General features: G+C 36.0%; 2 protein-coding genes across 2 annotated transcripts; one reads left to right on the forward strand and one right to left on the reverse strand.

Annotated features, from left to right (window-relative positions):
• The first annotated feature begins 13204 nt into the window (after positions 1-13204).
• LOC131152034 (sulfate transporter 3.1-like) lies at positions 13205-19904 on the forward strand. Its single transcript, XM_058103617.1, has 12 exons — positions 13205-13962; positions 14059-14266; positions 14823-14994; positions 15370-15435; positions 16050-16163; positions 16634-16750; positions 18068-18194; positions 18317-18603; positions 18712-18902; positions 19031-19116; positions 19268-19344; positions 19437-19904. Exons 1-12 carry the CDS (start codon positions 13641-13643, stop codon positions 19626-19628), a joined length of 1959 nt encoding a protein of 652 aa, XP_057959600.1. The 5' UTR covers positions 13205-13640; the 3' UTR covers positions 19629-19904.
• A 149-nt stretch (positions 19905-20053) lies between these two features.
• Positions 20054-56835, reverse strand: LOC131152432 (uncharacterized). Its single transcript, XM_058104308.1, has 8 exons — positions 56416-56835; positions 46867-46960; positions 46732-46782; positions 46453-46626; positions 45816-45995; positions 45406-45525; positions 20892-21025; positions 20054-20598 (listed from the first exon to the last, which is right to left on the reverse strand). The coding sequence occupies exons 1-8, from the start codon at positions 56583-56585 to the stop codon at positions 20523-20525; spliced, it is 999 nt and encodes a 332-aa protein (XP_057960291.1). The 5' UTR covers positions 56586-56835; the 3' UTR covers positions 20054-20522.
• Positions 56836-72089: the final 15254 nt, after the last annotated feature.

The following is a 72089-nucleotide window of genomic DNA, read 5'->3' on the forward strand; positions in this document are numbered from 1 at the left end:
CTAGGAGTGGATGCAGTTTGGCCGGACTGAGGTAGTGTAGAGTATAGTGACTTACCTAGAGGACCGACAAGGTTAAGTCCCACCTACGAGCCGCATAACCCTATTATGAGGGGTCAAATCATGATATACAGAGTTCCAGGAATAAAGCACAGTTATGTATATGTATACAGTTTTACAGTATTTGATAAATATAGTATGATATTAGTAGTATGAAAAGTAGAAAACTCAGATGATACAATTATGTTTTAAACTATGAAAAATGTAAGATATGCTTTACAGATTTATCATTTTATTACAGCTCAGATGTTATTTAAAGTATATGCCACTTAGTCACCGCACACTAGTAATAACATATTTCCACTTACTGAGCATCAACTCACCCTATTATTCTAACATTTTTCAAGTGAGCCAATTAGGTGAGCAAATCAGGCTCATGGATAGAGACTTCTTGGTTACCCTAGTTACAGGGTAAGTTAGTGTAGAGTTTTGTATTTATGAGGTAGATATTACTAGGGAGAGATGTATTATATAGCTATGATTTGGGAATACTGAATTCTGGTATTGTATGGTATTTATGGTTGTATGATTTATGTTTCCACTACGAAGGTATAATTATTGTCTATAGGAATACCCCAATGCCCTTTTTTTTTGCGCTTGAGATTACATAGCAGGGTATCAAAGTAGTGCATATGCATTTATAAAAAGAAATTATTTAAATTTTGAGGTTGTTATAATTTCGTATCAGAGCCTAGGTTGCTAGGTTCTGCAGACTCTAGAGTGCAGCGAAAATAATACCAGAATATAGGAAAAAGAATCTGAGGTTTGTTCTATGATCTGGATACAGGATTTCGTGGTGGTTTCTATGTTTTTCCTGGGGTGAAGATTTCAGGAAATCCATAGTAAACTATCAACGAGTCGCGTGTTTAGGTTGCAGGATTGGATTTTGGGATTAGGATCAAAAGGGATGGTTAACAGAAGATTTAAAGTTTTAGTTGAATAAGTTGGGTCTATATGGGGAGTAGGATTCTGAAACAGTGTTTTATATATTTGCAGGCTGGACCCAGGAAGCTGTAGCGCTCACGCCAATGGTGATGATGGAGCGGGTCCTTCTAACGTAGGAGGTGGAGATTCAAATGTTGTTCTACGTAGTGTAGCTCAACAAGTTATGGCTGAGATAGCGCGGAGCTCTAGGGAGCAGGGAGGTCCATCTTCAGTTCAGGGATGTACCATAGAGAAATTTATAAAGATGAACCTGCCGACATTTTCTAGAGCAGCTGACCCTGCAGTGGTAGAGAACTGGATGCAGGAGGTAGAGAAGATTCTGGCAGTACTTCACTGCACCGATGAGCAAAGAGTTATGTACGCTACGTATAGACTGGCAGGGGAGGCTGAGAGATGGTGGATGGCCACCAGATTATTGGAGGAGCAGAGGGCGGATCCAGTGCCGATGACCTAAGCTCTATTCAGGAACGTGTTCTTCAATAGATACTATCCTACCTCAATCATAGAGGCTCGGGTACAGGAGTTTCTGAGTCTGTCCCAGGGGTCGTTAACAATCCAGTAGTATGTGGTGAGATTTATTGAGCTCTCGCGTTTCTACCCGTATATCGTCCCCGACGAAGTAAAGAAGGCTAGAATGTTCGATAGAAATTTGAGACGAGCTATTTATAGTCAGGTGGCAGTACTGAGGATCCAGGATTTTTCCGAATCGGTTGATAAGGCTATTATAGCAAAGGAGAGTCTATCGAGGGAGACTGAGATTAAGAGTCAGAAGAAGAGGATCGCACCCTCGAGTTTTTCAAGCGGGTCCCAGCCGAGGCCCTTGGAGAGAAGGTAGATCTGGCAGAGGCCAGAGATAGATAGTAGGGTACGATGGATTTTAGGGCGGATAGCTTCCTACCATTTGTCCTAGATGTGTACGGAGACATCCTGGTGAGTGTCGGCTGGGGGAGAATGTCTGTTATCGCTGCAGGAGGCCTGGCCATATGGCTCGATCGTGTTAGATGCCATCAGGATATGTATCGACTCATAAAGCATTTCAGGGTGGATATCAGGTGCCCCGCGGTGGTCAGCATAGGAAGACTGCACCGGCGAGGGTCTATGTGTTGACATCGGGTGACATTGAGACGGCCGGAGACGTAGTTACAGGTACCCTTACTACTTTACCATATAAAATTGTTGTTTTTTTTATACAGGTGCCACCCATTATTTTATATCGGCGGGGTATGTCAAAATAACTGGGGTAGAGACCTAGCTATTAGATGTAGAATTATTTGTGGGTACGCCGATGGGATCGGTGGTAAAATGCAGGAAGGTGCTTCGGAGTTTTCCAGTAAGCATTCAGAAGAGAGTGCTGTTAGCTGATTTGGTCGTCTTGAATATGCAGGGGTTTGATATGATACTGGGCATGGATTGGCTAGCAACTCATCACGCCAATATAGATTGCCACGAGAAGGTAGTGATTTTCAGACCCCCGGATGAGCAAGAATGTAGATTCGTAGGTTCACGTGTACGTGCCTTACCATAGCTAGTGTCAGCTATTCAGGTGAGGAGGTTGCTACTAGGTGGTTTCTAGGGGTATGTTACATACATAAAAGAATTTCCAAAAGAGGAATTGAAACAAGTTGACATACCAGTAGTAAGGGAGTTCCTAGACGTCTTTCCAGAAGAATTTCCTAGTTTGCCACTTGATCGTGAGATTGAGTTTACCGTAGATCTACTGCCGAGGTCAGCACCGGTATCTAAAATACCGTACCGTATAGCTCCAGTTAAGTTGAAGGAATTGAAAGATCAATTACAGGAATTGCTGGACAAGGGTTTTATCAGGCCCAATGTGTCACCATGGGGAGCGCCAGTTTTGTTCGTGAAAAAGAAAATGGAACCATAAGATTGTGCATCGATTATAGGGAGATAAACAAACTGACAGTCAATAATAAATATCATCTCCCTAAGATCGGCGATTTATTTGATCAACCCCAAGGGACCCGGGTTTATTCTAAAATTGACCTGCGGTCGGGTTATCATCAAGTGAAGGTTAGAGCGGAAGATATATCGAAGACCGCATTCCATACCAGATATGGACATTACGAGTTTTTAGTGATGCCATTTGGGTTGACTAATGCACCAGCAGTATTTATGGATTTAATGAATCGGGTGTTCCATCAATATTTAGATCAGTTTGTGGTTGTGTTCATTGATGATATACTGGTCTATTCGAGGAGTTTTGAGGAGCACGAGCATCATTTGACGTTGGTGTTGCAGATATTGAGAGAAAGGAGATTGTATGCAAAATTAAAGAAATGTGAGTTTTGGCTAAGGCAAGTTACCTTTCTCGGCTATGTGATCTCTAAAGTAGGTGAATCAGTTGATCCGAGTAAAATAAAGGCAGTGGTGAGTTGGGAAAGGCCAGGCAGCGTTCAGGAGGTCAGGAGTTTTCTAAGATTAGCAGGCTATTACCGGTGCTTCGTAGATGGCTTCTCCAAACTATCAGGTCCATTAACACGGCTTACAAGGAAAAACATAAAATTTGACTGGACCAATGATTGTGAACAAAGTTTTCAAGAATTAAAGCGACGGTTAGTTTCAGCTCCGATATTATCTATTCCATCATGGCAGGACGAATTTGCCATGTACAGTGATGCGTCATTCAAAGGTCTGGGGTATGTATTGATGCAACATGGCAGGGTGATTGCGTATGCTTCTAGACAACTTAAAGAATATGAGAAGAATTATCTGGTGTATGATTTGGAGTTAGCTGCAGTGGTGTATGCTCTCAAGATCTAGAGGCATTACCTATATGGTGGAAAGTGCGAGATTTTCACGAATCACAAGAGCCTGAAATATTTCTTCACCCGAAAAAATCTGAATATGAGGCAAAGAAGGTGCTTAAAGCTTATTAAAGACTATGATTGCACGATTAGTTACCATCGAGGGAAGGCAAATGTAGTGGCAGATGAGCAGGAAATCAGGGGGACCCGTACTTGCAACTATGGAGATTTAGCACTCAATTTTGATGGATTTGGAGAGGCTCATCATAAAGTTGATAGAAGAGAGTCCTTGGGCAGTCATTGTCAGTCTAGATATTCATCCTACGCTATACGAAAGGATTAAAATAGCTCAGGGTGATGATGCAGAGTTGGCAGAGGTAATGGCTACGGTATGAGATGATCAGGGTGAGGAATTCAGCATATCAGATGATGGAGCCCTGCCGTTCCATACTAGGCTTTGTGTTCCTACAGATACCGAGATCAAGAGAACTATATTGGAGAAGGCTCACAGATCCCTATATACCGTACATCCAGGTAGCACTAAAATGTATCGGGATCTGCGGGAGTACTTCTAATGGAGTGGAATAAAGAGAGAGATAGCCGAATTCGTACAGCAGTGTTTGACATGCCAGCAGGTTAAAGCTAAGCACGAGAGACCAGCAAGGCAGTTGTAGCCATTGTTTATTCCAGAGTGGAAATGGGATCATGTTTCGATGGATTTCATTACGGGATTACCACCAATGCAACAGGGGTTAAATGCTATTTGGGTGGTTGTTGATCATTTGATGAAGGCCGCTTATTTCATTCCGATTAAATTCGGTTATTTCATGGACAGATTGGCAGAAATATATATTCAGGAGATAGTTCGCGTCCACGATGTGCCGGTATCCATAGTCTCCGACCGAGATCATCAGTTTATTTCACGATTTTGGACTAGTTTTCAGGAGGCTATGGGTACACAGTTAGCATTCAACACTGTTTTCCATCCCTAGATAGATGGACAAACTGAAAGGACAATTCAGACACTAGAGGATATGCTTCATTCTTTTGTGCTTGATTTTGGAGGCAGTTGGATTCAGTTTATGCCGTTAGTCGAATTTGCTTATAATAATAGCTATCAGGCTAGTATCAGCATGGCACCTTACGAAGCACTGTATGGTAGGATGTATCGATCTCCACTTTTCTAGGATGAAGTAGGTGAAAGGTGAGTTTTGGGTCCAGAAATAGTACAACAGGCGTCCTACAAGGTCCAACTAATTAAAGAAAGAATCAGTACAACACAAATTCGGTAGAAAAGTTACGCAGATACTCGCCATTGGAAATTAGAATTTGATGTGAGGGATCAGGTATTCTTGAAGATAGCTCCCCTGAAAGGAATTATGAGATTTGGAAAGAAGGGCAAGTTGAGCCCTAGGTATATTGGTCATTTTGAGATACTAGAGAATGTAGGGCCAGTTGTCTATAGGCTAGCTTTGTCGCCAGTGTTATCTAGAATACACAACGTATTTCATGTTGCCATGTTAAGGAAATACGTCCCAAACCCATCCCACATCATCAGCTATGTAGAGATAGAACTTAAGGATTCATTGGTCTATGAAGAAATACCATTACAGATCTTGGATAGAAAGACACAAACACTGCGCACAAAAGAAATTATATTAGTAAAAGTTTTATGGAAAAATCATGCTATAGAGGAAGCTTCTTGGGAACTCGAGGAGCAGACCAGATAGAGATACCCGCAATTGTTCCAAGAGGATTAGTGATAGCTGGTAAAGTATAAGTAGTTAGATAAAATTTCTTTTGCAGGTACATGTATTGAATTAGTTAGTAGGTGGTCCTTTAGTTTTATATGTGTAATCTCCCAGAACTTAAATTGTAACCATGGTATACCTCTGCCATAAGTGAAGGTAAGTAATAAAATAAGTAGACCCTTTACCTTTACGAGATGATAAAGTGTATAGATGGTGTTCAACCTAGATAGTAAATTTCAAGGAAGAAATTTTATAAGGAGGGGTGAATGTAATAACCCAGAAAAATTACACAGGGTCTCGTCGACAAACGCATAAGGAGGCCTCGTCGACGAAGCCATACCTCGTCAACGAGAAGATACCGAGAGGGGGTTTTTGGAAGTCTGAAATTTTTTGACGATGGTTGTAGGTTCGTCAATGAATCCAGGCCTATAAGTACTTTTAAACCCAAATTTTCACGCGAAATTTGCACAGGAAATTCTCTATTTCTCTCTCGACACCCCTCTCCCTTTCTCTCTTCGATCCTGGCTCTGCCTCTTGCTGGATCAACAATCTGAAGCCACCACGATGCTCCTGGGGAAGTTCTCTGCAAGTCTACCAGAGTGGATCGTCGGTGGAAGTGGTTTGAAATTCATCCCAAATTCAAGGTAAGGTGTTTTATTCAGAATATGTTTTCCCTGCAGTTATAGGAAATATTGTATGCAGGAAAATACTGATGTTTTCTTATGGAAGATGTCGTTTTCAGGGTGGTAAGTGGAGAACCCTGCGGGTGTATGGCCAGAGTTCAGTAAGAGCTTTTCAGAAACTAGGTAAGGGAAATATGCTATGCTAGGAGATTTGATTATATTAATAGAAATTTTACACATGTGTATGTATACTAGTTATTATATAGTTTTTACAAAATATGTGTTTTTTAAAGTGTGTGTTGCCTAAGTAGATAATATTTTATATAGAACTTTATACAGTTTTTCAGTATATGAAGTTATACAGAACATACAGATATAGCCAGATATTCACACAATATTATACAGACAGATATATGTACATATACAGCTTTTATTCAGATAATTTCATAGATAGATATATATATATATATATATATATATATGTATGTATGTATGTATGTATGTATGTATACAAATGTTACTCAGATTGGTATGTATAGTATTTATAGAATGCCATGTTTTCTTAAATACCATAACACTCAGAGTATACAGACAGATTATACAAATAGATGATATAGACAGATTATACAGTATAGCATCAAGATGCTCCAGTTATTCAGATATTATAGTATTTACAGTACAGAGTTATAGTGTTATAATTATTTTGGAAACATGATGAAAATAGTATAAAAAGTCTATATATATCTGATATCAGTTCCTTATGAAAAGATTACAGACAGATACAGATACAAAATATAGAGCACGGTACCGTTGTTAATACAAATAAAGTGCAACCACATATCTCAGATAGTGTGTGGGTACAGTCAAACTATGCTTGGAGAGGATGCACTCCCCAGTTCGTTGGGTTGAGGGGGCCAGTTTGACGAGGTAGCAGCCAGTCCCGAGCCTAGGAGTGGATGTAGTTTGGCCGGACTGAGGTAGTGTAGAGTATAGTGACTTACCTGGAGGGCCGACCAGGTTTAGTCCCGCCTATGGGCCGCACAACCCTGTCATGAGGGGTCAAATCATGACATACAGAGTTCCAAGAATAAAGCACAGTTATGTTTATGTATACAGTTTTACAGTATTTGATAAATATAGTATGATATTAGAAGCATGAAAAGTAGAAAACTCAGATGATACAGTTATGTTTTAAACTATGAAAAATGTAAGATATGCTTTACAAATTTATCATTTTATTACAGCTTAGATGTTATATAAAGTATATGTAACTTAGTCGCCACACACTAATAATAGCATATTTCCACTTACTGAGCATCGACTCACCCTATTATTCTAACATTTTTCAGGTAAGCCAGTTAGGCGAGCAGATCAGGGTCGTGGATAGAGATTTCTTGGTTACCCTAGTTGCAGGGTAAGTTGGTGTAGAGTTTTGTATTTTTGGGATAGATATTAATGGGGAGAGATGTATTATATAGCTATGGTTTGGGAATACTAAATTCTGGTATTCTATGGTATTTACCAATTGTCCTTCAACTCGTTTAATTAAATTTAAGCCTAGTGCAATTGTCATGTAGCCCGTTTAATTATATCCAAGCTCAAAACCTATATATATAGCCACGTGTCTCCACAACTGGCAGACACATGGCCCACCTTAATCAGTTCAGGTCCAAACTGATTGAACTTGTGTGGTTTTTGAATTGTTAGTTCAATTTAATTTTGTTTTTTAAAATTGATTTTTAAATTTAAAAAAAATATATTAGAAAATCAAGAAAAAAAAATTAGAAAAAATATTTCAAAATTCAAAAAAAAATATTTGAGTTATTTTGACTTGGATAACAAAAAATGAAAATATGAAAATACCAAAAAATGAAAAAAAAAAATCCTTGAAAATCCCAAAAAAATTTGAAAAAATGTTGGATGCTTTTTAGAAAAAATTCTACAAAATTTTTGGAAAATCTAGGAATGCTTAAAAACTCTCTTTGCTCAAATTTGATGATTTTTTATTATTATCTACATATATTCTATTTTTGTGTGTGTGCATTTCAATGATTAAATAAAGAACAAAGAAGTATTTCAGACATTATCTATATTAGTTCTAAGGGGGGTTTATTTAACAATATTCCCTCCTTCAGAGGTCTTATTAGACATTTCTAAATCGCATTTTATTTTTCATTTTCCCCTTATATTTATATATTTATTTATTTATTTTAAAGAAGTTAATTAAAGAACACTAGATTCAATTTATAGATAATTCATAATTAATTAGGCATTATTCGTAAAATGGGTGTGTAGGGGATGCTTTTGCATTCCTCTTACATAACTGGGCTTTCGATCCCAACTCTGATAAATGCATACCGAAAGTATTGGTTCCTTAGCCTAAGATTAGTTTAGAGATCAATTAATGAGTAATCATCAGGTAAATTAATCGCACCTAGGTAAATAATCGATTAATGACGATGAGAAAACACCACACAAGCTGCATGCCACGCTGGCCATTGAGTGTCGGTGGCCAATTGGCCCTACCCGGCTAATTGCATACAATACTTTGCTTTCACCGGCCTGCTCCCCTCAAGAACCAAAATAGTGCACCTCCCTCGCAAATTTTTAAGCACTGCATTTTCAAAAAGAAGGATAGATGTGGATACTTGTAAACTATTTTAAAAAATCAAAAATAATATTTTTAAAATTTTTACTTTATATTTAAGAAAATAAATTTTCATATTTAAATTAAGATCCATATGTTATATGGATCGGAATGTTGGGCGACGAAGAAACATAATATCCAAAAAATAAAAGTTGCCGAGATGAGAATGCGATATATGAGTGGTGTTAAAGCTGGAGGCAGAAGACAGCCAGGAGACACAGCTGGAGACGCATTGCAAGCTAGGAGTTGAGTCAGAAATGCGGTGTATTTATCCACCATTAAACCTCTCCATTGTAACTTCCATTCATGATTAATTTTATCTTAATTGTGATTTAGATTCCAAGCCCTATAAATAGAGGGCTGTGGAAGATGTAAAATATAGTGCAGAGAGAGCAGAGAGGAAGAAGGGAGGAAGCAAGAGAGAGTGTGTCTGAGAGTTGTAATTTTTCAACGATAGTGAATATTTGGTGTGTGCTTCGTGGACGTAGGTCGTTATTGACCGAACCATGTTAAAATCTTTGGTGTCACTTTGATCTGGATGCTCACAGGTTCCTAACAAGTGGTATCAGAGCCCGGTTGGAGCAGAAAATCCAGATCGAAAGTGATCCCGAAATCAGAGCTCTGTCTAGTTGATCAAAACTGTGTTTTGAGGCTACCATCGCATTCAGCTCACCGAGACGAAGAGAAGGATGCAAGCTAGAGCTCCAACAAGGTTCAGATGAAGGCTCACGCGTCCCACCAGAGTAGGACACTTCACCACGCTCCGGTCACGCGCCGGTGACCAGTCCCTCACGCGCTGCACGCGTCTTCCTCGCCCGATCTGCCTCGACCTAACCCAGAGGGAACCCGACCTGACCCGGAATCTCTCTCATACCGGATCAACCCAAGATCCAATTCTTGACCCAGGTCTGACCCTCCCCCTTAGCTCCACATCAGCCACCACGTCAGCGGGTGAGTGCCACGTCAGCAGGTGGGCCCCACCCCTGACACATCAGTTGCCAAGTAATCAGTGGGCCCACACCCCTGCCACGTCAACGCCACATCAGCAAGTGGACCCCACTACCACGTTAGCAAGTTTGGCCAGGTTTGACCAAACTTTGACTGAGCTTTTCGGAATCGTTTTGGGTCCGTTTTTTGAGTGACTTGAATTAGGGTTTTTGATCATTCTGGATCCAACTGCGCTATCCATTTGAGCTAATTCCATATCTAGATCAGCAAATCGAGATGTCGAATGAAAAGAGCTCAAAAATCAAAATGTTCAACGAAAATAATTTCGTTCATTGGAAGATGTAGATAGAAGATTATTTGTTTGAGAAGGAATTGCACTTACCTTTGAAGGGTAAGCCAGCATCCATGAACAAGGACGAGTGGGAGTTGCTTGATCGAAAAGCCCTCGGAGCCATCAGAATGACGTTGTCGAAATTTGTGGCATTCAATATCAAGCATATAACATCCATCAAGTCTTTAATGGATGCGTTCTCTAATATGTACAAGCAGTCTTCAGCCACAAACAAGATACATCTCATGAAAAGACTATTTACGATGAACATGTCTGCAGGTGAAAGTTTCAGCAGGCATTTGAATAATTTCAATGAGTTGTCTGATCAACTCGCCTCAGTCAGGATAACGTTTGATAATGAGATTCGATCCCTACTGATTATCAGTCAGTTGCCTGAAAGTTGGAATGGTGTCATTACTGCCATCAGTAACTCCGCAAGAAAATCGAAACTTGTATATGATAAGGTCGTCAGCATGATTTGACGGAGGAAATAAGAATGCAGTCAAACCATGGCTCCACTTCGAGTTCAGCCTTGAACATGGCGAGTTGAGGCAGAGGAAATAGGTATGGACGATCAAACAATCGCGGCAGATCTAGACCTAGATGGTCTAAATTCAGAAATTCCAGAGGTACTCAAGACACAGGTTCCCAGAGCACAAAAGTTATTGAGTGCTGGAACTGTGGAAAGACTGGTCATTACAAGAACCAGTGCATGAGTCAGAAGAAAGAATTCAAGACAAGGGAAAAGACAGAATCAAATATTGCTTCCAAGAATGATGAGATGTTGATCTGCTCTTTGGAAAGCAAGCCGGAGTCTTGGGTTTTAGACTCCGAAGCCTTATTTCATGCCACATGCTACAGAGATTGCCTAAAAGAGTACACACCAAGTAATTTTGGTAAGGTGTACATTGGCAACGATCAACCTTGCGACATAGCTGACAAGGAAGTTGTGAAGATCAATATAAACGGGTCAGTATAGAAGCTGAAGGATATCAAGTATATTCCAAACCTGAGAAAGAATTTGATCTCAGTTGGTTAGCTGGAAGATGAGGGATATACGACGAAATTCATTGGCGATGAATGGAAAGTTTCAAAGGGTGTACTAACGATTGCGCGAGGTAAGAAAAGTGGAACACTTTTTCTAACCTCCAATGTCTCCATGTCTATTTCAGTTGCTGTAAGAAATGACGACAGCAACATCTGGCACCAACGACTTGGTCACATGAGCGAGAAGGGACCCTGGGTGATGCACTCAAAGGAAAAATTGAGTGGTCTACAGTCAGTGCAAATTGACAAGTGTGAGGATTATATAGTCAGGAAATAGAAGAGAGTTAGTTTCCAGATAAACACTCATACCCCAAAGAAGAAGGGACTAGAACTGGTCCACTCAAAATGTGTTGGGACACATCAGCAAAATACCGAGAATCCTCAGATGGAGGAACCAGTGGAGCAAATCGTCGCACCACCGTCTCCTACTCCAACTCCGGAGCTTATGAGATCTACTCGGTCCCATATACCAAACAGAAGGTATATTGATTACTTACTTCCTACAGATGGAGGAGAGCCCGAATGCTATGACGAAGCATGTCAGGTGGCAGATATAAGCAAGTAGGAGCTTGCGATGAAGGATGAGATGAAGTCCCTCACCTCCAACAGAGCATGGAAGTTGCCCAAAGACCTTCACAACAAGTGGGTGTACAGAATCGAAGAGGAGGATGCCGACTCTAGAAGGTACAAGTCTCGGTTGGTAGTTAAAGGCTTTTAGCAGAAGGAAGGGATTGACTACACCGGCATCTTTACACTAGTTGTGAAGCTGACAACCATCAGATTAGTCCGCAGAAATCGAGCAGACAGGAAGGAGGCGACTATAGAGAAGCTGAAGTAGTGTTCAACTTCAGTTGGTCTTCATGTCTGAAGACATATTTTGAGCACATCATTTATTCATAATACTGGTTGAGGAGACGTCTCTATCTTCAAGTGGGAGATTGTTAGAGCTGGAGCCAAAAGACAGCCAGGAGACACAGCTGGAGACACGTTGCAAGCTAGGAGTTGAGTCAGAAACACGGTGTATTTATCCACCATTAAACCTCTTCATTGTAACTTTCATTCATGATTAATTTTATCTTAATTGTGATTTAAATTCCAAGCCCTATAAATAGAGGGTTGTGGAAGATGTAAAATATAGTCCAGAGAAAGCACAGAGAAGCTCAGAGAGAGCAGAGAAGAAGAAGGGAGGAAGAGAGAGAGAGTGTGTGTGAGAGTTGTAATTTTTCAGCGATAGTGAATATTTGGTGTGTGCTCCGTGGACGTAGGTCGTTATTGACCGAACCACGTTAAAATCTTTGGTGTCACTTTGATTTGGATGCTCACAGGTTCCTAACAAGTGGTATAACATTGAAAGATAAATTAAAGAATTAATATATTCGCAGTTATAAAAGATTAGATTACGGAGGGATGACTCAATGGTATGGACACTTGCAATGTAGGTCACATAGTACACCACTGAGGAAAAGTGAGTTAGTTACTGTGGGAGACATTAGAAGAGGTAGATGTAGATCTAAAATAATTTTGGAGGGGATAGTGAGTTAGAATTTAATATCCATAAATCTGTCAAAAGAAATGATTCATGATCGCATAAATTAGCGAAAAATGATTCATATAACTGATCTCATCTAATGGAACTTAAGGCTTGATTTTGTTGTTGTTGTTGTTATATTTGTAAAAAGAAGAAAATAAAGTAAACATTCAATTTAAGTAATTATTTTTTATTTATTGTTGTTATAGACTTATGAAAAATTAATTCAAATTATCATTTACTTTAATAATTGCATAATTTTTACATAACTGATTATAATTAATCTATTATAATTAACCTATTTTGAAGAAAGAAACGTAACCTTACTAGTTTCCAATCACATTCGTTAAATGATGACGGCCATACCTTAGGGTACTCAAAATTTTATTACTCAATTGGGAGTGGGTGGATAGTGTGAGGGCGTGGAAATCCCACGTGTTGGTCAAGGGGTGGGTCCCAGTGTCCACTTGGCCCCTTGCAGATCCAACCCACCTCAGTTCACACACCTCCATCACCCACCATAATCCCTCTATTTATACTCCCACCTCCCTCACTGTCACCCCCCACAACCACCTCCTCCCCCTCCCCCCTAATTTTAATATATCCTCTCTCTTTCTCTCTCCACCGCCGCCGCCACCACCCTAAAGTTAGTAAATCTCTCTCTCTTCACCGCCTGTGTCTCGGCCACCACCCCAAACTTCGCAATACTACTACCTCTTACCACCGCCTAAACTACGTTCTCTCTCTCTCTCTCTCTCTCTCTCTCTTCATGGTCATCTAGCTAGCTCCCTGACCAGCAAATGAGCATATGACAGCAAACGTAGCCAACTTGCGAATTAAGACAATATAGTGCAGAAGAAAAAGACAGCTACTGCCACCTCCATTGCACCATCCATTCAAATACGTACGCAATTCAAGAACCCAACACAGCTAGCCAGCTAGCGGCTAGCTACGTTTCTTAACATAAGAAAATATTATCACTACAACTCGACCTTAAAATGGGCAACGCCGACGAATACCAATTTTGCCCTCACCGCGTGGCCGTTCCTCCGTCCAAGCCCTTCTTGAAGTCCCTAAAGTCGTCGCTGAAGGAGACCTTCTTCCCCGACGACCCCTTCCGGCAGTTCAAGAACCAGCCGCCGTGTCGCCGACTTCTGCTGGGCTTGCAGTACTTCGTGCCAATCCTGGAATGGGCTCCTCGCTACACCTTCGACTTCTTCAAGGCGGATCTCGTCGCCGGAATTACCATCGCCAGTCTGGCTGTTCCTCAGGGCATCAGCTACGCCAATTTGGCCAACTTGCCACCAATTATCGGCCTATGTGAGTGTCTCGCAAAAAGGTTTTTTCTTACTAACTAATACGCTGTGATTAATTATTTGTGTGAGTAGATAATTAATGTCTTGGTGGGTAGCGCAGATTCGAGTTTTGTTCCGCCATTGGTGTATGCGATGTTGGGGAGCTCGAGGGATTTGGCGGTGGGGACGGTGGCCGTGGCGTCGCTGCTGATAGCAGCTATGTTGGGGAAGGAGGTTAATCCTCACGAAAATACTAAGCTTTATGTTCAGTTAACTTTCACTGCTACATTCTTCGCTGGCCTCCTCCAAGCTGGTTTGGGTTTCTTTAGGTCTGTACATACTTTATATATTTCGCTTTCCTTCACAATTTTTCTGGCCATTTAGAATAGATGTGCTTCTTGGATTTTAATTCCGAAAGTATTCAGACACACGAGTCAGAGTGGATCCCACAGTCTCTAACACTCTCTCTGTGTCTGAGATACTCTGGGAATACAAAACCTGGAATCGAAACCCTATTAATTTAACCATACGTTTCCTTATTTTGAAAATAAAATAAATAAATAAATAAAACCAAGAAGGCCACTATATTAATTTAAATTACATATTTTATACTCTTGGTTTAAAATTTTAACTTGAGATGGCTAATGTTAAAGCTTTTAACTTTATATTGTGAGTGCGTGATGCAACGTTTCATAATTGCTTGGATCCTAATACTTGTACAAAAATAACGAGCTGCCACACTAAGACTGGCAATGAAGAAGAAGCTCCATTGGACTAATCAACATAAACATGAACTAAAATTTATATAATTCACAGTCAGACAATTATAATTTATGTAATAGTTAATAATTAATTAGTGTTGATGATGAGGAGTACTGCACGCAGGCTAGGCTTCATAGTGGACTTTTTGTCACATGCAACCATAGTGGGGTTCATGGCGGGAGCAGCCACGGTGGTGTGTCTACAGCAGCTAAAAGGGATATTGGGTTTGCTTCACTTCACCCACGAGACCGATGTTACTTCTGTCTTCCGCTCTGTATTCACCCAAACGCACCAGGTTTACTCGTATTTCATTCATCCCTCCTCCATTTTCAATTATCAATTATCTAATACATTTCCTTGTCTCCTCTAATCAATAATTATTTCAAGAAAAAAATCACGCTTAGAGTTATGAAAAGCATTTCAGGAAAGAACGTTACTTAAAAAATGTAATTTTTTTCAAAAGGCTTTCTGACAAGACACAAAATTCAATATAGACCCACATCAAATTTTGTGTCTTACTAGAATGCTTTTAAACGGGATCTTATATATTTTTTGTTAGGATGTTATGATCCCGAGAAAGCTAATACAAGCGGGTTGTTTATATCTTACATTTTAGTATTGCATTATATATTAATGCTACTGAGGATAAGATTGGTGGGATTAATTGCAGTGGAGGTGGGAAAGCGGATTGCTGGGCTGTGGTTTCCTTTTCTTCCTCTTCCTCATAAGATACTTCGTAAGTAGTACACCCAATTTAACCTTTCATCGTTTCATTTATTAATTGAAGATTATGGATTAAGCTAAAATAATTGGAAAAGAGATCAAAGGGCCAGCTATCAAGTTTTTCTTGATAAAAACAGCAATGATAATATACTAATTTCTTTGAAACATAATTGCGTTTCATCATCTTACACTTCACTCAACTTTTGCTTGACTTATTTTACCAACAATGAAAATTACACCTGCGGCAATAATTATTATAATTATGTATATTGTGTTTGATTAAGGTTCCTTAAAGGGAAAGGTTTCCTTTAAAATCTACCAGCAAAAACATCTTTAATTATGATAAGTTGGTGTTTCGGGAATTGGGGCTTCAGATTTTAAATTTTTACTTGCATGAATGATTTGGGTATAACTAAATAATACAATTTTATACTGTATTGTGTCTAGATTTATTATAAAAATTCAAATACGGAGTTCAAAATTAAAAATCTTTCAAATTAAGTGAAACATGTTGTAATATGCTTAGTCTCATTTGCAGTTTTAGTGACCAGGAATGGAATTAATATATATGTTGTGTGTTGTGAGGCATATGAATTAACTAATGATAATGATTAATTAATTAAGCAGAGCAAGAAAAAGGCAAGCTTCTTCTGGATAAACGCAATGGCTCCTCTTCTCTCTGTTATTTTGGGAAGCCTGCTCGTCTTCCTTACCCACGCTGAAAAACACGGCGTTCAAATTGTATGCTCTCTCTCTCTCTCTCTCTCTCTCTCTCTCTCTCTCTCCGAAAATATAATATATAAGATATGGGTCATAGCTAGTGGTATGGGAGGATGCATGAGCCAAGTTAAGGCCGTATGGCGTGTGCACCCTGCCAGTGCTGCCATAATTCATTACAATACCCTATCAAGCCTACCTTGCTCCTTCATTAGGAGTCAATACCAATTAATTGGCGCCTAAGAACTTTGGACACTCATTAATCCATCGAAATATTTAGTACATCTTTTTATCCCTTTTCACTTAAATACTAAGATATTATCTCAAATAGAAAGTCTTAATCTTCAAAGCTCAAACCTTAACATTTTAACCAAGGAAATCCTGAGTTTACGGCCCGAATCACACTTAGAGAAATTAACTTAATTTATTTTATATTAATTAATCATTAGATGTTCTGATTAATAGTATATGTGCATGCTAATTAAATATTACAGATAGGGCACTTGAAGAAAGGTTTGAATCCACCATCCTTGGCCGAATTAGAGTTTGGGTCACCGTATCTCACACTGGTTATTAAGATCGGCGTCATCACTGGTATCATCGCTCTCGCTGTAAGTCTTATGCATATATGTTTTTTAATGATTGAAACGTAGGATGGTCTAAATTTTTTGGACCCTTGTTTTCCTAGCAGAACTCATACCATACCTGCTATCAAATAATTATTAGTACTTTTATGGAGAATCAAAAACTTAAAAAAAAAAAAAACTCTTATGCTTACTCATTAATCGCACTTATCATTACACTGAACCTCATAGATAACATATTTCTAGTTCTCCTCGCCCTTCATCTTACCTTCAAATTTGAAGTTAAATATTTAGAGGAGCAAAAATCGAATATATATCATCCTTATCAAAACCTCATGTTCTAGTTTTTTAAAGAAATACAGTAAGGTCAGATTATTTTTTAGTTTTTTTTTTGTTTACAAAAGCTGAAAAATAATAGTAAGTTTCGATATTGTTGGATCACTTGGGAGAAATATTTTTATTTTTTTCTGTTCTAATTTTTTAAAATGTCATCCTTTTAATTTTTTAAATTTGTAGGGGAAAGTTGGAAAATATTTTTTACTCTGTTTAGATTTTTAATTACCTATATAAATTTTTAAAATTTAAAAATAAGGTGGTATTTTTATAATTATTTAAAATTTTAAAAAATAAAAATAAAAATTATTCTCCACAACCAAACAAACACTTTTGTTCCTAATAAAATATTAAAAAATTAGAAAATAAAGTTTATTTTTTGTAATTAGTTAAGAATCTTAAAATAAAAAAATAAAATAAAATAAAAAATTATTTTGACAACTAAACAAGTCCTAAATATTCTCCATTCTATCTTAAAATGTTTTTGAAATTGACACAGGAATAAATCTTACTCTTGTTCGTATTCGACACATCTTAATATGCAAACTTGGGATGTACAACTTTTCCAATTTATATGTAACTTTTTAAATCAAATAAAAAGTTGCATATTTCACCATTTTTATTTTTCTCATGTCTTAATCTACTCTCATCATTTCAATGCTGAAAAAATCAGTGTTGCACTTCCCAAACATTACATGCACTTACACAAAAAGTAATAGATAAGAGTAAGACCTATGTTATTCATTACAGCGATATGTCTATTACAGGTTCATGTGACAGTAAGGGATAGGAGGTTATACAACTATACAAGCCCTCCTGGTCGTCTCCTTGCTACTACATAGATAGACCCGTATTTTCATGGGCATATAATCCTTAACATATTTATAAATATTTCATGGGCATATATATTTATATTTACTTAATAAATAGATATGCAATAACTATAATGTCCAATTAAAGTCCAAACCCCAAATAAAAATTTTCTGGGCCGGATGGTGGGCTTACATGCAGGAAGGAATAGCAGTTGGAAGAAGCTTCGCCATGTTCAAGAACTACCACATTGATGGAAACAAAGAGATGATCGCTTTTGGAATGATGAACATTGCTGGCTCCTGCGCGTCTTGCTACTTGACCGCTGGTACCATACATCACATATATACATAAATTTGCATGCTTCTAAATCATCTCCACATATAATATATTATGATCATATTTAATTCTGATGGATCTTTATTAATTAATCATTAATTAATATTTCAGGCCCATTCTCGCGAACAGCGGTTAACTTCAATGCAGGATGCAAGACGGCAGTATCAAACATTGTAATGGCAACGGCAGTTATGATAACTCTGCTCTTCCTCACTCCACTCTTCCATTACACTCCCCTAGTGGTCCTCTCCTCCATAATCATCACTGCCATGGTTGGCCTCATCGACTACAATGCTGCCATCCATATCTGGAAAGTCGACAAGCTCGATTTCGTCATCTGCATTGGTTCGTACCTTGGCGTGGTCTTTGGCAGTGTTGAGGTCGGCCTAGTCATCGGTGTACGTATATATAAAAATGTCCTAGCTAGTCCTCGCTTACCTTCTGTTTTGCCTGCATTTCGTTAGTGAAGAAATGATCCATGTTTGTACAATTAATACATCCTGCAGGTTACCGTTTCATTGCTAAGAGTTTTACTATTTGTGGCGAGGCCAAGGACATTCGCTCTAGGCAATGTCCCAAACTCCATGACCTACAGAAGCATCGAGCAATACCCGGTGTCCAATCATGTTCCCGGGATTCTCATTCTTCGCGTAGATGCACCCATCTACTTTGCCAATGCAAGCTACTTGAGAGAGAGGTAAACACACATGTACATATATGCAGAAACATAGAACACCCAATTGCAAAAGCATTTAGGGTTGTCAAAATGATTCAATTATGCATAATCAACAGGATACTGCATACATAATCTTGTTTCTTTATTAGGATCTCAAGATGGATACAAGAGGAGGAAGAGAAAATAAAATCTTTGGGAAAAAGTAGCCTTCAGTATGTCATATTGGATATGGGTGGTACGTTCTTGATTATGTTTTGCAGTTTTATGTATGGAATTGCTCGTTACTTAAAACAAAAATACCGCCTGGGTATGAACGTACGATGCATGTGCATAAGTAAATACTCGCTTCAACAGTTAATTAAGGAAATTTAATGAACCAATTACAGCCGTTGGAAGCATCGACACAGGTGGGGTCAGCATGCTTGAAGAAGTCAACAAGAATGTTGAAAGAAAAGGTCTCAAGGTACAATTTTCTCCTTGCTCTAAACAATTAATCAGTGCTCAAAGTGATCTTGGAAGCATATTTTCATTGAGACATGGGTGCTGTTGATTTAGCTTGTTCTAGCAAACCCAGGAAGTGAGGTGACGAAGAAGCTAGACAAGTCAAACCTCATCGAAACCATTGGACAGGAATGGATGTTTTTGACGGTTGCAGAGGCCGTGGGAGCATGCAACTTCATGCTGCACACATCCGACAAGCCAAAGCCCACGGCCGTCGATCTGGGTGCACAAGATGGCAATGTATGACATCTTGGATGCGATGGATGTTATACATATGCCAAAGAATTTGAAAGGGCAGCGTGCATGGCATTGGTTGGGAAAAATTAAGCATATAAAGGAAAGGAAGCTTTCTGATGTAATTGTTAAATGCCATCTTAACTTTCCGAGTATTGAATTGTAATACTAATTGGCTAAGAGAAGCTGCTTCCACCCCACACCCTAATGTAATGTTTTCAGTGAGAATAGCTTTGGCACTTTGTCTTTTTTGCAATACAAATGGTAGTTCTCGTGCTTATGCATCAAGGATGATTCGGTAACTGAGCATCTGAGCATGAATTATTAGTGCGAGCGTGGAGGATCAGGCATTTATACACTGCAAAATAAAAAGCAATATAAAAAAAAAAAAAACACATAAAAACAACGGACAAAACACTACAGGCCATTTTCAGCCATTACCAGAAAAATATTTGTATTACCCAAACTACTTTCGAGTCGCAGCCACATCTATACAATCTACGCAATAAGCCTAATACTCAACTTGAATTTCACGATTCAAACTATTCAAGGGCCGAACCCATCCTTAACACCAGAATACACACAAACCATTAAGCTTAAATTACTAGTTTTACAGTGAAAAAAAAATCCAAAAATTTAATCACCCAAATAAGCTCACAAAACACTCGGAAGAGGTCAAAATTGAGTAATGCACATGGGGCAACTCGGAAATGCTTTCCTGTATGTGCTAATCACTTCCAAGCAGAAAATCAGGCAACAAACTGATGCAAAACACAAGCATACTGCATTCTTTCGGAACAAATGTCAGCCCTTCTGAGTGTGTCACCGACTTCCCCCACATGGATTTCTCACCAACGCAGAAAGGACTTCATGATTTGCGGATTTCTCACCAACGCGGAAAGGACTTCATGATTTGCGGGATGTTTGTTTAAATAACCGCGGAAGCACCTCATGGGCACTTGTGTCCAAAGCTTCTGGATCCCTGGAAAGAACAGGAGTAACATCAAGGGCTTAGTAGTATGAGATCTCAGAAAAATGCAAGCAAGTAAATGCTGCATGATAGGATATTATCGGACTGTGTACATTGTTTAAAAAAAATGCGATTATCAGTATGCCACTCCTCGTAGTGAAGTTTCTACATCTGTCAGATTATCTGTTTAACAAATTTCCTCTTTTCCTCTAGCCTCGCCCCCAAAGATTACAATTAAAATCAGTATGCCACTCCTCAACTATCCCCAAAAGAAACAAACAGAAAAAAGGAGAAAAGAGAGAAACCTGCATAGTGTTTGCCCCTTTTCAGATGAACTGGGAATGAACCACAGTTTTCGCAGGAAAGGTGACTCAAATTGAACAAAAAAGCCATCATTTTGTCCATGCCTCCATTTCCTTGATCCTTGACCTTTCCATACCTGCACATAGCTTGCAATCAACAAGAATTGTTCACAAAAGATTCCATTTCAAGATTGATAATGTCACCACTGCATCAAAACTCTTCGCATTATGACAAGTAATTATTTTTGCCAATATGTGAATCGTTTTAAAAGGGACCACACATATGGCTTGGATTAGAGTCACCAGAGACCAGCATAAGGTGGCCAAATCTGACACAGACAAGCCAACATGCCTAAATTGCCCAATGTAGAAGGATCAAGCTGAAAATTTGCTAATCAAATGTACTTTATGTGACCCATTTATTGAACAAGTTGGATCCAAATTAAACCTTCATATACAAACCCAAGCAATTGCCGTGTTTAATTTTCATGAGTACATTTTTTTTTCACTAATATAGCTTCAATTTTTAACAGTTTCTTCCCACACAGCCAATCCCAGTCCAACAAGAGGGTTGCATTGGGTAGCTGACAACCAGCATAGAACTTTGGCAGACCTCCAGAATATGAATTTACTGATTATTAGCTAGCACATCCCCTACAAGCAACTCATTGCAATTTCGCCATTTGAGAGTAGCAAAAAATAGGCAATGATAGATTAGTTTGTCACCTAGAAGAGGCGCCTTGTGCCAGCAGCCATATATCGTGTCAAATATGTGAAGATTCTCACATTATTCTCCATGTGGACAGGTAAATAAGCTAATTCATGCAGCTAGGGTCAGGTTAGCAACTCGAATGAGAGCTAATAGTTGGCACAATGATTAGAAGAAAAATTAACATAATCTATCTTTTGAACAAACTAAATGGGTGAAGGAAACATCTAGAGAAAGTTACAAGGATTAGAATGTCGGTCTACTAGAAAAGAAAAACATAAGAATGGAGTAGACACCACTGCATGCAAACCTAAAAAATGTAGTAGGTATTAAACAAGTAGACAAGGGCATAAAATTTTAAAAATTAAAAGTGCTTATGCTCCTCAAAAAGGTTTTGATGAAAATATTAAAATGCAATTCCTGGAAGATTTAGATAATATTATACAAGAGAGGAGGGGGAAAGAAAAATTTTATAGGAGTGGATTTAAATGATCACATAAAAAAGGATAACACAGGTTATACGAGGATATACAATGGGGATATAAAATTTAAAAAAAAAAAAAAAGGTCCGGTGATATGATTTTAGAGTTGGTTATCTCACATAATCTTTTTAAACATAATCATGTGCTTTAGAAAGAAAGAGAGACCACTGACAACCTTCGGGTAAATAGAATATAAGTTAGATTTTTTGACTTTAGAATATAAAAAATTCTAACAATAAGTCAAAATGATAAAAGAAGGCAACTGACAATAGAAAATAATGCAAACACAAATACCCAATGGACTTGTAAGGTTGAACCTATTAGGAATGTATGATTTGAGTTCTAGATGAATCACAAGTGTAGAGACCAGTAAAGACAGCAGGCGGTGAGATGAGGACATCCAAAAAGTAGTTAACCAGTGTTTTAAAAGGCGAAGTCTAACCCTGGCGAGTCAATGCATAAGCTTCAAGAAGTTGAGGCCTTTTGAGAATTTAGTTTTTTATTAAAAATATACAAAAATAATTTTAAAAAAAATACTAAATTTTTATTTAAATAATTAGTATAAAATTTATTATATAATTTTTAACCATAAATAGCTTAAAGTGGGGCAAAAATCAGAATTCCAGAGACTTTCTTGGTTAAAAATGACCATGTGCCTATATACACGCACACGCACACATATATACATAACAAACATACATACATATGCACATACACACATCGGACATGAGATTCCCCAATCCACATCTCTCGACCCTTTTGTTTCTCTTGACTCTCTTGTGTGTCAACATCTCTTCCCAAGTAGTTTGCTTCTCAGATCCCTCCTCTCTCTTTGTCAAATCAATCTCCAAATGCAATGGAGAGAGGTCTCATACAATGCAAGATAGATCTTCGAACAGTCGTCACTCAATGAGAGAGAGGTTGCTGAGACGAGAGAGGAAAGTGTAAGATTTCGAGAAGATTTGAAATAGTTCAAGTGCTGAGCATTCAAATCAGGTCCTTGACATGGAGAGAGGTCGGCCAAGAAGATGAAATTGCCAGAATATTAAGATTTAATATTTGGAGCTGAGTGACCATCTGATACCTTGAAGGTCGTGAGGGAGGAGCATTCGTCAATGGACGCTTTGTTCTTTGAAGAGTTTAAACGAACGAATGAGCAAGAACCCTAACCTTTTCCTTTGTAAACAGTCTATAATGTGTACGATTCTCTGGTGAAGGTGTAAAAGTGCATGCCCAGCATGAGAATTTGTATGCCTTCCGGGATATTTGACTCTGCAATTGCACCTTGGTGCATTTTGGGTGGAAAAAGCATTGAGGCACACCCCAATAACGCCTTTTAACACACTAGTTAAAACAAAAAATAATGTGGTTTAGAACATGGTAATAATGTAGAAATAGGAAAAATTTTGACACGGGGGAAGGAGGCTGATGCTAGTCAAAACTCAGAGGCTCTATTATCTGGCAAGGACGGATCAGTCATGTTAAGAGAATTCAGGGAATAGGTGAAGTCCGGATTTTAACAAAAAGTCACTCCACATCAATGCATGATGACCTTGCTGGAAAGTCCTATAGCAAAATCCACAATTCCAATTTCTTTTCCAAGTCCTAGCTTTGGCGACAAGAGATTTTGCAAATAATCTTTTGGAAGCTCGATGATGAACATGGCAAATTTTGAAGGTAACTCTCCCATTCTTGCGTCATTTCATTCAAACCTTTGAATCACCAAAATGACATAGGGAGTTAGATCAAAGGGGAATCTTAACACTTTTGACCCTTTAGGGGATTAGAGGAAACCATGATGCCCAAGAACAACTTGATGATTTTGGATCTCAGTATGGTGATTTCTAATGAAGATAAGGTTAGGCTTAGAAAGGAAGGTATAAGAGAGTGGAAAAAGACAAACGTTGGGGAGAGAATCGGTTAGATTAGTTCCTTCAGTCAATTATGATAAAGGGGGTAGATTTTCTGAGATAATAGTGAGATCGTGATTTTAAAAAGGTAACAGTCTGCATAACAGTAACAGCCGTGTAATGTTTGCAACCATTGCAGATGTTTCATAATAGGTAACAAGCATTGTGTTCACAAATTCAGTTTTTGCATTAGCAAACTTGTTAAAAACATGTAGATTCACATGTTTTAACCCCAAAATCTTACATACTGATGCTTTCACTAATATTTAGCAAATTTTAATCAATTTATATATAACACAAAATACAAGAATTGAATGTCATCCTAGTTTAGTTGCTATTAGCAAGAAAAAGCATGCACTTACCTTTCAATACTTTACTGATTATAAGTTTAGACTAATAAATCATAAATATAAATATAAAATATATAATGCCATCTTTTGTAATTTGTCTTTTATGGAATGTTTGTCATCCAAATATATACATATATATAGAATGCTCATACATTAAACAAGAAAAAAAATGCATAGCAATAGAATGTATTAGTATCCACACTTTTTATTCCTTATCACTATCCTTATCTGAGACAACCTCCCATTTTTTTCTCCCCCTGAATATTATTCACACTTTTCTCCATATCAACCATAGAACAACTTTGAGACTCCTGGACATAAAAATTCCCATCATCTATTTTTTAATATTTGCCTCCCTGCAAGTTTGAATCCATAGAATTGTTTACAAGCAGATTTTTCTTATCTTTCCCCTCCTTCCTTCCTGATTGATTCTTGTAAACCTTCGTAGCCACGGCCGACTTACATTCATTTCCATTCTATAAATTCCCAAAAGAACTTACCTCTTGACCCAAACCATTAATAAAATTCTCCTCAATCTGCCCTGCAACTGATTGAATTTCCTGCTCCACCCAAGGGATTCCCCCTTAGCATCTTCAGCGAAATTCTCCCTTCTCACAACAACCACCCCACTGTCCTCACATTTATCTCTTAAATCTTCTTGAGTTCCTATACTACATAAACTGCCCCTAAAAGAAACCCCTTGGCCTTCATTATAATGCTGATCTCCCTCCTGGGCTTTAGAAACATCATTTAAAATATGGGCCAGGTTATTAGAATGACCCATTTTAGAAAAGGAAAAGCCCTCCTTTTTCTCCAAAGAACTACTGAAGTCCACCTCTTCAAAGCAGTAGGCCTGGTCGTTAGAGAGGCCATGGGCACGGTCATTAGAGTGGCCCATCTTAGAAAAGGAAGAGCCCTCCTTTTTTGTCAAAAAACTGTTGATGTCCATCTCTTTAAAACAATGGGCCTGTTCAAAGGCTTGATCCATCTTTGAAAGTAAAGGACCTCCTCCCTTCTCAAATAATTGGCCCAAATCTAAAACAAACAAGAAGCTCGCTGGCCCAATCTGCAATGTCTCACATCCCCAAGAGAAACCTTAGCCGCCTCACCCACTTCACAACTCCAACTGTTACCCTGGCCACCTTGACAATGGGAATCACCATCTCTGAATGAAAACTTATGACTTCCGAAGCAGATTCTATAGATTGCAGCTCAACTCCACAATCGTTGATCTTGCTGCAGATGTTTGACCATATTTGCAGCCTCCTGATGCAGACGCCTAGCCGCCTCACCAAATTCATTTTCAAAACTTCTAAATCCTACATCTTTAGATCCACTAGGAACAAAAACCTAATACCTCCTCTCTTTCCACCCCAACCCTAACTCCAGAAATATCCCCACCTTTGTCAGATGAATAACAACAAAACCAAGCCTTAGTCCCACTAAGTGGAGTCGGCTATATGAATCATTTTCCGCCAATTTATGCGATCATGGAACCTTTTCTTTTTGATAGATTCAAGGATATTAAATCCTTACTCACTATCTCCTCCCAAGTTATTTTAAGTCTACCCCTACAACTTCTACTGCCCCCCACGGTAACTAAGTCACTCTTCCTCACAGGTGCACTATGTTGCCTACGTTGCAAGTGTTCATACCATTTGAGTCGTCCCTCCCTTATCTTATTTTCTATAGGAGCTACACCGAACTTACCACGAATATTCATTCCTTAATTTATCTTTCAATGTTATACCACTCATCCATCTAAACATTCTCATCTCACAACTTTTACTTTTTAGATATTATATTTCTTTGTCGCCCAACATTTCGATCCAAATAGCATAGCTGGTCTTATAGCTATCCTATAAAACTTCCCTTTTAATTTCAAGGGTATTCTACGATCACATAGCACACTTGAAGCACTTCTCCATTTTACCCAACCTGCTTTAACTCTATGCATTACATCATCTTCAATTTCTCCTTCAACTTGCATAATAAATCCAAGGTATTAAAATCTATAAGTGTTATTTATTTCATCATCATCAAGTTTAACTTTGTCTCTAATATTCCTCCTATCATTACTAAAATTGCATTTCATATATTTTGTCTTATTTCTACTTCTCCTAAAGTCTCTAAATTCCAAAACTTCTCTCCATAATTCTAACTCAGCCTCTACTCTATCCCTAATTTCATCAATTAATACAATATCATCTGCAAACAACATACACCATGGAACCTCCTTTTGAATACTCTTAGTCAATTGGTCCAACACAAAAGCAAAAAGATAAGGACTCAAAGGAGATCCTTGATGTACACCTATGGTGATTAGGAATTCTCTAGTTTCTCCATCTATAGTCCTTACACTAGTCATTAATTCATTGTACATATCCTTAGTGACATCGGTATACCTACTACACACACCTTTTTTTTCTAAAACCTACCATAGAACTTCCCCAAGTATCCTATCATATGCTTTCTCAAGCTCAATAAATATCATATGCAAGTCCCTCTTCTTTTCCCTAAACTTTGTCAGATGAATCTTCAACCAATATTGTATGCTGCCCCAACGCATTGTACAAAATCCTCTTCCCATCCGATCAAGAATAGACAACCCATCAGAAAACCATTTTGAGGCATCTAAAGAAAACCTCACCCACCTATTGCAATTTTAATTATGTTCGAGCACAAACATACAGCTTCACCCCCTCTTCATCTAACCTCAACTTGAAGGTCTTTCCTTCAATCTGAATCGAATGCCTATGTAAACCTACTGTCATTTTCTGAAAATTCCATAGTGCAATACAAAGTGAAAAAGAAAGTTGCCTTATCCTCCATCTCTTGTTCTTTTTTAATCTTTAATCCTTAATGGAGTTTTTCCATAGTGCAATATTGGTTGCAGCCATCATAGGCATTACACAATGAGAGACCCATACCACATCTAAAATTTTAATTTTTGCATTAGCAAATTTGTTAAAAACATGCAGGGCCCATTTAGTTGTGGAAAACATTTTTCATTTTCCATTTTTTAGGTTTCCAAAAGGACAGCCCGGTGCACAAAGCTCCTGCGTATGCGGGGTCTGGGGAAGGGGCGGACCACAATGGGTCTATAGTACGCAGCCTTACCTTATATTTTTGCAAGAGGCTGTTTCCACGCCTCAAATTCGTGACCTCTTTGTCACACGGCGACAACCTTACCGTGCCTAAACTCCTCTTCTTTAGTTTTCCAAAGAATAATAAAATTTTGACTTATTTTTATTTTTTCAAGATTCATATTTAAAAGGTTAAAAATAAAACGTTTGTTTAAATGTGAAAAATAAATCTGTACATTTTATTTCTAGATTTCAAAATAATTACAGAAAAGATAACTTGTTTTTCAATTTTCCAAAAATTATATAATGTAATATTTGAAATCATTGATTCTAGGGCTTGAATTGGATTTGAGTGGATTTGGGGGGAAAAAAAAACTCAATACATTATCCATAAAAATCAAAGTCCAAGATCTAAATACTATGCTCCCATCAACCCATATGTAAAGTACGAGTTAGAAATCCAGAAAATATTAAAAATATGTTTTCCAATTTTTCTACATAAATTTAAAAAATTGGAAAACAAGGTGGAAAACAAATTAGAAATGGAAAATAAAACTATTTCCACAAGAAAATAGTGTCAAAACAATTAATTGTTGTTCATTTAGTTAACTCTTTTTTATAATATTTTGAATGGCCAAAGACACTAACCTCCCCTAAGGTTTGGCAAAAAGACACTGACCTCTCCTAAGATTTCAAAAATTCTAAGGACCTCTCCCGAGGTTTCGAGAATTTTAGGGACCTCTCCTAAAGTTTGTCAAAAAGAAACAAACCACCACTTGTATTTTACAAAAAGATAAGTCTTTTAAGTGGTATAAGTGTCTCAAAAATCAAATGTTAGGTAAGGTCTGTGTCATTTAAGTGTCTTAAAAATCAAATGTCAAGGAAGGTTTGTTGCATTTTTGAAACCTTTAGGGGAAATCAATGAGATTTTTGAAACCTCAAGGGAGGTCCCTATCTTTTTGCCAAACCTCAGGAGAGGTTAGTGTCTTATGTCCTATTTTAAATAATTAAAATAAAAATGGAAAGTATTTTCCAACAACTAAACGGGCCCATAGATTCACATGTTTTGATCCAAAGAATCCCATATCTTAATATTTCAAATGATTCATAGTAATTCTATCCAATCCACATATAAAATACGACAAGTATTGAATGTTACATGGGTCTCTTTAGCGACTATTGGCAATAAAAACCATACACTTACTATTAATAATCACAATGAAAGAATAAGATGAAAGACAACCTCTAATCAAACGATGCCACTTAGCCCCAAAAATCCTTCCTCTTAAACACGATATCCAAAATAATCCAACTCATCCTATCATAGGTCTTCTAAAAATCCAAGTTAAAAACTAAACCCTTCTTTCTTATTCCTCCTAACATCATCCACTATCTCATTAGCCACAAGAACATAATCCAAAATATATTCACCACCCACAAAAGCAGCCTGAGAACCAGAAATGGTTTCCCACATCACCACCTTAATCCTCTCCACCAAGACCTTAGTAATGATCTCATAAAAACTCATAATCAAACTACTAGAACAAAGTCACTAACCTCAACGGAGTTCACTTTTTCTTCAGGACTAAAGCGATAAGGTTCAATTCAAACTTTCGAGAAACACCCCACTAGCATGAAAATCATGACACATCTTTATCAAATCACCTTTAAATACCTCACAAAAATTCTTGTTTATAAAAAAAAAAAAAAAAATTAAATCATGTTAAAACCATCTGGCCCAAAAAGATTTCTTCCTATCCATGTGTTAGGATTCCAAATCAATTGGGATTTTTAATTAATGTGTTACGATTCCCAAATCAATTGTAATTTCTATTTAATGTTATGATTCCCAAATCAATGGGAAATTCTAATTAATGTGTTATGTTTCCCAAATCAATTAAGATTCTATTTAATGTTAGGGTTCTATTTAACGTTGGAATTTTTATTTAATTTGTTAGGATTCCCAATCAATTAGGATTGAGTCCATTAAGGACTTAGATTGGGATATTTAATATTTTACATTCCTATCAAGAGTTGGGTTCCCTACCCTATATATATGTAAACCTATGGAGCTTTTTCATTCAAGCAATAACATGATATATAGCCTTTGGCTAATTTTGGAGGCAAATCCCCTCAAAGTGATCAACCCTATTTTCCTTTCTTTCGATTTCCCCAATTTCTCTACAATAAAACCCTAGGATCTCATCATTTGGCCTCAAAATCAACATTCTCATGGATGTCGTTAACCAATCGACAAAAGCAAGATCTTGGAATTCTTGATCTTCACTCATATGCAATGGCCTCAAAAAATTCAGCAAAGTTCCAAATGGAAGCTAGGCTAATGGTTGAACTTAGCACTACGTTTAAGCCTCAATTTGAAGAGATTCAAGCATCGCTCTCTAAACTACTCACTACATCTTCCCATAAAGAGGGAGAAGATGATGGCTCTATGTCAGCTACTCATAGGTAGTCGAACATGCAGGAAGGAGGTTACCAAGGAGAGCGTGATCATGGTCCTCCCCGTATGAAGGTGGAATTTCCTTGGTGGGACACTGATAACCCTATCGGTTGGGTTTCTAAGGCTGAAAAATACTTTTGCTTTCACCGCTCTCTAGAAACATCTAAAGTTGGGATTGCAGCTATTAGTCTAAATGTCAATGCTATTCAATGGTATGACTAGTTTGAAGTTCATTATGGAATGCCTTCATGGGCAGAATTTGTTTCTAGGTTACCTGTCTGATTTGGGCCCACTAGATAAGAGAATATTGATGGAGAGCTTGCCAAAATAAGCCAATCTAGCACTGTTTTGGAGTACCAGACATGATTTGAGCAACTATTAAACAAGACTAAAGATTTGAATGAAAGCCAACTCGTCGTTACTTTTATTGAAGGTCTCCTGCCTAACATTCGGTGAGAAGTCAAAGTGCATCAGCCACAAACTATGACCACAACAATTTCCTTTGCACAATTAGAAGGGTTAGGAGAAGAACCAAATCACTCCAGCAAAATCATTAGCAAATAGAATGTCAGCTCTATAACACTGCCTGCTCCTTGCAATTCTCTTGCCAAGCGATTGACTCAGGAAGAACTTAAAAAATGAATGACAAAGGGTTTGTGCAGGCATTGTGATGAGAAGTGGCATAGAAGGCACCGTTGCAAAAAGGGACGACTCTTGATGATTGAACCAGTGGAGGAGACAGAAGAGGTTGAAGACGACTCCTTTGGTTTGAATCAAGAAGGTATGGAACTTGACGATAATGATGAATTCATCACTTCTTCAATCCATGCTTTAGCTGGGTATGTTGATCCTCAAACTATGAAAATTAATGGCTTCCTAAAAGCCAACATGTTAATATGTTAATTGATACAAGTAACACTAATAATTTTGGCCACTAAAATTGCTAAATGGCTAGCATATCTTGTGGAGCAATTTGAAAAGTTTGACGTGAAGGTTGCAAATGAAAGGACCTTGACATGTCGGAACAATTGTCTGAGTGTTAAACTTACTATGCAAAATCATGGGTTGTATTGAATGTCAAAAGAGTGACTCTTAAAGGCAAATGTTGTGGTAATGTCACTATAGTTTCAAGCCATCGTATGAAGAAACTCCTAAAAAAAGGAGAGACATGGCTGCCTGGTACAACTTTGAGCACCAAAGGAGTTACAACATCAACCTAGCCAAGATGAAGGGCTAGAATCTCTTATTTCAAAAATTTTTGATCTATTTGTGGAGCCACAGGGATTGCCACCTCAACAAACACATAATCATTGCATTTCTCTATTGCTTAGTGACCCTACTAATGTCCGTCCTTATCGCTATGCTTATTTTCAAAAAGCATAAGTAGAAAAGATGAAAGAAATGCTAGATGTTGGCATAATTCTACCAACTATCAGTCCATATCCTTCTCCTGTCTTATTGGTGAAGAAGGATGGCTCTAGGCAAAATGTCTGTTGATTATCAAGCATTAAATAAGAATACTCTGAAGGATAAATATCCTATCCCTATTGGGGATGAACCATTAGATGAGTTGGGAGGTGCCCAGCAATTCACCAAACTCAACTTGAGATCAAGCTATCACCAGACTTGGGTACATGAGGATAACATTCAAAAGACTGTGTTTAGAACTCAAGATGGCCATTACGAGTTCTCGGTTATGCCTTTTGGGTTAACTAATGCGCCCATGACCTTCCAAAATCTCATGAATGAAATTTTTTGACCTTACCTATGTAAGTTTGTTCCCATATTTTTTTGATGATATCCCGATATATAGCACACCTATTGAAGATCATTTATGCCATTTGCGAATTGTTCTCGCCATTCTTTTTTAGCATCATTTGTTTGTCAAAAAATCTAAATGCAACTTTGTTCCACCCCATGTGGAACACCTTGGGTATATTGTTTCCCAAGAAGGTCTTTGAATTGACCCTTCTAGAGTACAAGTGATGACAGACTAGCCTACTACACAGACAATCAAAATGCTACGAGGTCTTTTGGGGTTGACTGCTTACTATCACATGTTTGTCGAGGATTATGGAAAGATTAGTGCTCCACTAACCACTCTATTGAAAAAGGATGCATTCAAATGGAATAAGGAAGCTAAAGTAGCCTTTTTTCAAGCTTAAGCACACAATGTCCACCACACTAGTTCTTGCCTTGTCAAATTTCAACAAGGTGTTCATCATTGAGTCTGATGCATCAGGAGTGGGCATTGGTACAGTTCTTTAATGCAAGGCGAATGCCCCATTCCTTTTACCAACAAGGCTCTTTCTCCATCCCATATCAACATGTCCATTTATGAGAAAGAGATGCTAGCCATTGTGTATATAGTTACAAAGTGAAGACTGTATTTAATTGGTCGGCATTTTCAAATCTGAACTAATCACAAGAACCTGAAATATTGTTTGAAGCAACTGATCTCTTCCATGGAACAACAGAAGTGGGTCACTAAGTTGTTGGGCTATGATTACGAGATTATTTACAAGAAAGGGGTTGAGAATGTGATGGCAAATGCACTCTCATCACTTTGTGAACAAGTTGAACTTGTAGCTATTTCTATACTTGCATATAATAATCTTGAGAAAATTAGGAAGGAATGGAGGCAAATCCAAAGACAAGAGGTATTATCCAAAAGCTACAAAAGCCAACGTCAATTCCTCCCTACTTTTGGGACTCTTTAAACTTACCATATGAGAGGAAGATTTTATTAGTGTCCAATTCAACTCCTCAAAGAAAATGTTGTTGCAGCTCAAGCTCATATGAAACAGCAAGCTGATAAGCACCATAGTGAAGAGAATTCTCAATGAGAGATTGAATATTTCTCAGGCTACAGCCCTAAGACAGATATCTATAACTATTTGTTCTTCAATGTATTTGTCTCCTCGGTTCTATGAGCATTATAAGATCCTAGAATGTATAGGCCCCGTTGCTTACCGTCTTGACTTACCAATACGTTCTAGGACGCATCCAGTTGTTCACGTCTCTTGCCTTAAAAAGAAGTCAGGGGAGCAAGTTACCGTATAGTGCCACTTTCCTAATATTGCACCTACCAGTGAGGTTCAATGTGGCCACAAGCAATTCTAGATCGTCAACTGGTCAAACGTAGAAGTCGAGGCATCACAAAAGTTTTAGTTCATGGGTCTCACTTACCAATTGAAGATGCAACTTGGGAAACTTATCAATCCTTCGAGGAGAGATTCCCGGAGTTTATTGCTAGTCATCCTTGAGGACAAGACTAATTCGAAGGGGGCAGTAATAAAAGGATTCTCAAATCAATTGGAATTCATAATTAATGTCCTGCAATTCCCAAATCAATTGGGATTTCTAATTCTATTCAATGTTATAATTCCCAAATCAATTGGCATTTCTAATTCTATTCAATGTTATAATTCCCAAATCAATTGGCATTCTATTCAATGTTAGGATTCTATTTAATGTTGGGATTTTTATTTAATGTGTTAGGATTTCCAAATCAATTAGGATTAAGTCCATTAACGACTTGGATTGAGATATTTGACATTCCTAATAGGAGTTGGGTTCCTTACCCAATATATAAGTAAACTTTATGGGGCTTTTTCATTCAAGCAATGACAAAATTCATAGCCTTTACCTAATTTGGAGGTAGATCCCCTCAAAGTGAACAACCCTATTTTCTCTTTGTATTTTCCTTGCTTTCAATTCCCCTAATCTCTTTACTTTTCATTCAAGCAATGACAAAATTCATAGCCTTTAACTAATTTGGAGGTAGATCCCCTCAAAGTGATCAACCCTATTTTCTCTTTGTATTTTCCTTGCTTTCAATTCCCCCAATCTCTTTATGAGTAAACCCTAGGGGCTTATCACAATGCTAAACACCGCCCTCTCAACCTCATCCTCCTCAAAAAGGATCTTCGACCAAGTAAACTCACTAGAAATGGCACACCAATCCAACCCCTCAATCATAGGACGACTAGCATTATCCTCCTTAAAGAGTTTCTGAAAAATCTCATAATCTCCTCCACAATAAAATCCTTAACCACAAAACCCAACTCCATTTCCAATTCTTTAATCACATTCCTCTTTCTTCTACCATTAGCTATCCTATGAAAGAATCTAGCATTGCAATCTCCTTCCTTAGCTCGTTTGAACCTAACTTTTTGTCTGCAACTCATCTCAACCTTCATTAACAAAACCTAAGTCATTCTTAAGAGAAACTCTCTCATGAATCCAATCCTCTGAAACATTACCCAACTTTTTCACATGATCAATCCCCTCAATTTCTGTTAAAATATTAGACTTCCTAATACACACAGCAAAAACTACCCTATTCCATTTCTTTGATACTTTTAAAAATTTCAGCTTCATAAATCTAAAGCCCTCCCACCCCTTATTTGAACAATTACTCCAAGAATCCTACACAAAAGACAAAAAAGAATGCTAAGGAAACCACATGTCTTCAAAATGGAATGGAGTGGGACCCCATCTAATAGAAGATGAATCCAGTATAATGGGGAAATGGGCCAAAATTGGCTTGACATATACGTCCTATGATAAATTAGGAAATATCACCTCCCACTCACTAAAACATGCGAATATATCTAACCAGCTAACCACAAAACAATCACCCCCAACCGACCAAGTAAATATTGCATTGGCAAGAGAAAATCGCAAAGGCTACATTCCCTGATATATCTAATCAAAGCACTCCATACTAGAAGTCACACGAAAGCCTCCAAACTTTTCAACCAAAAACCAACCATTAAAATCCTCACCTATGACCCAATTAGAAGAACAAAAACTAGAAACATAGAAAAGATTTTACCCAAAACAAATATCTAAACCTGTAATTGTTAGGCCCATATACTGAAAAAAACTCATTGCTAGTCTTTACCAAAAACCTCCAAGCAAACACAGAGAGTAAAAGACCCAGAAAGAATGTCCACTCTAACAACACATCCAGTATCCCAAGCTACAACTGACATCTGCCACAATAGAGGAAGGAAGACACTCTCAATCCTTATATCAGCTGTCAAAAATTTTGTTTCCTGCAATAAAACTATGTCAGGAGAGACATGAACAATAATCTGCATCCTACGTTTGTTCACATCCCCAAGACCTCTTTCCAATTAAGAATCTTCATTTAGAAACTACACTACCCCCTTTTCTCCTGCCTTCATATCCCCATGATTAATAGATGATTTCAATTTTCGCAACTACAACAACAACAAAACCAAGCCTTAAAGTCCCACTAGGCGGGGTCAGCTATATGAATCATTTTCCACCAATTTATGCGATCATAGACCATTTCTTTTGGCAAATTCAGGGCTATTAAATCCTTATTCAGTATCTCATTCCAAGTTATTTTAGGTCTACCCCTACCCCATCTAGTACCACTCACAATAACTAACTCACTCTTCCTCACTAGCGCACTATGTAGCCTACGTTGCAAGTGTCCAAACCATCTGAGTCATCCCTCCCTTATCTTATCTTCTATAAGAGCACCTAAGTTATCGCGAATATGTTCATTCCTTAATTTATCTTTCAGTGTTATACCACTCATCCATCTAAGCATTCTCATCTCGGTAAACATTTTGGATATTTTGTTTTTTCATTGCCCAACATACTGATCCATATAGCATAGCTGGTCTTATAGTCGTCCTATAAAACTTCCCTTTTAATTTTAAGGGTATTCTACGATCACAAAGCACACTTGAAGTACTTCTCCATTTTACCCAATCTACTTTAACTCTACGCATCACATCATCTTCATTTCTCCTTCAGCTTGCATAATAGAGCTAAGGTATCGAAATCTACAAGTGCTATTTATTTCTTCATCATCAAGTTTAACTTTGTCTCCAATATTCCTCTGACCATTACTGAAATTACATTTCATATATTCTGTCTTATTTCTACTTATTCTAAAGCCTCTAGATTCCAAAGCTACTCTTCATAATTCTAACTTAGCCTCTACTCCACCCCTAATTTCATCAATCAATACAATATCATCTGTAAACAACATACACCATGGCACCTCATTTTGAATGTTCTTAGTCAGTTGGTCCATATCTAAAGCAAAAAGATAAGAGCTCAAAGTAGATCCTTGATGTACACCTATGGTGATTGGAAATTCTCTAGTTTCTCCATCTATAGTCCTTACACTAGTCATTACTCCATCATACATATCCTTAATGATATCAGTATACCTACTACATACACCTGTTTTTTTTAAAACCCACCATAGAACTTCTCTAGGTACCCTATCATATGTTTTCTCTAAGTCAATAAATATGATATGCAAGTCCCTCTTCTTTTCCCTAAATTTTTCCATTAATCTTCTTAAAATATATATAGCTTTTGTGGTAGATCTCCCAGGCATAAAACTAAATTGATTTTCTAAGACCTTCATTTCTAGCCTTAATCTTTGTTTAACTACCCTTTCCTACAGTTTCATCGTATGACTCATATCTCATAAGTTTAATTCCACAATAGTTTTTAAATTTTTGAATATCACCTTTATTTTTGTATATAGAATAATATCACCATTTTTGTTCAATAAGATACCAAAGTGGATAATTGACTCATTCCATACTAGAAATAATCGCGGGAAATCCTTTGATAACACGAATTCCTATTTCTCACTGATATCCCTCAAACTCTTGTTGATTTGTATTTCCATCTTACCTAGATCACAAGTTGTTCAAAAAGCAAACTTTTAAAGCGTTTTTCCTCCATTCATTTGGCATACTCTTAGTTTTTATAATTGTGTTAAACAAATTAGTTAACCATATAATTTTGTTATCACCTAAGCATTTCCAAACTTCAATTGGGATGTTATCCAGTCCTATACTTTTTCCATTTTTCATTTTTTTAGTGCAAACTTAACTTCATTAACTCTAATTTTGCGAATAAATCTCATATTTTTAGTCTTTTCCTCATTTGTCAATTCTAAGTTTAAGTCTTCTATTTGGTTTTCATTAAATAAATTACTAAAGTAACTTCGCCATCTATCTTTTATGTCTTCGTCCTTAACTAAGACAATACCATCCTCACTTTTTATACATTTTACATTTCCTAAGTCCTTACTCTTCCTTTCTCTAGCTTTATAGCAAGTTTAAATATATCTCTTTCTCCTTCTTTTGTTTCTAATCTATCATACAAACTATTAAATGATCTGTGTTTAGCCTCACTAACGGCCTTTTTTGCATCTTTTCTCGCCTCTTTATACTTTTCAAAGTTATCCATATTTCTACATAAGACTTAGGCGAGACCTTTACCCTTAACTCCTAACCAAACACATTGATTAATTTCAAACCCAAACTCTCAAGTAGTTCTTGAGGATCTCTCAGTTGTCTCTCTCACACACAGCACCCCTCCTATCCACAAATTCTCAATGCCTCTTCCAACACCAGAGTAATCTCAGAAATTCCAAGAAAATTTACAACCAGATAGAGAATACTTCTACTAAGAGTGTCAAGATGGAAATAATAAGTGGGTATAGGAGATGGCACGGAATGAGAGCTAGTTCTTCGTTTGAATACGAGGCCCATGTTGTATTTTTTTCATTCGTCAATGAACACCATCCTGAGAAAATGTGAGAGACCTGCATTGTCCACCATGATTTCCAGCCCCATCCACTTCATCTCCAAAATTCTCTTTTTCCAACTCAATATTATACCAATACTCCCTCTAACTTGAGGTATAGATATGTCTTCCACTTTTCTAAGCTGATCAATGAGCAATCCCTCACCCTCCTAAAAAATGTTCTCCAAATCTTCATCATCCATGTCCTTCTAGAATATCAGTGCATTAAGCCTGTACCGTGAGACCCAGAACTGATTGTAAGGCAGAAAGTTTTCACCAAAGCTAAAGGTCAGAATCCCCCGTCCAATATATCAACAATTTTTGTACTTGCCATGTCTCAATGAGAATCTAACTGATCTTTTCCTGTAATTCAATAACTGAACTAAACCCTTTGTCTGGAACAGTCAGAACCACCCCGAAGCTCTTCAAGGACGATCATCCTTACCTGCACTTCGATCTTCAAATTCTTGGAGATTTCCATCTTTGCAAATGAAGAGTAATGATGAAATCTGATGTTTCCTCGATAGTTGGCCCAAAAGTCTTCAATTGCCATCACCCATACTTCAACTATCATCTTCAAAAGCTTTTGAACTTGGATTAAAACCACTCTTGCACCCACTGGTTTGCAAGAACTTCTGTCTTCCTGCACCCTATCATCAGACTTATCTTGGCTGGAAGAATGAATAGTGGGCTTATTAAAATCTAAATTCCTGACACAAGCTACATCATCCTGGACCCCTTTTTCCATGGACACACAAGCCTAACAAATAAAACTTCATGCCCAAATCTGGTGACTACCTTGAACTCTGGCCCAATATCTACTGGCCCAATAGACCCCATATTATCTTTGAAGCCCATTCATATCAACCCCCTGAAAATTCAAAAAACACATACTCCTTTCCCTGAGCCGAAAAATCCTCCCAGTAAATCTGTCATCACAAAATTCCTTGTCCTGTAACCTGCTCTCTCTGGTGAGGAACATTGGAAAACCACCATGCCTGACGGCAAGAATTGGCAGACTTCACCACTTCTGCATGACTAGGCTTGTCATTCAGTGTATTAAGGACCATTTGCCCCTCACCTATGCCAAAATTTCATCAGCATTATCCACAATCCCTACATACCCATTACCTTCCTTTAATCTAGTTGATCCAGTTTTGACTTTATTCTCAATTCCCTCTTCAAAAACAATTCTTCCAATGATTAAAGAAGCCACCAACCCAATGCCTCCAGTCCATCCAGAATCCTCAGATTCCTAACTAAAAAATTCTTCCCACTACTCTGTAACTTTTCAATAATTATAAAATAGCCCCATCAGTTCACCAAGATCAAACCCCTGTGATTCAAAATGTTCAAAAACAGGGGTAATCATTTTTTACAGACCAAAATTCTCTCAATTGCTCACAAACCCACACACATTCATTCCACAAAAGAGCCACAGAGCACCATCTACTCCAACCAACCTCCAATATTCGAACATTCCAAGCACTCACCCTTTCAATTATAAATTTTTAATCCTCTTCCTATCAGCAAAAAAAGATCAAGAGTACTCCATTCCTGATTCATGTAAATGGTCCCGATTCACCCCTCACCAGAAATCCACCATCTTTCTCCATCACTCTCAGGAGATCTGAACATGAAGAAGAAATGCAAATGTCATCATTTTTGTACTGTCTCGTCAAGGACAATCTGCAATTGATGAGAAATGGCATCTGACAGATACTGGGACACCGTCAGAGAAGCATTGACAGCGCCAGCAGTGCAGTTTCCCTTCCCGAGCAGCACCGATGATCTACATATTACCAGAATATTATGAATTTTCTACCAAATCTTTTTCCTGAAGTGCAGTGGTCCAGAGTCGCATCTCAAACTGGTCTAGTTGTCAGTAATGGAAACCGTATTAAAGCATATTAGATGCCTTAAGGACCCTTTATCCTGGTGTTTTTTGGAATTGCTAGAAATTAAATGGAGACTGCAGCAAAGGTTAATCTCACTTATCTATAGGGGGAATGGGGCAGAATGAAATTCATCCTTCTTCAGGAAAAGAAATGAGAGATGGAGGAATCGACTCCTCTGTTGGCAGCTCTTTAGAGTTTAGAGTACTAGAACTAACCAAAATAGGCAGGATGTTGTTTGTCGGGTTGAGGGCTCAAATTCAAAATTCTCATTCAAAAGCCACCATAAGCAGGTCAGAGGCCTGCAAATCATTTCCCCTGGAAAGCTGTATTAAAAACAAGTGCTCCTAAGACTCTTGCTTTTTTTTTTATTGAGGGACTGCTTGGGAATCAATTCCAACTGCAGGCAATCTTAGGAGGGTGTGATTTTAGTCAATTGGTACTGCCCTTGCAAGCAGGATGAAAGACCCGAACCATATCCTCCTCCACTGTCCAGTAGGAAGTTGCAGTGCCTTCTTTCCAAATGTCTCAACTGCATCAGATCTTTGCTCCTCATTTGGAAATGGAAGAGGACTATTCTGAGTTCAAGGAAGATGTAATAACTTCCTCCCCCCCCCCCCCCAAGGCAGGGGGGTTTTCTAGTGCTTCTGGAGAGAAAAATACAAGTCATTGAAGGAGTGGAGATGTATGCACAACACTTAAAAAATACACTGATGCATACACTTTTTTGCACGAGTTCTGGAAAATTTGCACCAGATCTCCATACTTGATTTGCCTTTCTATTGGTTATTAGTATGTACATACCCCCTTAGTGCCTTTAATGACAATTACTGCACATAAAAAAAAAATGTAACATAAATGACAACGATTAAGATAAAAATATAAGATGATAACGATTAAGATAGAAATAGAAGATTAGTATAACTCTAAAAGATAAAAGTAACAAATGAGCAAATCCATGGTAAGTTCGGATGGCACTTGTAGAAAGGAGGACTGAATGTTTTCATGGTAAGTTACGTGTAGAATTTGTCATAAGGTAACAGGAGTAAGGACAGTCGGAATGGTCTGGGCACTAGCAATGTTGGCATAATAATGCTCCAATAAGAAAAAGATATAGTTGATGTTAGACAATGTTAGAGGAGCTGGGTATATCTGTTGTTGGTTTCTGGCAACAATTTTAATATCCAGAAATAGTTTTGGATCAAATCATTCATTTTATACACATTTTTAATATAAGTTAAAATAAAATGACCATATGAATTTAAATATAATTAAAATAACAATATAAAAAAAATTCAAAAAAATTAAATATAATAAGTCAATTACAAAATATTTTTACTACTTTTCAATTGTCATGTACAATAAGATTGTTATTGTAAAGTGAATTTTGAAAATATAACAATTAAGTAAAATAATTAATAATAATTTTATTTTTATAATAGTATTTTTAATTTGTATTATTTTGCACATTCTGAATGTGGGCAAGTAAAAACGTTAGTTCAGGAAACTAGGATTAGATTAGCAACTTGGAATATAGGGACACTAACGGGTAAAAGAAAAAAAATTGTGGATACAATGATCAGAAGAAGAATTAATATAATTTTCCTTCAAGAAACTAAGTGGGTGGGGGAGAAAGTTAGAAAAATTGATAAATCAGGATTTAAACTTTGGTACACTGGAAAAGAAAAACATAAGAATGGAGTGAGATTTATTTGTAGACAAAAACTTAAAAGATAGCGTTGTTGATGTAAATAGAGCAAGGGATAAAATTATAAAAATCAAGATGGAATTAGGACAAGAGATAATAAATATCATTAGTGCTTATAGAAGGCATACAAGGGACTGAGAAAATATTTATTGGAGGAGATCTGAATGGACACGTTGGAAGGGATAATAAAAATTATGAGAGAATACATAGAGGATATGGATATGGAGACAAAAATGAGCCTAGGGAGATGATCTTAGACTTTACTATGTTATGATTTTAGTATAATGAATACTTGCTTTAATAAGAGAGAAGAACGCTAAAACCTTTAAAAGTGGACAAAATAGAAGTCAAATAGATTTTTTTTTAACTAGGAGGGTAGATCGTTTATCATGCAAGGATTGTAAAGTTATTCCAGGTGAAAGCCTAACCACACAACATAGAGTCTTAGTGTTAGATATATGTATTAAAAAATGGAAGAAAAAGGATAAAATAAACCAGTATAAGAGAACTAGGTAGTGAAACCTAAAAGGAGAAAATATAATAAAATTTAAAGATAAAATGATCAAAGATGGGAATTGGACTATAGAGGATGGGATAGATACAAATACTCTTTGGAGCATATTAGCTAGGTCTATTAAAAAGATGCAAAAGAGATTTTAGGTGAATCAAGGGGAACATTCTCGAATAGCAAAGAAAGTTGGTGGTGGGATAAAGAGGTACAAAAAGCCATAAAGAAAAAAAGAATTTGGTATAAAACATGGCAAAAATATAGAAACAATGATAACTTTGAAAAGTATAAGGAGGCAAGAAAAGATGCAAAAAAGGTTGTTAGTGAAACTAAATACAAATCATTTAATAGCTTGTATGATAGATTAGATACAAAAGAAGGGGAAAATGATATATTTAAACTTGTTAAAGCAAAAGAAAGGAAGAGTAAGGACTTAGGAAACGTAAAAATGTATAAAAAATGAGGATGATATTGTCTTGGTTGAGGATGAAGACATTAAAGAAAGATGGCAAAGTTACTTTAGTAAGTTGTTTAATGAAAACTAAATAGAAGGCTTAAACTTAGAATTATCAAATGAAGAAAAGATTAAAAATATGAGATTTATTCGCAAAATTAGAGTTAACGAAGTTAAGTTTGCACTAAAAAAATGAAAAATGGGAAAGCTATGGGACCAAATAACATCCTAGTTGAAGTTTGGAAATGCTTAGGTGATAACGGAATTTTATGGTTAATTAATTTATTTAATACGATTATAAAAACGAAGAAGATGCTAGATGAATGGAGGAAAGGCACTTTAATACCTATATACAAAAATAAAGGAGATATTCAAAATTGTAATAATTATCATGAAATTAAACTTATTAGTCATATGATGAAACTATGGGAAAGGGTAGTTGAACAAAGATTAAGGTTAGAAATGAAGGTCTCAAAAAATTAATTTGGTTTTATGCCTCGGAGATCTACCACAAAAGCTATATATTTTTTAAGAAGATTAATGGAAAAGTTTAGGAAAAAGAAAGGGATTTGCATATGATATTTATTGACCTTGAGAAAGCATATGATAGGATACCTAGGGAAGTTCTATGGTGGGTTTTAGAAAAAAAAAGGGTGCATGTAGTAGGTATACTGATGTCATTAAGGATATGTACGATGGAATAATGACTAGTGTAAGGACTATAAATGGAGAAACTAGAGAATTTCCAATCACCATAGGTGTACATCAAGGATCTGCTTTGAGTTCTTATCTTTTTGCTTTAGTGATGGACCAATTGACTAAGAGTATTCAAAAGGAGGTTCCATGGCATATGTTGTTTGCAGATGATATTATATTAATTGATGAAACTAGGGACAGAGTAGAGGCTAAGTTAGAATTATGGAGAGAAACTTTGGAATCTAGAGGTTTTAGGATAAGTAGAAATAAGACAGAATATATGAAATGTAATTTTAGTAATGACAGGAGGAATATTGGAGACAAAGTTAAACTTAATGATGAAGAAATAAATAGCACTTGTAGATTTCAATACCTTGGATCTATTATGCAAGCTAAAGGAGAAATTAAAAATGTGTAATGCATAGAGTAAAAGCAGGTTGGGTAAAATGAAAAAGTGCTTCAAGTGTGCTATGTGATCGTAGAATACCCTTAAAATTGAAAGGGAAATTATATAGGACAGCTATAAGACCAACTATGCTATATGGATCGTAATGTTGGGCGACGAAGAAACACAATATCCAAAAAATAAAAGTTGTCGAGATGAGAATGCTTAGATGGATGAGTGGTATAACATTGAAAGATAAATTAAGGAATGAACATATTCGCGGTAAGTTAGGTGTAACTCTTATAGAAGATAAGATAGGAGAGAGACGACTCAAATGGAATGAACACTTGCAACGTAGGCCACATAGTGCATCAGTGAGGAAGAGTGAGTTAGTTACTATGGGGGGTAGTAGAAGGGGTAGGAGTAGACCTAAAATAACTTGAGAGGAGATAGTAAGGATTTAATATCCCTAAATTTGTCAAAAGAAATGGTACATGATCGCATAAATTTGCGGAAAAGGATTCATATAGCCGACCCCACCTAGTGGGACTTAAGGCTTGGTTTTGTTGTTGTTGTTGTTTGTTGTATTATTTTTTTTATTTATTTTTTTGTATTTTTAGTTTGTATTATTTTGCACATCTATTATTTTAATCATTTTTTACAGGGCAAAAGACACTGACCTCCCCTGAGGTTTGACAACAAGACAATGACCTCCCTTGAGGTTTCAAAAATTCCAAGGACCTCTCTTAAGGTTTCAAGAATTCTAGGGACCTTCCCTGAACTTTTTCCAAAAAGACACAAACCTCCTCTTGTATATTACAAAAAGATAATTTTTTTAGGGGAGGTCTATGTTTTTTTACAAACCTCATGAGAGATTTGTGACATTTTTAAAACCTAAGGGAGGTCAGCTGCATTTTTGAAACCTCAGAGGGAGCTCTATATCTTTTTATCAAACATCAAGAGAAGTGAGTGTCTTTTGCCTTTTTTTTAAATATTATTTGATTTAAAGACAAAAATGAGCATTTTTTTATTAAGTTTTTAATATGTTTTAGCCTTACAAATATTAACCAAACAAGTTACTAGTTTCTAATTTTTAGATTTCATTTCTAGTTTTCATTTTCGTAATGTTTGACAATGATACCAAAATTTGATAGAAAATACAGAACTCCCATATTTGTACTTGTATCTTACAAATGCTTAGGAAAATCAGCCTCTTCTTTTTTTAACTTCCTTGCAAAGTTAATCTTGTGAGACGAATGCCAATGTAATTTCAACAATCAGCATCTTTATGTTAACCACAAGACACAATTTTCTCTTAAATATTGCAGAAGGATGCAATGCATTGCATAGGAACTCGAGCTGTGCTGGACACATATTAAATTGTACATCCCCCTTAAAATAATGCCACTGGAAAAGTGGATAACAATGACAGCAATGATTCTATTATAGTTACCACAATTGAACAACTACAACCCACACAAAAGCTTTTGTAAGTTTCCAAATTGGAGCCAATGTGCATTCAGAGACTTGCCTACATTGGCAAGTGTCCACATTAACCATAACCATGGTCTTAAATTTCCACGAAATTGTCGAAATTTCCGTCACCCTCGAAATCGAAATGGCAGTCAATTTCCGTCTTGCATAATTTCCGTCGAAATCTCAACAAATCATCCGAAATTTATCGAAACCTCGAATTTTAGCGAAATTTGTCGAAATTTTAACTATGCAATGAAATTTTGTCGAAATTCAAATGAGAGATTCAAGAGTGAAGTGAAATTTCTCTTTTAATTTATTTTATTGAAACAAAAGGTTATCACAAATGCTTTTGAAATTATATGAAAAAATTAACTTATAGTAATATTTTATTTAACCATTCATGTCTAAATTTCATTTGCATTAACTGAATACGTTTAATGTACATTATCTTACAAGCATGTTTGATACACATGCTATTTTACGACTTTTCCACTTCATACAAAACATTGATGTATTTAATTTGTAATATATTAGTCTTAAAACTTATATTATTATGTTTGTTAACCATTTCTAAAGTTTCACAAATAATTTCATGCTTTACTACTAGTTTCCGTTATTTTTTCAAATCGAAATTGAAATTGACATCGAAATCGAAATTTCCGTCGAAATTTCCATACTTCTGGAGCTTCGAAATTTGAGTCGAAATCGAAATTTAAGACCTTGACCATAACACAAGAAGGAAGAACCTGAATTCAAATGTTCTCAATGTCACCCATGCCCACTCTATATTATAAATGGTACCTGTGGATATGAAATGATACTCTTGGGTGCGACTAAGCAAGCTGCTTTGGAGAAAGAATCCTCAGCATACTGCCTTAGAAATGAAAAACAACTGCTGTGCGTATGGGGCGATTCAAATGCCTGGCATTGATGGAGAAAGATAAATGTAAGCATTAAAAAGAATTAGACCAAGATAAAGAGATTAAGAAGTTAAGAACCACAGAAGCTGAGATTCTCAGACAAATGAAATTATGTACATAGACTATTGAAATCAGACACTCAACAAGATGGTTATTTGCTAGGTCAGACATACAAACACAACCTCAACAAGAAAGGGCCGAAAAATATAAGCAAATAAACTACTAAAATAAAAATTTTGAAAATCAACAAGCAAATTTTATATGGTGAAACAAGATGAACAAATAAGTTACCTTATCAATATTGACAACAGGGGCATATTTATCTGTATCTGTCTTTTCCTTATCAAGAACGAAGTACACTCTGGCATCCACCTTAGAAGTTTCATGCCATGATTTTACAGCTGCCTCCATTGTTTGAACAAGGAAAGAAAACATTTCTTTCCAGCGTTCTTCCACTCCATACTTTTCAGACTGCAATGAAAGAGAAACATCAATTTAATCCTCCTCCTTGGTGAATGTTGAAAACAATCCAATTCCAGTTGTTTCATTTAATGCCTTTATGGATACAGCTCAGAATGTGTTAACCCTTACCTGCATATGAAGTTCAGAGGATTAACAAACCTCCTAGATGTGCAAAGGATAGGCAAAGCAAAGCATCCACAAGTGAGTAAACACACTCAGAATAATTAATTTTAAAAAATTTAAAAAAACAAAACAAAAAAAAACACGTATAAATACAGAATAAAAAGGAGGGGGCATAACCACACACATAACACATGCCATGTATAAATTTGAAATCTATGATGACTCCTCTCTCTTATATACAAACAAGTTAGATGCACAGAGAGAGAGAGAGAGAGAGAGAGAGAGAGAGAGAGAGAGAGAGAGAGAGAGAGAGAGAGAGAGTTTGAGATACACAAACACTCACCAGTTCAGACGTCAAAGAAGACAAATATTTTGTCATATCCACATTAGATCTCATGTTTTCTACTTCTTGTGCTCTCTTTTTATCTCTTGCTAATTGTGAAAGCCTCTTTACTTTTTTCAATACTTCTGAACTTTGTGGATTGTGTTGCAAAGCAACTTGGAAGGCAGCTAAGGCCTACAATATATTAACAATAGAAACATCAGCATAAAAATACTGAAAGAATGCACTCCTCCAAAAGAATGAAACAAAATTATTATTTTAATAATAAAGCATACATACATCATCAAATCGTTCCATGGCCTCCAATATGCAACCTTTCCTAAAATAACCCTGCAGCAGGTCCATCAAAATTGCATGACCTTGGAACAGCATTGGAATAATAAGTGACAATTTTATTACGGAAAGGTTACATACCTTTTCCCACTGTGGGTTCAAGTTTATTGTTGTCTCAGCATCCACGAGTGCTTTATTGAGCTTGACTAGGTGCAAAAATGCTGCAGCACGGTTGCTGGCCATAACAGAACAAAATAATGGAGAAAAGAAAGTACTGAACATTAAGACACAAGGAAACATGGAGGATTATTTGCTCTTTCACATATACTTTGACATGTAGGCATTTGTGAGAGGAAAAATATTCATTAAGCATCAGGACTAAGTTTGACATTTTTAACAAGTAAAAAAGCTGAGGGAGCACAGTGAAAGCTAGTTACGTGCCATCACGCATTTCATTAAACAGCAATGTGTTTCAAATCTAGGCCCTATCCATATAACCATCTTCTAACCCTAAACCATAAAAACTTGGGGATGGGGGACACATAGCTCATTCTTTGATTAATGTTAAGGATTTATTTCTAGCCAAAAAATTAATAACCAACCCGAAATCAAGCCAAATTCTCATTCAGCCAAAATTTTTTATTTAGATTTCATGACATTCCAATATCGTTTCAGTTTTTAATTTTATATAATAACCTAAGAAAATAACTGAGTCACCGAATATTTGTTATTCAATATTTTAGCTTTTAAGTTTATATGATAGGGCCAGCCAATTCATGTAATACACACATATACGCACATTAATACACCCATGAACCAACAGAGCATGGGCATGGCGGCAAAGCCAGAAATTTAACTGCGGAGGTCATAATTATATAGAATATACTGTGCTTAAACATAGCTTTCCTTATCTTTTTTCTATGATTATATAAATATAGTGCAATACTCTCACAGTAAATTAGTAAATAAATGAATAAATAAGTCAATAAATACAACTAGTCAACTACTAATTATTTCATATACGACTAAATAAGTGAAAAACAATGAGTATTTTTACCAAATTCAAAAGATATAAGTCAAATTTGCCAAAGTACAGGTATCTAATAATAAACATCCCAAATTCAAAACAAAGATTAAAGCAAGATTTTTTATAATACTAAAAAATTAGCCCCTACCCTAAATTATGGGAATTTTGAACTAGAAAATATAAAAAAACTACAACCACCAATTAAATTTTTTTGCACAATATATAAATAATATATTTATTATAATGGTCCACAATTGGGCTCTTTTTTAAAAGTAAATGAGTTCATTAAATGAGATTACTTTGTTAAATTAAACATAATCATTAAAGAGATTAATTAGTTAAATTAAATTGAACAATTGACTTTTTGAGATAGCTAAATTAAGAGATAGCAATATTCCATGACCACAAGGGCCTCATATTTGTTAACCAAACTTGTTTCAATAATGAAAGTTTTAAAGCTAAAACAAGTGTAAAAGGGATGGAGAAAGCGGAAATGGCCTGCCAATTCACAGCCCTAGAGCTTGGGCAATTTGGAGCTAGATGTCAAAGTGGTTTAATATCTCTTCAGTTATGCCTTAACCTGCTTATTCTCTCTTTCCCTAATGGAAGCTTAAAGGGGGAGACAGCAGCTCTAAGAGGGTGTGGAACATAGCCTCTTTGTGTGCATTTGGAGGAAAAGGAAAAGGACAGCCTTTGAAGGAAAGGATGCCAGTTTGTCTGTAAAGCAAGAAAACAAAATCCAGTGAGTTGTGAGCAAGTATTTGCCTTATATTTGGAAGGAGAAGTGTCACATGAGTTATATACGGGTATGAAAAAGGAGTTTTAAAACCTTTGGCAGAGGCCACATCATTTCTTGGTCTAAACGTGCTGCCACCCCTCCATGTGGACCACTCACCAAGTCTGTTTACATTACCCTGCCTCTTCCGCTTTGCACATCATTCTCTCTCTTCACATGGTTCTCTTGTTCTCAAGCTAAGCCTTAGGCTTCCCTTCCCTTCTAGTCTTTTGAGCCTTTGCGTTTTCCCTTGGCTCAAATTTGTCAAAATTTTAAGCAAAAATATATAATAACCGGTATATAATAACCAGTAAGTAACCTATTCAAACAAAATTTGCACAGTAGGGGTTGTTTGGTATCAATTCTAATTTCCATATTTTTGTTCGTTGCAATATAGTAAAGAAACAGAGGGTAACAACACCTTTCTCTTTGTAGCTAGTTTCCAATTTTTATGGCTGGTTTTCAGTTGTTGTGTGACAACAACTAAAAACCATAATTTTTTGTTTTTACTAGCTATCTTGTTTTAATAAAGAAAAATTACAAGAAGACTGCCATGTGAATATAAAATGGAATTAAAATAAAATATCCTTAAATTTTCTAAAATTTTGAAAAACTAAGAAAAGCCATCCAAAAATTAGTTTCAGCATTTTTCAACCTTCAGATGCAGTCGGATTGTTCTCAGAATACTAAAGAGTGTTTAAAAATATAATTATTAAGTGAAATAGTAAGTAATTCCTATATTTATTATAATATCGTTTTTCCATTTTTCCATTATTCTATCATATTTTCTATCAATTTAGGCTTTAAATTTATTTCCAATGTTTGATTTATTAATGTGTACTAGGTAAATCGCAAGGTACTTGATGTTGAAAAATTTTATGACGATTGAAAGGTGGAATGAAAGAACAATGTTTAATTGATATTTGATGCAAGGACAAAGATGAACATGTGTTCAATCAGGCTTTTAATTGGTTTCAGTTTAGGGAATATAACCAAATAAGTTACCAGAAGATTTTCCATTTTCAGTTTATGTTTTTTTTTTTTTTTTCTCAAAAATTTTTACAGGGATAATTAACATCCACTTAATTTATCATTTTTAAAATTCTTTAGTTCGAGATCATTTGTATGTGTTAAGAACTAAATTTTTCCAGTTTGCATCAATTGTTTCTAAAAATACAAACCAAATACACTGATAAAGTCCTAGGCAATGTTACCCAGAGCACCAGTGCAATGATGCATGCAATTGTAAGGCACACACTCTGCAACATCATACAAAAGGATAAAGTTAAAAAAAGCACTTATGACACGACAAGTCCTCATCAAATGCAATATAAGGTTAAAGGTGTTCAAATGGCTACTGGAGCTCATAAGGACTGACAGAGTTAATCCTAGAGATGTTACAATCATAACTCATGCGATTGAGACAAGCGTTCGATGAGGCATATGGCTCTCAATTAAGCAGGATGCCATAAATTACATGTAGCCAACCAAAATAATAGGGAACAAAGCTTCCTCTAGCTTTTTTATTATTATAATAAGCTACTAGATGTATAGGAAGCTTGAAAGTTGATCCATCCATACAAGCTCATTTCTAGACAACCTTAGCGGGTAATTGGAAATAAATTCAAGAAATGCTTGGCCTGAAATCGCCAGAACAGCATTAAAAAGCTGCAAAAATATGCAACCTTTTTCAAGCGCATCAGAAATTTTTTGTGCTTTTTACAAAACTCAACAAATTCTGTCATGAAACTCTAGGTACAGCTCAATATTTCACAACTTGTTATGATGTTTCCCCAAATCTTAGCTGCAGAGTATCTACCAAATGAAGTCTAACAAAACTACTAAAATATATCAAAGGGTCACCAGAATTTGAAAGTTAAGATAAAGAACTCCATATTAAAACCCTGCTTAAAAACTAAAGAATAACGCAAGAAAATAGAACATATCACTACTGGAGAAAATTTGCATTGAAAATTATTTCTTTCATGAAATGATTTATTCAAAAATGGCATTCAGGAACCATATGATTTTATAGTAATGTGAAGCAGCAAAATCTTCATCAAGTCAATGGATGGATTAAACAAGTACATAGAAAGGATATAATATTCAGAATCATAGTGACAATCGAGTATTTCTTTCACATATTTAAAGTGGAAACGTGCCCAGCCGGAATTCAAAGTTTCCAAATTAGGCTACTTCATAAACATTATTTGTGCATTTAATGCACATGAATTTTTAAACTATGAAATTACAATCATATAACAAGATTATTTTAGAAACTGCCTGTTTACCTCATACAGTATTCAGACCTGTTGCTTTTATATCTGGGTATTAGGAGATTTTGTCAAATGTGCACATATTAGACAAATCATGAAACTATACCAAATTCAAAATCATGGACAGCATAACAAGCCGGCCCATGCCCAAATAAAAGCCAAAGTCCATAGAGTACAGCACTGGGGTCAACACAAAGGTAGCTCACGAACAACAATCAACAAAATATCTATTGGGGTTATCCCACATTGGTTGTGGAAGGGGATTGTGGTCAGTTACTAAGTGTGAGGGAAAGCCTCACCTCATGAGCTAGCTTTTGGGGTTTAGAAGGCCCTGGACTGCCCAACACTGGTATCAAAGTCATGATTCAACATCCTTCCTGGGATGTTAGGCATGTGATGTCGCTAATTTGGTGCCCGATGTGTGAGGGGGAAATTGTTGGGATTATCCCACATCGGTTGTGGAAGAGGTTGGTAGTCAGCTATTAAGTGTGAGGGAAAGTCTCACCCTATGAGCTAGCTTTTGGGGTTGAGAAGGCCTTGGACCACCTACCAGGCCTAAGAAATACAAATGTTTCCATTGTCACAAGAAAGGACATCTACGAAAGGATTGTCCAGAGCGCAAAGTCAAAGAGAAGGAGAAGATTTCCGAATCTAGAAATGCGACTGTAGCAAATGGCTATGATAGTGCGGATGTTCTTACAGTCTCAGAACATGACTCAAGCGACGAATGGATTCTTGATTCTGGGTGTTCATATCACATGTATCCCAATAAGGATTGGCTCTCTACCTACCAATCCTTAGATGGGGACAAGGTGCTACTAGGCAATAATGCGGCTTGCAAAGTTGTCGGTATTGGTATAGATGTTTGACGGGATCATAAGAACATTAACAGATGTCGGGCATGTTCCAGAATTGAAGAAGAACTTGATCTCTTTGGGTACGCTTGACTCAAAAGATATAGCTACAAAGGTGAAAGTGGAGCTATAAGAATTTCTAAAGGCGCACTTATTGTGATCAGAGGGAAGAAATTCAACAACCTTTACACGCTACAAGGAAGCACAGTTACAGGAACTGCTGCTGTATCATCAAGTTCAGAATCTAATGTCACCAAATTATGGCATATGCGGTTGGGGCATATCAATGAGAGGGGTTTAGCTGAGTTGAGCAAGCAGAGACTACTTTGTGGACAACAAGTTGGAAAGTTAGATTCCTGCGAGCACTGCGTATTTGGAAAGCAGTGTCAGGTAAAGTTCAACATTGTTGTTCATTGGACAAAGGGCACTTTGAATTATATCCATTCGGATTTATGGGGTCCTTCTCGAGCTCCTTCTCATGGTGGTGGCAGGTATATGTTAACTTTCATTGATGATTATTCAAGGAAAGTTTGGATTTTTATTTTGAAGCAAAAAGATGAAGTCTTTGTCAAGTTCAAACAGTCAAAAGCTTTGATCAAAAAGCAGACTGGAAAGCAGATCAAGCGGCTAATTTGTGAGCATGATGGTGGCTCTCAAGTTCAAACAGTCAAAAGCTTTGATCGAAAGCAGACTGGAAAGCAGATCAAGTGACTAATTTGTGAGCATGATGGTGGCTCCCCATCATTTTTCATTTGCCTTAAATTATGATTGTGTCTTTCCCCAATCACGGTGCATTATCTTCCACCCACTCATTTGTTTGCATGCATTGATTGCCATACTTGGAATCATGAAGATAATGGGATAAAAATTACAGGAGCAATTGTCACTTCATACTTGGAATCATGAAGATAATGGGATAAAAATTACAGGAGCAATTGTCACTTACTCACTCAAAATACCAAAACCCCTTTTACACCCCTTTTATCACTCTTAATGAGAATACTACAAAGGAGCTTAAACAAGAAGATGATTTTTTTCTTCTTCGGATGCCTTTTTATTAAAAGAATGCAGAGTGGCCTTCACTGCCACACACTCACGCACGGCACTGCCAGCCCATCGTTTCCTACTGCATGTGTGTGCATCCCATGCCTGCTCCATCATCACATACACTCACACACAGCACTGCCACACACTCACGCACAACACTGTCAGCCCATTCTTTCCTGCTGCATGTGTGTGCGTCCCATGCTTGCTCCATCATCCCATTCATAACATATATATATATATATATATATATCTGCATGGAAGAAGCTGTGTGAAGCCTCCATACTTTTCCTTTTAATAATAAAAGGAAAAAAACTCATGTGGCAGACAACTCTTTTAATGCTCCATCCAATTGTTGTCTCATTATCTTCATGATTCCAAGTATGGCAATCAATGCATGCAAACAAATGAGTGAGTGGAAGATAATGCACCAATGAGTGGGAAAAGACACAATCATAATTTAAACCAAATAAAAAATGATGGGGAGTCGCCATCATGCTCACAAATCTCCACTTTTGGCTTCAATTATTCATAACTTCATTTCTGTTGAACCTTTAGATCTGCTTTCCGATACTCCTTTCTTCAACTCTTTCGAGTTTAATGTCACTTTGACCTCTTTCGTGGTAAGAGATTCGCGACTGTACATCAATGTGTCGATAAAGTGTTCGTAAAAATTTGGCAGGGAACACAACAAAATAATTGTTTGGTCTTCGTCTTCAATTTTAACATCTATATTCTTTAGATCAAGAATAGTTTTGTTAAAATCATCTAGGTGCTCTTTTATGGGCTTTCCTCCATGCATTTGAAGAGCATACAACTTTTTCTTCAAATACAGTCGATTTGTGAGTGACTTCGTCATGAACAAACTTTCCAATTTCAATCATAGCTTAGCAGCTGAAGTTTCTTTGGACACATCTCGCAAAACTTTGTTGCTCTCCTCTGTGTCCCCCTCATTTATTTTGAACTCTAATCAAGTCCAAGCAATGCCTGAACTTGCTAACCGGAACTAACTTGGTTAACATATCTGTCAAATTATCTACTATAGAGATCTTTACAACTTTAACAATTCCTTGTGTGACAATATCTTTGATAAAGTGCATCCTGACATCAATATGTTTGGTTCTTTCATGAAACATTGGATTCCTCGTCAAATGTGAAGAAATTTAATGGAGAAAATTATTTTAGTCTATGGCGGGTCAAGATGCAGGTTCTACTTGTTCATCAAGGTTTGGCAAAAAGCCTTGAAAGGAAGAGAAGCGTTGCCAGAGACTCTGAAAGAAGGCGAAAAAGATGAGATCATTGAGAAAGCACACAGTGCCATCTTACTGTACTTGGGAGACGAAGTTCTGGAAGAAGTGTTCAAAGAAACTTCAGCTGCTAAGCAATGGCTGAAATTGGAAAGTTTGTTCATGACGAAGTCACTCACAAATCAACTATATTTGAAAAAAAAAGTTGTATACTCTTCAAATGCATGGAGGAAAACCAATAAAAGAGCACCTACATGATTTTAACAAAACTATTCTTGATCTAAAGAATATAAATGTTAAAATCGAAGACAAAGACCAAGAAATTATTCTATTGTGTTCCCTGCCAAATTCTTACGAACACTTCATTGACACCATGATGTACGGTCTCGAATCTCTTACCATGGAAGAGGTCAAAGTGACATTAAACTCAAAAGAGTTGAAGAAAAGAGTATCAGAAAGCAGATCAGAAGGTTCAGCAAAAATGAAGTTATGAATAATTGAAGCCAAAGGTGGAGATTTGTGAGCATGATGGTGACTCTCCACCATTTTTTATTTGGCTTAAATTATGATTGTGTCTTTTCCCACTCACCGGGGCATTATCTTCCACCCACTCATTTGTTCGCATGCATTAATTGTCATACTTGGAATCATGAAGATAATGGGACAAAAATTGGATAGAGCATTAAAAGAGTTATCTGCCACATGAGTTTTTTTTCTTTTATTATTAAAAGGAAAAGTACGGAGGCCTCACACAACTTCTTATATATATATATATATATATATATATATATGTTAGGCATGGGATGATGGAGCAAGCATGGGACACACAAACATGCAGCAAGAAAAAATGGGCCGACATTGTTGTGCATGAGTGTGTGACAATGTTGTGCGTGAGTGTATGGCAGTGTATGGGATGATGGAGCACGCATGGGATGCACGCACATGCAGCAGGAAAAGATGGGCTGGAAGTGTTGTGCGTGAGTGTGTGGCAGTGAAGGCCACTCTACATTCTCTCAATAAAAAGGCATCCGAAGAAGAAGAAAATCATCTTCTTGTTTAAGCTCCTTTGTAGTATTCTCTCGGAGAGTGATAAAAATGGTGCAAAAGAGGTTTTGGTATTTTGAGTAAGTGACAAATGCTCCTATAATTTTTCAATTCCATAGTGAATCATTCTCACTGCTCTCCTCTCGTGGACGTAGGCAATTTGCCGAACCACGTTAAATCTTTGTATCACTTTCTTGTCTTTATTTTTCTCGCACAATTTATTTCTCCTTCTCGGCATTTTATTTTCAACAAATTGGTACTTGTTAGCACCAAAGGAGTCCATGGGTGGGCTTGATACACATGGGTGAGCACCAACCTAACATAAAAGCTTAAGCCTATTGGGTCTTAGGTCCAATCATATATATAAGCACCCATTATCCACTCAAATTTTTCAATGTAGAACAAACTCACAAGTGGAATTCTCAACAATCTTCTCCTCACTTGTGAGTTCCAACTACTTCCCTTTGAACGGAAACCGTCACCCTCATAGGAGTAAGCCCAATTCCCCAACAGTTACTCAAGTGAGCCTTACCACTGGTGCCTTACGTGCCTCGGATTCCATTCCACGGGCCTCTGAACCAATCTTACCTCCCACGTCTTAACCCTATTCAGATCCATACCAGACCTAAATGATCCTTATTGACCTCGGTCACACACTTGATCCTCCAACTGTTAGCACGTCAGGTCCTTTGCGGGATTGGATTTTTTTTATAGTTGAAATGTCATAAAGCGCGAACCAAGATCCATGATACGAAAACAAAAATCAGAATGAGGAAGAATCACTCAGAGTTGTGAACCGTCGGCTCTGATACCACTTGTTAGCACCGGAGAAATCCATGGGTGGGCTTGATACACATGGGTAAGCACTAACCTGACCCAAAAGCTTAAGCATATTGGGTTTTGGACCCAACCATGTATATAAGCACTCATCATCCATTCAAATCTTTCAATATGGGACAAACTCACAAATAGAATTCTCAACAATATCAATTGGAATAAGAATGTGGGTACCCACATCTATCAATAAACATACATATATAATCACATAGAACTGCTTCGAGCTAAAAATCACCAACCCATTTTTAAAAGATAAAAAAATAAAGGAAAAAAAAAAAGGACAGCGCGGCTGAGCTCCTAACATCCAATCCAACTTGTAAGTTGTAACTTCTCGTAAATTTTTTTTAACTTAATTACAAATGCAGAGGTTCGCATATCCAAAAATATTGGTCAACAACTAAAACTTTAATAACTAAAAGCAAAGCCATTTGGGTCAATGGAATGCGATATGTCACTAGCATATCAATTAAACATCTTGGCAGAGATTCAATCTTTGAAACCAGGATGAGCGAGAAACAGTGCACATTAAGAAATATGCAAAAATTCCAAAACCCTAAATTTAAAATGGGTAGAGAGGAGAGGTTACCTGTAAAGAGTAGGGTTGGAAGGATCTTGCTTGATAGCCTGGGTGTATAGTGCAGCTGCTTTGAGGTAGTTCCCGGCTTTGAAGAACTCATTGCCCTTGTCTTTCAGAGACCCCATTCCACCGCCTGGTCCTGCCTGAGCCGATGCCGATGCCGATTCCGATTCCGCCATTTTCTAGGGTTTCTGAGAGATCTTATGCTTGCACAATACTTGTGTAGTCTGCACTCTGCTTCTCTTCAAGGAGAGTCCAGCCCGTCAGTTCCTTTCAGCCGCCCAAGAAATGCCCTCTAGTGGTTTAAATCAATACCGTACCATTAAATCCCCCTAACAACGATGGATGACGATCCTTAATCTCCCTGGGAGTTCTTCTTTACTTCATATAATTTTACTCAAAACAATATATGTATATATATGGAGCTTTTTATGAAATTATTAAGAATATATATATATATATATAAATATATATGGATGGGAAAAATTTTACCAAAATAAACTCAACCGTCGGTTAGTTATTTAAAAAAATAAAAAATAAAATAAATAAAACACATAACTGACTTGTCGGTTCTGTGCTGACTAGACGCGAGACTAACACCTTGCCAGTCTACGCATAGAAAACAAAAAAACAAAAAAATTGGCATAACCGACCATTTTTTTTTTATCAACATGATTCGACCCGAAGTGGGGTATCGGGAAATCTGTCCATCAAAACATATCCATGCAACAGAATACACAAAGTGTTTGAGTTTCATATACAATACCGAAGTGCTATAAGCTCCACACACACACACACACACACACATATATACATCTCCATAAATCCATAAAATACTTTAGGGCTATACAAAACATATCCCCAACTCTAAAACACTTACCCTGAATACTAAGGTATTATATCTCCACTATCTCGGAGGTCGCTCCACTTACATGTCCTGATTTCCTGAAATGTTTAAATTATGGGTGAGATACCTCTCAGTAAGATGGAATAAATTATTAATAGTGTGTGACAACATAAGTTTTAATATATATATATATATATATATATATATATCATAACACATTCATTTAAATAATTATATCAATTGGGAAAAACATATAGATTTGTACTCATAATCATATATATATATATATAAACACAATTTCATAAGCTTTCATTTCTTATAATCATATTCTAATTCATGAGTATCCACCAGTACATGACACAACGCGTCTATAACTCATGACTGTTCATTTTTTTTTCATTTAACTTGTAATGCTCTAAATCCAAAATTGGGGTCTGGAGTGTCATTTTAAAAAAATAAATCTCTGATACCAAATAATTATACAACGGAATACCTCAATATTTATATACCAGAGTACTAAAAACCATCATTTATTATAATAAATATCTCAATATAACAATAGGGTTCTAAACTCATCAAAACATAAATAAAATATCAACAATATCTCTAAAATCAATTTAGTACATCCTTAGGAATTTTAAGATAAATTAGAATAACAAAATTAACATTTATTCTAAATTTCATTACCTAGTCCCACTCACACTTCCACTACACTACTTTGATTCCTATCTCTCTCTACACTGCATCTGAAAAATATTTGATAATGATGGGGTCAGACACTTCTCAGTAAGTGTAGAGACTCGGAAATATAATAAATAAAAGAAAATAGGAAAAGTGGAATTTTGGCCGAAAGAGGAGAAAATCGACGATGCTTTTCTGAAAGGGGTAGAAAACTGGAGACGGTTTGGGGTTTCGACCGCAGGTCAGTAAAGGGTAAATGGTAAATTTTGGGTCGGTTAATAGAAAACCGGCGACGATTTTCTAAGAATAAGATAAAACTAGCAACGATTTTTGGTTGCAGTGCTAAATTTATAAAGGAACCCGAGAGTCATTTGAAAAACATTAAATTAAAAACTCTCTCTCTCACTCTCAAGAAACCTTACGAACCCTTTTTCAAACTCCTTCGATTTCGGCTCCATTAAAGCCTGGATTGATGATCAGGAACCACCACGGGGTTCCTGGGAAGATTCTTTACAACCTAAGCGGAGCGAAATTTCAGTTTGGGATTCCGAGGCACCATCCCAAAACTGAGGAAAGGGTATTATTTGAGTGTTTATGGTTTATTTATCTGAGTTGTTGGACGTATAGGCTTGGAAATGTGAATATGAATATATTTTTAGAGTTGAACTAAGGAATTGGAATTTGTGAAATACATATTTATGGTATAAATGATACAGACATGAGTTAGAATTTCGGCGAGTATTTTTCCAAAAAATAAGATAAAGATAGTAATACTTGTCTAGTTGACATTCTATAGATAAACTGAAATATGCAGGTTTTGGAAAATATGAATATGATAATTATTTTGGAAACTCAGTGGATTGGCTAGGGAAAATTCATGTATATAATTTCAGGATGTTAAAATTATGAACACAGTAAGCATGAAATAGGAAATAATAAATAGTTCTCAAATAGTCAGGTAAGGGAAATATGTTATGCCAATTTAATTAGAAGTTTTATCAGTAAAGCGTAGTATTTGATTATGAGTTACAGAGTATGATTTTGAACAGATCAGAGCATGAAAATTATACAGTATTACAGATTATATTTAATGAGTGTTAATCAACTGTGTGGCATGAGTAGTGCTGGAATATTACAGAATTTTATACAGATTTACAGAATTATAATCATATAGTTTTCACAGAATTAAGATATACAATTTTATTTATAGAGCTATGGCTATACAGTATTTTACAAAATTATAGCTTACACATTTATACAGAATTATGACATACAGTTTGTACAGTATCATGAAATTTAGATTACGAGATTATGAGTGTACAGTTTTTTACAGAACCATGATTATATAGAGTTTTATAGAACCATGATATACAAAGAATAAAACCATGACATACAAAATCACAGGTGATACAGATATATAGTTATTATAGCGTCATGGTCAATATAAAGAATTACAGCATCATGGTAAATACAATTGATATAGAATCATGGTAAAACAAATAGATATTATATAGAAATAGTATTATATAGTATCAGACCCTGATGGAACAAAGCAGTTTACAGAGCACGGTACCGTAGTTATACAGTATTGACAGTGCAACCATACGTCTCAGATAGAGTATGGTATTGAATGTCGATTGTGCACCAGTAGGGTAGAGGGCTCCCTAGCGTCCGGACCAGGTGGAGTGAGTCTTTCGTGCTATAGATATATACATAAATACAGTTAGACTAGCACTGGTAGGCCAACCAGTGCTTAGTCCCGCCTACGGGCTACACAACCCTCTCGTGAGAGGTGAAATCATGACATACAACCATCCAAGAAAGTTTTCAAAATTTTATATATATATATATATATATATATATATATATACAGTATACACAAAAAACATAGATTATATAGTATAGATAGAAGTATGTTTGACTAATTAACTCAGAATTACTGTATTTTAAATGATATAGATATGGGTTAAAGTACAAATACTCTTACATAATATCTCATTTATAGTTTTAATAAAAGATTATGTTTTGCATATAACCACACACTGGTATGACATGTTTCTCCGTACTAAGAGGTGTCTCACCCCAGCATTATGAACATTTCAGATAACCCAGAGAAATGTGTAGGGTCGGCTTAGAGATAGAGGAGGCGGCTGAGTCGGTATAGTTTTGGGGTGAGTCTCGGGCTGAGTAGTAGAGCCCTTAGTATTTTGGAATTTTCGGGAAATGATATACATGTGTGTATATATTTATAAGTGAATTAGTAGTACCCTGGTATTGTGTATTTTGGGATATGGTTTGGATATTTATGTTTTTCTGCTGCATAGGTAATATACATGGAATGCGGCAAAACATATCCATAGCTCGGCCCATACGCCTGTAAATCATACACATAGCACGGCCCGTACACCGGCAAACATATAAAAATCTTGGCTCATACGCCGGTTTTCCATTATAAAAATTCATATCTTTATCATATTCTCAGAAAACAGTATTTCATAATAATTTCTACTCATGCCACACGAAACAAGTTTTCGTATATTTAACATACCATCATTTTCAACAATATTTCCTAAATATAGAACATATATAAATATATTTATTTTCCTGAAATCAAATGTTGTAATAACATACATATATTTCCATAAAATAACTAGGTTAGTTTATCTCCTTACCTGAGTCCTGAAAAGCCCCTAAAACAAACAGCCCCACACACGCAGGGTTCCTCGTTTAATACCCTGAAAATGACATTTCCTAGAACTAAAGTTCAGTATTACTACGCGTACAACGCTTTCTACAACAGACAATTAGGCAAATACTGAGTAGAAAGCCTTACCCTGGATTTGGGATAGTTTCCAACTCAGTCCCACCGACGATCCGCTCTAGCAGACTTGCAGAAAACTTTCCCAGGAGTGTCGTGGTGGCCTCATATTGATCCGGCTACTAATGGGGCTGAAATCGAAGAGAGAGAAGGGAGAGACCATAGAGAGAGAGAAAATAGGGTTTCGGTGAATTTCCTGCGCAAGAAAATGATTTTAGCACTATTTATACTGCAGGACTCATCGACGAGCCATGTCACCTCGCCGACAAGTCCTATAGAAAGTTCATCAATGAACCTGAACCCTCATCAATGAATTTCAAACTTCCAAAAATCCTCTCTCAGTATCTTCTCGTCGACGAAATGGAACTTGATTGACGAGATCCTGAAGAACCCTCGTTGATGAAACCCCTGTGTTCGTCGATGAGGCTTGGAAAATTTCTTTGGATTATCCCATCCAAAATGCAACATCATCGAAGTTGGCTACCTCCTATTGTTCCTGTTTCCATTTCCCTTTCTTTTTATTATTTAAATACCATTATTCTTTGGGCCGTTACATATGCGGCCCGTAGGCGGGACCTAACTGTGGTTAGCCTACTAGGTTAGATCAAAACTAAACGCGTCTATAGTACGATTAGCCTACCCAATCCTGGTCTAGACCCCAAGGGGTAACTCTACTCTTTTGAGGCCCAATCGACTATCTCGCCACACTCTATACAAGACGTGTGGTTGCACCAACACATATTCTAGCAATGGTACCGTGCTCTCCATATATCTCTAGTCCATCAAGGTTCTCATTTCCACATTTCTATATTCATATTTCATCATGTTTGTATATCTCATCATATATGTATAATTATCATCATATCTGTTTATATCTCATTTCATGTCAATATATATCTCATTTCATCATTTTTGCATAAAACATTACTGTGTATATCACATATCATCATTTCTATATAAACACATATGTGTATATCACGCATCATCATTTCAGTATAAAACATATCTATGATTTTCATATAATAATTTCTATATAAAACATATATGTGTATAAAATATATCAGTATATTTCATATTATCATATCTGTATAAAAAAAATATTCGTTTAACTCATAACTTCATTGATGTATAAAATCATAATTGTGTTTCTTATACATCATTTCTTAGTGCAAATCATATATTTCAATATTAATCACATTTCCAAAATAAAACTATTATTTCATATTTCTCATGCTATACAATTTTGGACTGACAATCATAATATAATAATCACAGGGAAAATATCCATATCATAATTTTCCAAAACCGTATACAATATTTTCAATTTTCAAATACATTAGGTCAACTAGTTAATTTCTCAAAAATATATGTTATAATTTATTCCTCTTACCTGCTTACTAGGAGGGTGCTTGCTAAGATCTCTAAACCAATGCCCACGACATTCGGAGTTCAAAACCCTGAAATCATATTTTCCCAATTTAATTAGCTCAACCCTAGATTTATAATTATCTTAATATTCCTAGGCTCACACACTCCCATTAATCGGTTAAATTCTAAAAAACGCGGGTTCGATCCACTTCCCATATTTAAATTTAATTTCTAACATATTAAAAACACTAATATGATCAAATCCCCGCGGTTTAATCTAATTCCAAAATATCCCAAAAAATATAATTTAATCAATTCCCTGTAGTTTAACTTAATTCCAAAATATTCCCAAAAAAGATTTTATTTAATCAAATCCCTACAGTTTAACTCAATCCTAGGAATATTTCCAAAAATCTAATTTAATCCAATCCATTAGTTTAATTTAATCATAAGAATATTTCCAAAAATCTAATATAATCAAATACTATAATTTAATAATTAAATACTAAAATTTAATTGGTTAATTTTTTTTTTGAAACAACAGACATAATTTGTATTCCTGACTTTAGCCTTGGAGTGGTGCCTAAGATCTCCAAATCAAAAATCTGCTACGATTAAAATGACGGGGATCGAAGTCGGGACTATGTGGTGGTGTCTGATTGTCGATTTGGCCGAAAATTTGGGAGAAGTTGAGGAGAGAGAGTGAGAAGGCGTGAGGAGAGAGAGAGAAAGTATTCGAATGGGAGGTGGGGGTCTCTTTCAATTTTCAATTGAAATTTTTTGATTTAGGATACTTCAACTACTTACATATATATATATATATATATATGTAACATTATTTATTTAATTAATTCAATTTAATAATATTTAATTAATAAATAATATATTTTTTTATTTTTATCTTTATTTTAACACTTCCATGCATACTATTTTTGGGATCGTTACAGTCCGGGATAAGTCAAAGGTCCCCCATGATTGTGCAATATGGTGTTTTAGCAAGCAACAAAGTGAACTGTTAGTTGTTAGTTGTAAAGACCCGAAAATTTAAAATGATTAAAATAATTTGGGAAAAAAATAGTAAATAAAATAACAGATAAATAAATAAATAAATAAAAGGAATGGCTTGGGAAAAATAAAAAAAATAATTAAGAAACAAATTAAATTAAATTAAGATAAATTAAATAATTAAATAATTAGTAATTAAATTAAACATTATTACATTGGATTTAAAAAAAAAAACTAAAAACTAATTGAAATAAGATATGTATATATATATATATACACACACATATATGTTGTTATATAATATATATATATATATATATGTATAAGTTAAGTATATATATATATATATTAGAAATCTCCTGAATCTTCAGAAGATCTAGAGGAGCGCCAACCCCCCCTTGAGCTTTATTTCCTGCGGCCAGCCACCATCCGTCTTTGTCTCTCTCTCTCAATTTCTCAGCGGATTTGCAGCGGATTGAGAAACTGAAGGTGTCGTTAAATTCCTAGTTCTACTGCCGACATTTCTACTGGAGCAGATTTGTCGTGGGAATGACTTAGGTACTGCTTCTGGGGAAAGATAATTTTTTCTTATTTTTTCAATTTCGCTTTAAATTTGCTGTTAAATCGACAATCAAGCACCACTACATGATCCTAGTCGCGATTGTCGTCATTTTGGCGTAGGTAAACTTCCAATTTGGGTTTTCTAGACCTCACTCCAAAACGAGAGTGAGATTTGAGAAATTTCGCAAATTGGTTATACTTGCGGGTATAACTATTAATTTGGAAATTATGGCCTTAGGAAATATATAAATAAAATTTTATTCAGGATTAATTACATGGAATTATAATTTTTGATTCAGGGTCCGGGTGAGCGCCGCAGGTATTTTTCCGGAGACCCTATCGATGTAGTTCGAGAATTCAGGTAAGGGGGAAATTTATGTATTAAATCAGGTTTTTATAAATTAAAAATGGTTATGTGTTATTTATTTATATATGTTTTTATGTGGATTTAAAAATGTCAACCATGTTAAAATATGTTTTTTGAGCCTAAGGTTGTTTTATTAGATACTTATATGCTAAATTGAATTGATGAAAGTGGTAAATATTTTTCAGAATAATTATGTAATAAATTAAAGATATTTTCTAGTTTATGAATGTTAAATATGGGTTGGCCTATTTTATAGGAATATGTATGAATTTTACTGTTAAATTGTGTGGCATGAGATTCTGTGCAAATATATGTTAAATGTATGAGATACAGGTTAAATAAGTAAAATACTATGAATAAAATATGATATGGATTACGTTGCCTGTGTATGTTAAATGCAACCATGTAAATGTAAGACAGTTGAAAGACAGTCATGTTAGCAGATTCTAGTACATTTCTATGTGGACTAACTGATGATGGCTAAAGACCAGCTGTAGTACGAAGGAATGAAATGAAAATGTTATGCAATGAAATGACAATGCAATGAAATGAAATGTGAAACATGAATGATACAAATGAGAAAGAGTCACTTAAAATGAAATGTAATGTAATGTTAAGTTATGAATATGAACAGATGGATATGATTGAATAATGATAGAAAGAATGACGTGTTATGATATTAGAAGTATGTATGTACGTAGAACATGTTACGATTGGGCCAGGCGTAACTTTCGCCTAAGGGCTTGCTGAGTAAGGCGAGTGCACTAGTAGTTACAAATGTGGCAATAGCTGCATAACGTACTAAGGCAGAGAGAACCTACTTGTATGAGCGGGTATATTTCCCTATCCTTAGGGCCTTTGCCGGTAAACTATTGTTGAATTGTGTAAGTACGAGATTAATCTAACACTTGAGGGCTTACTGAGTAAGGTGAGTGTTCTAGTATGTTTTAATTGTGACCTTAGGGTTACCTAAGTATCAGAACAAAGGGGTGTTACTTGTATGGGCGGGTAATCACCCTTATCCTTGGATAATCTCGTAGGTTAAATATTTGCATGTGATTCTTTAGGTTCAGAAAACGATTTCAATGTTGTATGATGATTTGCAAATGAAATAAAAATGATATCTTTTTACCTCATGCTACCCACACGCTGTTTTAATATGTATGTTTATTCCCTTACTGAGATGTGTCTCACCCGAATATGATTATTTCTTTTTCAGGACATCCTTGAGGTTGGGCTTAGAGAGCTCGAGGGTTTTTAGCCTTTTGAGGATTGTATAAAGAGAAAGGGTATATTTTCGATATACTTTGGGGAATGTAATATTTATGTTTTACATCGTTATGTTTTAAGTCTGTTGAGAACGAAATGGTTGTGAACATATTGAAATGTTTTGAGATTTGTGTATTTGTGGAAATGCAGGTGTTAGGTGGATATTGTGAAATTTGGATAGGGTCAGTAAACCCTGGTATTACGAAATTATGGTATTATAGGATTATGTTGTATGAAGATTTTGGTTATGTTTTCTGCTGCGTATATGTTGACATATGGATTATCAGGGATTTTATCAGGTATAACGTACCGAACTCGGGTTTAAGGGTTTGGGGCGTTACATTAGTTTTGTTGAAGACTATGCAGTGGGCTTTGGTGATATAAGGCTTGCAACAGTGTTTGTGTTTACTATTGTGAGAAGGTCTTGTTGGAAACTTAAGGTGAAGTCTTCGGGAGTTGCATATACAACTGTATCGAGGTTGATGGCAGAAGTTGAAGCTACCATCGGTAAGTTCAAGCGATGTTGTTTAGACTTGATATTTGTCTCCAGTTGTTAGACGGGATACAGTCCCAACCTAACATCCCAAGTTCAAGAAGGAGCAGGAGGTTCATGTTTTCGGTTTCTCCTAAGGGGCGTATGTTTGCCAAGGTGGAGTTTGTTATAAATTATGTCTCACATACTAAGGGAAAGCATAAAAGAAATCAAGGTGCAGCAAATCAAAGGAAAACCATCAGCGGTTTAGCTGAATTTCAAAGAGTTTGCTCTCGGTATTAGAAACTGTCGATGGTTTGGCTCTGTGACGACCCGAAAATTCTACTATACACACACACACACACACACACACACACACACATATATATATATATTACATAAAACCTTTGTTAATTCATATGTAATCTCAAGAAGGGGGTGAATTGGGTATTTAAAAATTTTTTAGATTATTTACCACTTAATCCCTATGTCTATTGAAATTAGGAATAGCTTCCCAAAAGGGGAGGGGGGTGAATTGGGTTTTAAAACTTTCTTTTAACTTCTTTTAAGAATTCTTAACTTCTTTAAACACTTAACCAATTCTTTAAGTTATTTGTTTAATTTCACCAATCACACACCAACTTAATTAAACAACCAATCAATTAAACACAAGCTTCAAACCAAACAATCAATTTACTTTCCAAGTACAAGTCAAACAACAAACAACCAAACCAAGATATAAAGTATTCAGCACTTCGGTAATATAACAACTCAAGATGGTTGTTTGTTTATATTTGCCAAATTCGAACCAAGCCCTGTAATGAATGAAAATTTATGTTTGCTGATGTAAAGCTCTGTATAGATGAATCAAATCACTCTTTCCAAATATTTAGAACTCAAATAAACTCTTGGTAAATTTATCTTTGGGATGTTAACCAAGTAACGTACTCCCGTAAGGTTTCCGCAAGATATGGTGTAACCAACGTACTCACTTTCAGTTTCCGCAACCCAAATCAAAATTAAACCTTAAGTTTGTTTGATTTCCACATATATGTAGTTTATATGATTTTCAAATTTAAACCATCCACACAATTTAAATATACTGAAAATAAAGAGTAAGGGAAAGAGAGAATGAGACGGAGATTTTTACGAGGTTCGGCTTATACCCAGCCTACGTCCTCTCCTTTAGCAAACCACCAAAGGATTCACTAGTTCAGTTTCGTTGACAGGTGAAACAAAGCCGATTACAACACTCCTTGGTTAAGGCTAGATCCCGCCTTCTCCAAACGATATTCCCTCATTCGATCACTCCTTACATAGGCTAGAGTCCGCCTCTCTAAGCAATGTCCCCTTGCTTAGCCAACGATCCAAACAACCCTTGGAACGTCAAAGAACTATAAGAAACACAAGATAAGATTTGCATACAAGTATACTCTCTTAAAGAGCAAGTTAGTACAATTTCAGCACTATATACTTTGAATGTAAAATACCAATATGAAATACAATGAAGCTCAAGTGTAGAATTCACCAATATTCTTCTTAGAAGAGGATTAGAAGTAGGAATTCAAAGGAGGAATAATTAGCACTTCAGAATTTCTCAGCAAAATAGATTTGCAATGAGTGAGCAAAAGAGCTTTTGGAAGAACAAGAGTGCTTTCAGCTTTACAAGCAGATTTTTCAATTCTTGGATGTGTTTTGATTTGCAAAACCATGTATTTAGAGGCTTTCAGACTTGTTTCTACGTTGCAAAAGTTTCCTTTAAGTGTTTCCCAAAATTATAGAAAGTTTGGAGCTCAAACGGCTATATTTTAAAATATTAGAATTTGAAAAATTTTCCCATTGAACAGTGTTTAGTTGACTGAAGTGTCGTGACCCCGTTTTAGTGTTTTAGCCATAACTTTTTATGTATAACTCCAAATTAGGTGTTCTTGGTGTCAAAAGAAATATAAGAGAAAATACTAAAACTTTCGTGTTCATAATTGTTTAAAATAATGAAGTTTTGATAGTGAAAAATACACCTGAATACGGCTATATAAAAACTGACAGCAAACAGAAAAATCCTTTTTGGTGCTTTTTATTCCAAAAATGATTCTGACCCTTTTAAAATAATTTTTGACTTTATAAAATTATTTCACAGATATTTTAAAAGGTATTTAGGTTCAAGAAGTTAACTAAGAGCTTCAAAATATTGCAAACGATATTTTAAACATTTAAAGTACTTACATGAAAACTTCTAAAACTTTTCTCATTTTAGGTTCTTGAGTCTTCATGTTTTGTTTCTTCAAGCTTCAAGCTTTCATATTCTTTGAGCTTTATCACTTTGCTTTTCTTTGGCTCTTTGGACTTTAATATGCCTTGGATTTCAACAACTCATTCATGTCTTCATATTTTTCAAGGTTTAATATATCATCTTTAAATTCATGCTTGAACTCTTTTAAGCTTCATTTGATCCTCTTGAGCACTTTGACCTTTGCTTTCTTATATATAAGCCCTGAAACATCATTACTCACACCAATACATTAAAGTTCACTTGTTTTTTAGCATCAAAACAAGATAACAAGGTTTTAAGCCTTGTAAGGCCAACATCTATATTTAACAAATTAATTGCAGGGGTTTGAGGCTGATTTAAATTATTATATCAATAAATTATTTTTACCAAATTAAGTGCGTGTGGGTTTATTCAACATACACACATGCATGATATATAATGAAATGCATTGCGGAAAATAAAAGGAGTAAAGGAAGAGAGAAGACACATATAGTTTTTACGAGATTCAGCCAACCCGGCCTATGTCCTCGCCTTGAGCAACCCACTCTAGGATTCCACTAAATCCCATCCCTGCTCCTTTAACCGAGACGGAGCTTCCCTTACATCTGCTGCTTACAAGAGGCACAAGTTCCTCCTCACTCGGTTCACAACCCGAACTGTGATTACAATATATAGTTTCAAATCTGCAAAACAACTCAATATTCGCTTCTAACAAAGCTAGTGAGTACAATTGAAACCTAACACATATCCATATGATGAAACTTGAAACTCGGTATATATGTAACTATATAATCGTTATATGAATTATATGTTTTAACACAAATTACCTTTTATCAAATCTCCCAAGTAATGATATAAGTAAAAGCTTTGGAGAAATTAGGGTTCTAGTTCAACTTACTAAATGCACGAATATCAAATGTGAACTTATCAAAAGATTTGTCTTGAATATTATAACGATCAAAATCAATAAGTTTTGTTCCAAATATTCAACCACAATATGATCTTTGTAATATGCAAATATATATATATATATATATATGATTTCCAAAGATCAAAAACCTTATATAATATTTTTCAGAAAATGTCCCTTAACGATATATATAGTTATGAACACTAAGGATATTTAATCAAATGGTTTTGTAATATTGAAAATATTGAGTCTTTAACTGAATACACACTTGAATCAAAACCATTTAACCAATGGCGAAAATTTTTCTAAAATAGTGATCTTGTTACAAACAATATAATATAAGCACACTCAAGATCAACCTTTCAACAAATATTCAATAATGGATTTTGAGATGAAAAGCTCTTTGAAAAAATAAATATCAACAAGCAAATCAGTTTAGATGAAAAACTCTATGAGAATAAATATTAACGAGCAGATTGATTTACCAAACCTCAATACTAAAATGAAAGCACAGCGATTGCTAGATTGCCTTTTGAAGATCAAGATAGTCTTAACTCAGATTTGACGTATAAACTTTGAAATCCTAAGCAAAAACTTCAGTAGTGTGTTCAAAGTTCTCTCAAGTTGTGCTAAACGTATAATAAGCTCAATCGTATGCCAAAGGTTCGTTCTCTTTTCACTTCTTGGAGGCACAAGGGTTTAGATATTGAATATATAGGTAACCTTGCCCTTAGGATAATTTCTAACCGTTGGATCAACTTGATGAAGAAATAACTCGCGTGTTCTCTCATTAAAAAATCAAATTTTTAATCTTCCCATAAGTTCAAACGACTGAGGGTTAGAGCTCAGACGACTGCAGTTCCTTGAAGTTTCGAAAAATAGAACCTGGACATAGGGTCAGATGATTGAAGTTGGGGTTTAGTCTTCTGAAGTTGCGGGTTCAGACGACTGAAGTCAGGGTTCAGTCTTCTGATGTGCTTCTCCTTGTTTCTGTGTTTCTCCAATAATTCTTCAGGCGACTGAACTTAATCTTTGGTCTTTTGAAGAAATTTTTCAGATGACTGAGCTTAACTTTGGTTTTCTGAAGTTGACACTTCAAACGACTGAACAGAAAGTTCAATCTTCTAAATAGTGCATTTTCTGGATTTTCTTTTTAGTTTTAAAAATCTGTTTTGCTCTCTTTCTTTGCTCTTTCACAAAATATTTTACGGGGTTTCAAAAACAACCTCTAAGTCCATAAATATCCCCTAAAGATGGTCATGAGATGCATGAGTCATAAGATCAGTTTAGGGTATATTTTGAGCTTCAAATTAAATCATATGAAATATGTAAATACATTCAGTTTTAAATACCCATTCACATGACGATCTTGAACTTGCCGCTTGCATCTTCATTCTTCAACTCTTTTAGTTTCATGGATTTTGCCAAGATGTATATACTTTAGTCTTCATGGCTTCCATGACTTTCTAGCCTCCCGTGTATTCTAAATATTGTTCATGTTCACAATCTCAATGTACAAATCAAATATTAAGTGATTTGTCATTATCAAAATAGGATTGGACTCATAGAGTCAACAACCCTGATTCCATATATATACCACCCGCCCCCCATGCGGGTAACCGGATACAACAGTCCATAAGTTATATTACAACACAGTGGAAACATAATATACATACATCCCATATACAATACCAAAGTACTACCATCCCCAGAATACATACACAAATCCCAAAACATAATACATCAATAATCCATTCCCAAAAACACAGAATACATCCTTACAAACCTTGGGGTCACACTAGAACTCACCCTAGGCAACACAGTCTATCCCTTCCCTGGAGCGCTCAAGCCTGGTTTCCCGGATTCTCTAAAATGTTGGAATTTATAGAGGTGAGACACCTCTTAGTAAGGGAATAAATTATTATCAGTGTGTGACAAATAAGTTTTTAGGTTTTAGAAACACATTCATTAAATAATTAAATTTAACTAAGAAATCATAATAACAGTGCTCATATCCATATACATATATATACATTTGCAACCATATATTTTTCTCAAAAATATGTACTTACTCAATACATTTCCTAGGTTCGAAACCCAATATGTTTGTAAACGTAGATTTATCATGTCTGTGATGAGAAACCATCCTGAAGACAAACATACATCACCGTCATGTAATCACCCCATATGATCGGGTTGTGTGGATCGAAGGCGGGACTTAAACCATGGCAGACCTACCAAGTTAAGTCAAAACAATTCTCATATGTAGTTCAATTGGCCCACCGTAGCCTGGTCCGGACCTAGGGGTGGTCAACATCTCTACGCAAGCCCAATTGACTGCCAATACCAACACTCTCCCCGAGAAGTGTGGTTGCACTGACTTATATCGTAAGAACAGTACCATGCTCTTATATACATCACTGGTCCATCAGGGTTCTCATTTCCACAATTCCACAGTATTTCATTATAACCATTATCATTTCTATCATTTCATTCCTCAGTATAAAAAATCATGTCTGTATATATATCACATTTCTCAGTATCAAATTATTATATCTGTATAAATCACATTTCTAGTATCCAAATATCATATTTGTATTTTCAATATTTCCATAGACCAGTATATATATATATATATATATATATATATATATATATATATATATAATCACATTTCATCATAAGCCAACATAAATTACATTTCTCATGCCACACAAATTTTAAATGATATTTCATAATATAATCTTTGCCCAGATAAATACATGATAATTCAACTAGTACTTTCAAATGCCTAATATGTTAGAAAACTATATAAAAAGTATTTTATATTCTCATACTTTCAATTAATTGAGTTAATTTTCAAAGTACCTAACATAATTTATTCCCCTTACCTGATTCCTGAAGATATGCCTGCAGTGATCCTAAACAATGTCTGTGGCATTCACACAAAACCCTGTATCTATATACCCTAATTTAATCAACTCAACCCCAGAATAATAATAACCATTAAATATTTCCTAAGCCCACACACTCTCAACAACTGATTAAACTTTAAAACATCTTACTTACCTTGGTTTTGGAGTGGTGTCTGGGAAGCCTAACTGTCAAGACCCAAA

The sequence above is a fragment of the Malania oleifera genome, chromosome 3, assembly GCF_029873635.1.
Source record: "Malania oleifera isolate guangnan ecotype guangnan chromosome 3, ASM2987363v1, whole genome shotgun sequence".
NCBI classification, from domain to species: Eukaryota; Viridiplantae; Streptophyta; class Magnoliopsida; order Santalales; family Ximeniaceae; genus Malania; species Malania oleifera.

What these genes read in the sequence shown, in the direction of transcription:
- LOC131152034 (XM_058103617.1), top strand. Translation starts at nt 13,641, where the DNA reads ATGGGCAACGCCGACGAATACCAATTTTGCCCTCACCGCGTGGCCGTT. An exon ending in TCTTCCTCATAAGATACTTC is followed by an intron (nt 15,436 to 16,049) that starts GTAAGTAGTACA and finishes TTAATTAAGCAG; the next exon opens with AGCAAGAAAAAGGCAAGCTT. An exon ending in CTGGTATCATCGCTCTCGCT is followed by an intron (nt 16,751 to 18,067) that starts GTAAGTCTTATG and finishes GCTTACATGCAG; the next exon opens with GAAGGAATAGCAGTTGGAAG.
- LOC131152432 (XM_058104308.1), bottom strand. Translation starts at nt 56,585, where the DNA reads ATGGCGGAATCGGAATCGGCATCGGCATCGGCTCAGGCAGGACCAGGC. An exon ending in CCATGGAACGATTTGATGAT is followed by an intron (nt 46,627 to 46,731) that starts GTATGTATGCTT and finishes AATATATTGTAG; the next exon opens with GCCTTAGCTGCCTTCCAAGT. An exon ending in GTATCATTTCATATCCACAG is followed by an intron (nt 21,026 to 45,405) that starts GTACCATTTATA and finishes AGCTATGTGCAG; the next exon opens with GTATGGAAAGGTCAAGGATC.